The sequence below is a fragment of the Rhyacophila brunnea genome, unplaced genomic scaffold, assembly GCF_057557595.1.
Source record: "Rhyacophila brunnea isolate RB1 unplaced genomic scaffold, BYU_Rbru_1.0 scaffold_10, whole genome shotgun sequence".
In the NCBI taxonomy this organism is placed as follows: Eukaryota; Metazoa; Arthropoda; class Insecta; order Trichoptera; family Rhyacophilidae; genus Rhyacophila; species Rhyacophila brunnea.
The window spans coordinates 23,477,781-23,549,869 of NW_028232752.1; the positions used below are offsets into that span (position 1 = coordinate 23,477,781).

Below are 72,089 nucleotides of genomic sequence, written 5' to 3' on the forward strand. Positions count from 1 at the left end.
TACTTATATAGATGTATGTGTAACTTCATTACATCGGTTGAGCCCCTAATTCAATGGTTTTCCAACATGTACGTCTCACAGCGCCTAATTGTACTTTTGCAAAATTTATAGCCTGCACACTAGAGGTGAGTTGGAAATACTGTCACCAGTTTGTGTACTCAAGTTTCGGATGAAACTACCCATACTAAGAATTTGTGGCCCAATAAACTTATTCCAAAAAACTTGTAATGATATCATCGCGAGTCGCTGTTCTGTGCACTCACCAGTTGGTAGACTCTCAACACTATTAAATGCACACGAACAAAATAGCACTTGAATATATGTATATTTTAATTTATTAGTCTATTGCGGAATAATAATAAGTCATAAATTTTGTGTCGCAGCACAGTGGTGAGATGACGCACAGGCTTAGGCTTGCTATATACCGCTCAAAACATGTTTTAAATTAAAAATCACTGTTATTCACTTTTGTTACAATAATATTGCAACCTAAGAGAAAAACAACTAATAAATTTAAAATTTTATAATAAATGGGACTTTTCGACAAGCGGAGCTCAGGGTATTTTTAGCAATTATATTGAAGCCGATACACAGTTTGAGTTCCCTGAGCCGATACGTATTTTAAAATACTAAAAACATGGAATTGGTTTTAGTTTCAGTTGAGTATGAAACTTTTGTCGCATACGCACGCCAAACGATCTATATACCTAGTATTCCAAATACTAGTAAGTATTTTGGAACAAGTTTATATACTAAGTATTTTTTTATGCTGGTAGTAAGTATACTTAGTCTTCAACATCGACCAGTTTTTCCATCTCTACTGCACACACGTCGTGGATATTTTTTTAACGTGTACTATTAAAAAGAGAAGTGTTGGTAGAGAAGAAAAATTAAAGCGTGATTATTGAATTGATCAGGGCGTGCGATCGCGATGTGACGTGAATATGACTATCAGTGAAACTTGAATCTATAGAATATTTTATAAAAATGGATTTGAGTAGAATATAAAAGTTGTTGAATAAACAAGTCTTGTAGGGGTATATATATTGATAATTGGCGCGCCAAGTGTGTTCTAAATATGTACATGATGAAATACTGTAGATTTAAAGAAAACACTATAATTTAGAAAGTTAACAATGTCTTTATTAGAAGCTAAAATAAATATGAATCTAATTAAAACAAATGAAAAATAGAGATAAGATATTAACTAACAATCGAGACTCATGATCAATGTTTGCGAAGACAAAGAAATTATAAAAATATTATAATATAAATGTGGATACTCATCTGTTCATCCGTAGATAATCACTGATTCTATATGTATATAAAATGTTCAAATGAAGCTCCTTGCAATACTGGCTGCCAATAGAAAACATTACCTTCTGAGTGGCATGTGAAAACTTTTTTTAGTGGTCTTCAAATAGTCACCTTCATCATGACCATGCATCGGTATATTTAATTACATTGTTTTTTCAAATAGCCTCCGGCACATTTGAAGATCGAGTCATACACATGCTTTGAACACCATTGACCGAACCATGTTTTGGAATAAAAATCTAGAATTTGAAAGCTTACGATTCAAGAATCGAATGGAACATAATTTTACGGTGATTGTTTTTTTAAATTATGAAAATTATGTATGTAGTTACGTATATTTAAATACAATGACATAAGATATGTTAAAATACATTTGTTGTAAGATAAATATACTTTGTTTTTGTAGCAAGGATTGTGGATTATAATTAAGTATTATTATCTACAACATAATTTTAATTAAATTACAAAATAAACTAATTAGGTAGATACTTATCGTCGGATGTGGAGAAATCTTGCGATATATATATAATTATATGTATCTGAAAAGATCGTAACACCATATCGCAAGCAATGAGGACTGTTAAGTTAAGTTATGTTTTTTTGAAGAAACCTCATTTCATTTGATTACAGTTACATAACACAGTGCAGAGAGATGGCTACCGGGTATAACGTGTAAAGATAAAAAATAAATAACTGGGTAGGAAATGGAACTGATGAAAGTGGCGGACGTTGTGCGATTCATCAATACTTGGAAGTAGACGTTAACACGCCACATCGCTTGAAGAAATGTCAATCAACAATGGACGAATCATATCGTTCAGTAGTACCCAGGTATATTAAAAGACTCCAACGACGACTAAGATCCCACTGTATTGATGATATCAAGTTTGATGAAAGTATGTGGCAATGAAAGGTTCGAGAAAAGTATGTAGGTATCTATCGTAATTTATTTCTCTTCAACCAAAAGTGGATCGAGAATGATTAAGATAATGATGATGTAAAATAATATTAAACTATTTTCTCTTGACTGAGAAAAATATAACAAATCTACGCTGGATGTGTAATTTTTTTAATGCACTATAATAAATTGGTTAAATATCATAATTGTATAGAATAGTCATGAGTAAACAAAAAGGAATGTTTTAAAGACAACTATTTTCCGGCTTATCGTAAAGAGAAGAATTCCTATTAAATTGCCGTGTCCCTGAAACTCTGTAGTAATTCAAAAGCTCTTTGATTTTTTATTCATAGAGAAAAAGCTACCATCTGCCTTAACTTTTTGAGATATAAAAAGGCATCTCCGCATTAGTGCAGTGCCGTGCATGTGTAGATTTAATTCTAAGCACACACATTTTTTTTTTATAAAAACAGTAATTCAACAGTTTTGATATCGACCACAGAAGAAACCAGAGATATATGTGTATATATAAATGAGAGAAAAGAATATACCCAATATGTATATATATTCTATAAATATTAAGTAATCATGTTCTATCATTTATATTTATACCATTCAATCAAGAAATATTTTATTCAACTACATTTAGGGCCTTGCCGAGAAAATATGAGGTTCGGGGTAACTGGTATTATTAAAGCCTTTATTTAAAATTCAAATATATGGAGAATAAAATAAAAAAGTGTCTAGTTGTTCATGATATTAAATATTTTTTATATTAAAACCTTATATAAAAAAGCTTTTCACGATTTCTCCAACAAATTTAGTAGTGATATCGGAATAATTGAAAGTACATGCAATTGTAAGCTTTTAATTCTTTTTAGAAGGTACATAAACTAAATAATCTTTATTCTTTTTCTACACCTACAAAAAATCATAGTACAATAAATAATATTATAAATGTTAATCTTTATTTTGTAAAATTATGAGATTTATTATATGTACTGTTAAAAAATTGTGAAATTGAGGCTCCTAAAATCGTACAATCCGGGGCAACTGCTTCTCCTGCCCACTCCCATCTCTCTGATATGGCCTGACTATAATATTTTCCTTTCAATTGTTATCTCTGTTTGTAATTATTTAATCACCTATAAAATTGTAAACAGTGTTGAAATTAAAGTAAAATTGATGATTTTCTAATAAATTTCTCTATACGCATTGAATAAAATCTCAAATTTTAAAATGCTGGTTGAAAATCCTTCTGGAAAATGTTTATATTGCGGATTACGGAACTGGGGTCATATTATATCAGGACGCTCAAGCATTGAGTATATATAAATCGATTGAAAATGAGATAAGTTTTAGTATGCCGATAGCATTGACTTGCATAGTAGTGTAGACGAATCGACCGTATTGTAAAAATAAAATAATACAATGACGTCTCTTACGTTCTCATCGATTATTACTAATTATGACTTCGTAGCCAACTATTTCGTAGCATTTCTGCATATCAAGATTATATCTATTTATTTACTATATCTATGATGACGCCATTATCATGTTAAGAAACAATCATTTTTATTAATTTGTAAATTGATAAGACCGTAAAAATATTTTTTTATACACAATAAATACAGAGGCTATACTGTATTGATTTAATTATTAGATATACTTTTAAGTAAAAGTATTTAAATTTTTCATAACAAGTATTACTAGGTAATATTTTATTAAGAAGTACGGCGCTGAGTAGGTGTGCGGAGTTTTGTCACTTTACGAGATTGAAGACAGGTAAAACACGCTCTCCGCGTCATAATCTTGATATATAGAAGAAATATGTTTAATTTATTTTCTAGCATAGTGGCGCAGGAGTCAAATAAATCATCGTTGTATACGAAACGGATGACCCTCCTGTAAAAACGCGCTTCAGTGACAATGTTGAACCAACTTATAAAAAATCATTTCATATTATTTTTTTTTGTTTTTCATGTTTCTTTATTTTATTGTGATAATCAAAATTATTATATAATTACTTAGGTACAGTATATATATTAAATTTTATTACTCCGTAACATGTAATTGTAACATTAACTAATAAATTAGGTAACTACAAAAAAAAAGTTAAGGTACATACTTGTTCTATTTAGGAGTATTATATCTATCACCCTGAATCTATCCACTGTCAAACGAAGGTCTCTCCAAGCTGATGGAACTGTGTGTTGTATTTACAGGTACGTTGGCAGAACTTAACTATCTCGTCAATCTAGCGGCACCTAAATCGTCTACCATTCTGAAGTTTTCTACCTATATGGCACCATTAGTTATACTTGTACTAATTAAATCTTTTGAAATCAGCTTCTATGCACCTATACTGATTATTAAATTGTATTCTTCGCTATTCAAAATACCAAATTAAGCTAATTTTTGGTGCCCATATTTGGTACCTACTTATAATCCGGATATTCACGTACAAAATTATCTTGTATATATTTAAAAATAATTATCACTACGTCATGTTGTACATTATAATGCTATATTTTTTAGACTTATACGTTTTGTATATGCAAGCTCTGCTATGTTTGGTAGTTGACTTGATAACTATCATATAAATCGGAAACATAAGTTGTTGTTTTCCCTCAAGGTGCAAAACTAACCTGCCATTGGTGATACTAATTGGGCTGGGATTAACTGTGATATTTATATATTTTACCAACGCGAGGATTCAGGTGGACGTTGTTTTAAAAATTGTAAAAATAACTTTCTACGCTCATTCGGTATAGCTACTTCCATGAAAGTACGTTATATTTTTTATGTTCACCAATACACTGTTTTTCTAATACTGATTTGATTTCTATGTAGGTATTTAATACTATTGTTTTACATTTTTTATTTTTTTAATGGTACACGGTAAAAACAGGCTCATCGACAAAATGATAATTGTGCAGGAGAGCAAAAAGAAGAATGACATCGTTATTGGTTGGAAAATGGGTTTAATATTAAGTAAAAAAAATATAAATGTTGATTTCTCATTTATTTTGAAATATAATAACAGTGAAAAAACTAATAAAAACATATCCTAGGTTTTTGTGCAGTTTTATACACAATGAGCTGATTTTTGCTTTGACTACACTTTCTTCTTCTCTTCATTTATGAAGCATTGAAATCGATTTTGGTAGTTTTAATGATACCATTCTTGAGTTCTTCCTCTGTTGAACAAATTGAAATTTAAATCTCAAAAATGAAAAAAAAATGCCGTGTACCCACCATATTATATTGGGACCGTCTTAAATTTTCGAATTTGTAAATTTAACTGTTTATAATATATAAATAAATAGATAATACACGACTTTTTTGTTAAATAAAAAAATATTCATTTATTTAAGTTGATGTATTTTCATTGTCGACATGCCATACAAAATAAAAACTATTTAAGAATCTCTCTTCTGGCACGGTGACACTGTTGCTCTAAAAAAATAGGTAAATATTTTCATCTCACCTTATGTTTTCTCTATGTTTTATGATTCCCTGGGAGATTATAATAATTTATAGAATATTCCTCCACACGGTCTCAGGTGAAAAGTATTTAGCTGTTTTTTATCATAAAAAAAAGCTTTTTTTTCAAAGAAGAAATAATTGTGATTGATTTTTTTATGATACCCGGTAGATTGTACATTATTAAGAAATAGTAAGTTATTTTAACACCGTACAGATAAAAAAAAACATGAACGGCATCTCTTGTTGCTGGCCAGACATAATCAATCTGTCATTGAGCCATGGATAAAGTTTGATAATAAATCTAATGAAGACGAAATCATAAAAAGCGTCAATGAATAAAAACGTGCATTTCAACAGGTTTTCACAAAGCAATGATGACCTTTTGAAATTCCACTTACCAAACGACGTTACAAAATATTGATACTCTCAGTCAAACTTGACATAATTACTATTAATATAAGTAATTAATACCGCTTTTTACACATTTTTATAACTAAAAACAAAATGAGGTATTTGTGTTTATAGCCACATAACTGATTTCGTATCCGAGAATTTATTTGTAAATGCTAATAAAATTTACATAAATAGGTAGGTATGTTGCAGAAAGCTTTCTTGTAGAGAGATGGCGCCTAAACGTATGAAAGTGAAGGATAGAAAAACTTTTAGGATCTCTGATTTTTACTCAAAATCTCAGGATTAAGCAGCGTGAAGATATTTTCTTAAAAATATAAAAATCGCATTTACGTCAAACTGGAACATGATTTAGTTATTTCTATAGGAAAACCTTAAAAGGCTCTACCTGAAATAACATCCAACACAAAGACCTAAATATGGTTGTACTTAACATAAATTCAACGCATTCAATTAATGTTTTTCACACATACAACAAGTTTGACTCAATATTTTGCATTAGAAATTAAATAGGTACCTACCTAAGAGGTTGGGATATTCCATTAATTTATATTTTAACTTCAATATTTATTTTATCTACGAAACGTTTTTCTAATATAAGCATGGTCCCTACAAGGGGAGAGCTGACAGGGCTCAAGCCTGGGGGCCCGGGCTTAGGGGGGGGGGCACGGCGTGACGAGTCGACTAGTTAAGTGAGAACAACACACACCACAAATTTAATAATAAAAAATGTCGCTATTTCCCTTAAACACTATTAACATTTTAACGATGCAATTTGATGTATTGACATAGGAATTAGACTGATATTTTACAATTATTTTTGTGTATTTCCTGACTTACAAGTCATGTTGCATGATATTTGGCTAGTACCACAAAATGAGTTTGCTACTCATTCCACACATTTATTAAAAATCGCTAAAAATACACAGAATAACCTTAACTCTGGGGTTCTGCGGAAACCATTTGAGGAACACTGTCGAAAATTACAATGTCCTTCTCTTAGCGATAGGTAGCCATACATACTGGCCTGAGGGCCCACTTAAAGATGTGGGGGCCATGCATATAAGTACATATTTCCATAACAGCTATTATATCTATAATAGAAAAAATAACGTGTAGCAGTGCTACCTGTCTATATTATTGTCGATGCGCTTAATGCATTCAATGTGTCCAATGCGCAGTCAGAAATGGTAAATGTGTGTGTGCCTGTGAAACCCATGATCAGATCAATTTTCATTTAGTTTCATGCCCCAGAATAGTAGCCCCGAGAGTTGACTGCACCTTTTATATTACAATATATGTACGTATTGTCAAATTGTCATTCATCAATCACACGATGTCTTACATTAATACAGAGAAATAAAAAAAAATAACAAATAAATATTAGTTTTTTTTATTGCTTACTTCAAACCTTAAAGTGAAAGGAGTTATTTTCTTTAAACAATAATAATGGCTACTTTATATGGCTGTTAATATTATCATAATATTATTCTATAGGTACCAAAATGCATCGTTAACAATTTTATTTGGTAGTGACATGATAATAGTATATAATTTAAAATTAAACGTGATCATTACGCCTTTTATTCTAAGGTCAACTCTTCAATGAGGTGGGTCCTCGTTTGGATGATTTTTAAAAAGTTATTTATTAAATAGTGTTTAACCTCGTACAGATTTTGGGTCGATTGGGGCAATATAAAAGTTTAATAAAAAATATTATTTATGATCAAGAAATCTGTGAATAGAGATGTTATTTAAGAATATGGCAATTTTTTATTTTTAAATATTCAAAAATTAGCTACCTTTTGGCTTTTATGAAAAATATATGCCTACCTAAGATGCATAAAATTGATTGATTTTACAATTATTTACCTATTGACATTTTTTCGTTTAGGTAATACAGTCTTCTCTTTTATTAATTTTATATTAAGATGAGTCTACTATTTATTTCATTCTTCTAATTCTACTAATTCTATTCTAATAATTCACAAGATTTGAAATTACATTTTATAACATTATGTATATTGAACATACATAATTTAAAATTTAAGATTTTACAATTATAATATACCTACTGACATTTTTTCGTATAGGTAATACAGTCTTCTCTTTTATTAAGTTTATATTAAGATGAGTCTACTATTTATTGTATTCTACTAATTCTAGTTATTTTATTCTAATAATGCACGAAATTGAAATTATATAATATTATGTATATTGAACATACATAATTTAAAAACATATCATGCATATACCCACTAGAAAAAAATCCATTTTTAAGTACGTTTATACCGGAATTCGTCAAACTCAAATTTCATTGGCAGATTGTCATGCCGACCGTCTGACACGATCGCCTTCGATCCTGAAAAGTCACTTTTGAGTACATCAGTGAAATCGTGGACCTAATTTTCGTACGATTATTTTTCACAACTTTCAACATGGACTATCGCGGAAACAGTGCATAACTGAACTTAGTGCTTTATATTATGGTAATGAATCACCATAAAAAAACTACGGTATATCGCTGGTTTGGCGAATTTTATCGTAGCCGTCGGTTGCACACAGACGAGCCGCGTGAAGGTCGTCCAAAATCGGTAGTTTTTCCAGAAAACATCGATGCTGTGCTTGAACTGATAATGCAAGATCATCATGTGACATACCGTGAGATTGAGGCATCTCTGGGAATTAGTAACACCAGCATGTATACGATCTTGCATGAACATTTAGACGTGAAGAAGCTATGTTCGCGTTGGATCCCGCATAATTTGACAATCACACAAAAAAGGCGCGTGTTGATTGGTGCAATGAAATGCTCAAAAAATACGATCGAGGTGCTTCAAAAAACATTTGGTACAGGTGAGGAATCTTGAATCTCGAAATTAAATAGCAGTTGACCGTATGGGTCTTCCAAAATGAGTATAAAACCAACAAAAGTTGCTCGCGCTCGAACCACTTCGAAGCAAATGGTCGCATGTTTTTTCGAAAAAACGGACCATGTCGCAACTGTGCCTTTACAGTATACGAAATTCCTGACAATAAAATGTATTTCAGGCCATACATAAAAGCTTAAAGAGCCGCATGCGGCCCGCGGGCCGCAGATTTAGTATCGCTGCTTTAGAGAATCGTAGAACAGTCAATTGTAAATGATACACGACCATTTGTTATTCAGAAATTTTTGGTGAAATAAGGAAAAGCAACCGTCGGCGTCAAATCATCCTTCATCAAGCGAATGCGAGTTCTCACACATCGGCTCAGACAAGCGCCTATTTGAGCACTCAAAACATCAAATTATTGATCATCCGCCGTATAGCTCCGATTTGGCACCAAATGATTTCTTTTTATTCCCGACAGTCAAAGATAAATTGCGTAGTTAATGATTTTCGACACCAGAAGTGGCGGTTGATGCATTAAAAAACCATGTTATGGAGTTACCTTCTGCAAAATGGCAAAAATGCTTTTCATATTGGTTCAAACGCATGGAAAAGTGTATAAAATATCGTGGAGAATATTTTGAAAAACAATAATGTTTTCATTGTTAAAAAATTCGTTTTTGTTTGTTGTTTCCGAAATATAAACGGCTACCCTCGTATGAAGTGCTTATTGTCAATAATAATTATAAAAACACTAGAACGAATAGTATAAAATAATAGATATATAATTATAGTAATAAATTTTATGAAATTTCTACATTTACATTGAGCATTATAAAATTTAGTCAAAACCAAAAATAAAACGCCAACTTATCAAAAACGTCCGCCATATAAAGTATGACGTGTATATTAAATTTAAGACAAGAGACATATCAATTCAAAGCACAAACTAATAAACTGTGTCACGCTCCCATCACTTTTACTTCGGCGAGATCATTAATCACTCGATGATGAATTATAATATTGCGAAACACGTCGCGACGTTAATCAGTTACCTGGTCTGGCACTAGACGACACGCTGAGTGTGTTGAATTTTAACACGAGTTGTACCAAACTGAATTAGAATATTCAATTCAAAACACATCTAGTCCTGGGTACCTATTTTTATTAGATTTACCGAACTTTCTTCATATCGTAAGTAATATGCATTTCTTAATATTTTGTATACTTATAATATATCAACATAATTGATCGGGGACTATCTGATTCTGGATGAAGACTTCTTTTAGCTTATTCTACTCTTCTCGGTCCCTAAGTCTTCTTAAAAATTTAAAACTTCGAAAATTATGAGTTCATCTAATTCAATTTCATTATTCCTAGGCCAATAACCAGTATGCGGAAAAATCAATAAACGGTGTCGATGAAATAATTACTTAATTAAGTTTGGAACATACTCTTGAATAATTAGTGACTTCAGATAGCTTGCTTAACTAAAAAAATACATACCGTATTACATGGATTATTAGACGCACGTTTTATCAAATCGAGATGTCTTGCACTCAAACGATATTATATAGGATAATGCAGAAATCAACGACACTTATGTGATTAAAAAATTGAAAATCGAATCGAAAATTTCAAATTCTTTTGGTGACATTACATAAATAATAATAATAATAATATATACTATATTATAATGTTTTTAATTGTCATTTTTGTTACAAAGTTTTTTAAATTCATAGTGACTTTATTTAATAATTATTATCCAGTACTACTTACAAAAATAAGGGTGTAGGTAGGGTCTAGAACTATTCGAGGCCGCCGAGACAACTGGGCGCCACGCAATCGAATGATATTCGAAAATAAGTAGACGTTCGTTAGTTATAGGTATAAAAAATATATTATTTATTTTTAAATCATTATATTATTATTTAATACTTGGTGAGAATTTAAATAATGAGAAGTGAGTTAATATATTTTTATATATAGCCTCAGGCATAATAATTCATAATTCGCAAAAAGAGCAAAATGAATTAAAACTACATACTAAATAGTAGATAAATTTCTCGTCTACTTTCTGTATAAAATCGTAACGAAAGGCTATTTATTTCATTCGATAGTACGGCGCCCAGTTGTCCTGGCATGACGTTGTCCCAGTCCCGGGATGTGTCTTATAATCGACGCAGTATGATTATATTATGAAAAATAAACTACATACTGATTGTCAACTCATATTTTTTGAAAAATGTATTATTAATTATAATTAGTAAATCTTTAGGTAGTTGACTTTATTACTATAATATAATTATTGGCTGTATTAATTATGGTAACATACTAGATTATTTCCAATACAAAAATAATTAGATCAGAAACATTTAAACTAGTTTTTATGTAGTAGTTATTCCGCCGGTGGCCGCGCGGCATAAGCGTTGGACTACAAAGCCGTAGGTCCCAGGTTCGAATCCTGGGTCTGGCAAGTACAAAAATTGTTTTTCAATTTGTGTGTGTCAGGGTATGGACCTAATAGGTTGAGCAAGTGGCTGACATCCATTTCTCGTAAAAAACAAAATCTGTCAATACAAACCTCCACTCTGTGGAGGCCCATATGATCCTATCAGGATCGGACATGGTCGAAAAAAAAAAAAAAAAAAAAGTTATTCCGCATTCGTTATGTTAGCATTCCTTACGGATTTCATTCGAAGTTGGATGGAGCCTTGACTTTTTACTGAATATAATAATATCTACTACCTACTCCATATAAAGTATAATGACGATTGGAAAATAATTTCATAGTGACATTTAAAGTTTACATTGATTCACTTTTAATTTGATTAATAAATTAGTCACATTTCCTGTAAAAATATCAAGGTGAAGCAATAAAGTTTTTATGTTATCGTGTTTACAACATTCATTTTGAGGGTTCATGAATTAAAGATTCACCCAAAAGCGTTAACCATCACCAATATATAATAATTTATGTGGCTTCTTTACTTTAATTATATTTGGAGGTGGATGATATGAAGTCAGATAGAAAGTCGTGTTTGCTGGTTGTTGAGATTACAACTTAAGTGCATTTTGCCGGTAGTTGTCACTATATTCTATACAAAAGTATGCAGTTGCGCACCCAGGAATTATTATTGGGGGGGGGCCCAAGGAGGAGAATGTAAATTAGTCCCATAGGCTCTTTTTCTTCTTCATATAAATATTTTTACATATTTTCACAATACATGGCGATATACATAGGGACATTTTCAACTCCTTGAAAATGTCCCTCAGAGGCGGACAAAACCGGTCCTAATCTATTTAATAAAAGTGGAATAAGTACTAAAAAAAAAAAAATACGTTTTATTAAATTAAAACAACAATACAATATTTATTCCGAATTCCACCGAAAAAAATGTTCCTTTGATTTACACCACCACCGTAGTGGGTGTAGTCGTTCTTTTCGCAGAATGTTGCAGATTTTTGGTTTTTTAATATTGAGGTTCTAACATATTAATTGAAAATGGACACAAAAAGTATTATTGCCTTTAAATTATACACAACCTACTCAATACAACACAGCCTTATATCTCGTTTATCGGTCTTTTGTCTATTGCACTCGGTGTACCTACACCATGGCTCCCACATCCTGAAACGGGCCCTCAGGCTAGGGCAGTGGTCGGCAAACTGCGGCTCTTTGGCCCCTTGAGTGCGGCTCTGCCACATATGCTCTCTGTCATATTTGACATGGCTACAAAGAAGCAGCAAAGAAAATGGAAGAGGATAACCGTAAATACAATGTTGAATAGACCGAGACTTCGCGTTTATTCAAAACTTAAATGGCTTCCAGACCTATATTTATGTGTCGGGAAAAATTGACGCATTCAAATTTAGAGAGATACTACAACTAAAAACTCGTAATTTTGCGCTAAATATTCTGTCGATGATGCAAGGAAGAAAGCAGCTGAGGAGAAGAGTCAAGAAAAATAAAGTTCTGTATTTAATTAGGTACTGAATAAAATCTTTCAACAATGTTAATATTGCAAGTTTTGTGGTTGGTAAAAAGATTTCCAAGAGAGGAAATCAAAAGTAAATTGAGAAATCGATTTATTGATGAGAACCTGGAATCGTGTTTAAAATTAAATCAACAACATACGAACCTGACTTACCCAAACTTTACAAGGAGGTGCAAGGCCATTATTCACATTGAGTTTGTCAGTCATTGTCATGATTCAATTTTATGGATACCTTACTTACAATTTAATTTTTATTAATAAATAAGATCATTATTACGTATGATATTCAGTTTTATTCAGTGTACCTACCTATAATTTAATTAGGACTTTAACTAAACTACCTACGTATATAATTTAAGTTTAAGAAATTTGGCTCTCAAAAGAAATCTCAATCGTTGTACTGTTGATATGTGGCTCTATTGACTAATGAGTTTGCCGACCACTGGGCTAGGGTATTTGACGGGCCCCCTATCCACCGCTTAGATTAAAGGCAGTGTGAAACACTACATTAACGTTTTTCAAATTGTGTTTTAGTTCAAATTGAGGGTACTTATACAGTGAATTATTGGCGATTTTCAGTACGTCATCTACTTTAATAATGGAGCTGCCGACACATAATAATCAGAAAATATATTGGACATTTATATAAATTAAAATGTTTATAGTCATGAAGTGTAATAGCGCCGCAGGCGACTTTTTTTTACTATTAAAGCTAATTTATGAAATGTGTTTATCTCACTTATCTGGTCAACCCGACACGCCGGGCCCCCCACAGCCCGGGCCCCCAGGCTAGACCCCTGTCAACCCTCCCCAGCCATGACCACCACCACCACCGGAATACCACTCCGGAATTCGGGTGGACACCGAGAATTTCATTAGGGAACGGGTTTCTAAAAAAACCTGACATTAGTGTTTCGAAATTTTTGTATTAGAAATTAAAATCTAAGAAATATTACTAAAAAGGGTGCCGGAGAATTACAAATAATTTTTTGCCGTGTTGTTTGTCTAAGCCCAAGGTATAGTTTATTGGCTTTCGATTTCAATATGTAAAATCATTCTGATGATTTTCATATTTTGGGGGGGGGCAAGGCCCCCTGGCCCCCCCCCTGGGTGCGCTACTGAAAGTATGATATATTTGCGTACGGATTATTACAGCCTTTGAACACATAAATGGAATTTGCGACACCGCTATGTAAGTTGATTCTATGACTATGTTAATCTGTTACCGATAGTTGCTTTTATATCAGTATGGGCTCTAATTAATAATTAATAATCGCCTAGTAAGGAATATTTGGCGTTGATTTCAGATGTGGATTTGATCAATGATAACAATTAACATTTTCTTCTTTTATGTGCTGAGCAATCGTCATAAACGCATCGATATAGATAGGTACACTATTGATACATTTACACATTTTTACCATAACAATGCGAAAATATATTATTATTTTTTAATATATCTTGTGGTAAATTGTATTTCAATTTGAAAACTAATTATGTAAAGAATGTGGCACATAAAAATAACATACTATATTATTTTTTAATCTAGTGCGCATGCGCAATGATTTTTTTACGATTCCACTTTGACGTTTGGTTAACCTACAAAAAGAAATTGTTGAACTGCGATAATGAATACGCTGTATCACGTTAAGTAATAATTGTTGTATTATACATACCTATAATATTCTACATTTATTAGAAAGATACATTCTGTTTGCAATTTGTTGAAAATATTTCGCGTAATTAATGACATTTTAGAGCTTGCTGACGTGTAATACGACAACTATTAACGCATGACGTGTGGCGCTAGTATCGATTTAAGTATTAGTTTTTCAAATCACTCGATCCAATTTCTGCACACACCGCTGCAACAGCTGCTTGGAGAACCGTTAAGAAATGTTATATTTAACAGTGTTCTTACCTCGGGTTAGTTTACTTTTGGAATGCGTCATAGCATTTTTATCACTATTTGTATTGATTTTGAAGTTAAATGTATTATGTTGGAATGAAGAAGTTGAAGTTAAATGTATTATGGGTACTAGGTACTGGGTTTGGCAACTATACATATTATTATAGATAAATGTAATTACGAGTGGCGAAAAGTGGCATGGAAAAATGCATGTTGGGCATAACGCGGAAAGATCACAATAGAAACCGGTGGATAAGAAAGCAGACAAGATTACACGATGTGATAAAGGCCACTTAACCCAATGGATGGACGTACTCTTAAAGTTCGGTGGATGTAGAACTAAGGATCGATAAGATTGGAGGGAGCTGGGGTAAGCCTTCATTCAGCACTGAATCGACCGTGGATGATGATAATGATGATGATGATAAGTAAAGGTTTTAACAATTAAAATCTATTGTTTCCTGATACGTAGTTATTTCAAAATATCCAATTAAATAAGTACCTACCAAATCATTTTTCAACAAATCGTATGTAGAAATCTTTTATAATATTAATAACCTGTATATGTATGTAATTTTGGTTAAAAGTGACCTATAAAATTGAATGATTAATAATCTCGTTGTATATGTAATTTACAATGGACGCACGATGGATCTTAAGTAACGAAAAATAATCAATTCCGCCAAGATAGTCGGCGTGAACATTTCGGCATCATCACCTTTATACAGTAAGTAATATAATTTATTCATGCGGCCGAGACGTCCAAATGTTTTGTAATAGATGCATCGGTGCTAACACTCCGGAGCGCATTGTTTCTCGCCGGCTCGCCTGTCATTCGTGAAATAACCGTTGTCATTTTATATGTTATACGTTGTGAGGCGTCGCGATGCCAAACCAAATAGATGGACGTCAAAAGGCGTCGCGCTAGCATAAATCAGTGCTGGGAAAATATACACTTTCCGGTCAAACACTTCAGTACAAAGTTGTCAACTGCCATTGACAAAAATAAACTGAATTTCAATTAAGAAATTAACCTAATTAAGATGCAAGTATAGTGCTATTTCATATTATGACCATACATAAACGCGATGAGTTTAAAAAAATATATACCTACTTCTTATCATAATATGGGGACAAAAAGTCAGGCAGGTTAACGATGAATTTGAGGTACCTACTGTTACACCCCCGAATTGTCACCAATTGCGGGATGTCCTCTGGGGGTCTAGAGAAGCTAGAACCATTTTCTGGTTGACGTATAGTAATGGTCGATTAAGAAAAAAAAATCCGGCAACGTTGTAAATCCCGACCATTGAAATAATATCTGCAACGCTGCAATTGTACACCGCTTTCAGTGGAAGAGGTAATGCATAAAAGCGCAAAAGTGCTCGAAAGCGCAACATGATTTTGCCGGGCAGATGCTCCTAGATATCGACAGTATAAACAAATATATTTCGTTCTCCGCAAATGTTTTAAAATTATATAAAATGTAACCAAACAGTGTTAACCGATTTAAAAAAAATCGTTGTTTTCGACAATTTCGAAGTGTTATCTTTTCACTCCCAAGTCCCGATGACAGACGATGGCCAGCAACCAACATACTGAGCAAGAAGAGGAATCATCTTCTCGTTCCTAACTTGACGGGAGATTACACTGCCTAAATGTGAACACACTGGATAAATTGAGTACCTTGGTATCAAAGTGGGACAAACGCCACCTCCCACTAAATTCATGTTTTAATTGATTATGGTAGTGCAAGTGATGCTCCTTTCAAAATATCTATCAAAAGTATCAAAAACGGTAGTTTTCATAGAGATTTTTGAGTTTAAAGTTGGTATGTTATATGAAAAACGGACACTTTTCACACATGTTTGTCAGTCTCCTGTAAAATTTTGTAAATGGCTTATGTCCCACTTTGATACCAAGGTACTCAATTATTCAACATTTTTTTCTACATGTAACTTAGGACCAAAGCTTTCAGTGTTTCACGTAGGATCCTTCTCATTCAGCGGCCATAATGAAGTACCTATACTTAAATTGCTTATTAATATTACTGTGATGGTCAAATGCGAAGAATTTACCGCAAGACCAAGAAACTTGCTTTCTTACTCAAGTAGTTGGTAAATGTACCTGATGGTGAAAACGCATATTTTCATATATTTGTTTAACAATACAATCCAATTTGAGACCAGTACAAAATAAATATTTAAACAGCCGATATCAATTTATTATTAATATATAACTTATATTATTTTAAGAGCTCTTATGCTAGAAACATATTACAACCACGGCACGTTAGCGCACGTGCTATAAAATATTCTGATTGCAGAGTATTCAATAAAAAAAATGGACAACCTACAAAAAATGTATTAATAACCTATCCTCTGTAGGCTCAATCCGACTCACTCACACGTACGTGGGGAGCACGTGACTAAAAAAGGTGTAAAGATTCAAAAAATTAAAAAAAAAACATTATATCACGCGTGAGTTTGGTGGTGTGATAATATGATATGCATAAGGTGACCATAATTTGGCTCTGATACATTTTGGGAGATTTAGCTGACAACATTTGTTTTCGGTTTAAAATGTACTACAAGATGAGAGAATTTGTTTGATAACATTTTAGATACCAAGCAAAATAACATTGCACACGGCGCGAGCTTACCGTGAGCTCACATGCGACCACGTGACGTCATTGTAATGTGTTTTAATTGTTCTGTGTCCAAAGCAAATAAATCGATGACGTCATAAAGTTCAGTTGTATGGGCGAGATGGAAGCGTTCGTCGAAAAACCTTCTTGTCAAGTTTGGTTTAGTTTATATTATAACATGATTATTTTTGGCTCATTTTGCAAGGCCTTTATAGCTCAATGGATAAAAAATCCGTCAAGAAGTCTAGTCATTTATATATTTGTAAAATATCTATAATAAAAATAAATGTTTTTGTTCAGTAAACAAGTAAGTCAACTAGATACTGATGAAACCAAATTCAACTTCAAGCTCCTTATGGCTATACCTCAGCTGAGGCATGGTCTAAAAATGATCGTAACTATGCGACGCGCAGATTGCGTGCCGCACGGAGCATAATTTGTCATCAACATTCAACATGCGTCCATTTTGTGTTATGTTTATTGTTATATTAGTAATAATAATAATAGGTATATTCATTAACATGTATTCTTTTTCGAGTACAAGGTATAACGTTTTTTAGTCATCTTTACACGATATAAGAATATATTCTTACGACGCCATCACAAAAAAAAAATGACGTACTGCCACCTCGAATGCCGGTCGGCGATTGGCGACGTATGCGAAATTTCGTCTCACTATTGTTGAAAATAGTCACCCGCGCGCGTATTGTAATATTTTGATGTTACCGATCTTATACAAAAAAAAAATAGCTAATAGAATTGTATAATATGATACAAGGAAATAGTAGGAATAAAAATATACCATTAACATTTTTATATTTATTTATTTATAAAAAGAGTATTACGGCATTACAGCTATTGGCCAATGCGCCATAATACATAATAAATACAAATGTATAAAAATATCTTAATTACAAATAACAATAAAAAGACAGCATGTGTAAATATTAATGAAATATGATAATTTATACAATTATAAATTTAGCCTATTTAATACGTCCACAAACATTATATAGTTAATAAAAACAAATCAACCTTTATGGTGCCATCAAATAAGCTAATTGCACGACACACAGCATCATGAAACATAACATCTGTCCTGCGACGAGGTATCTTGAAGACCGTGGAGCTACGAGTGATATTGGTGGGAACATGAAAATTAATATTTGCCAGTATATACGGATTGTAAATGAACCCACGAAGAAGTAAAAAGAAATGCTTTACAAGCTATCTTTACAACAAGACGATTTAAAATATGCCATTTGTTGTTATTTAGTGTAAACAGGCATTTCGAAAAACGCTGAAAATTTGATGATTAAATTAAAATTCTAAAAAAATATGTAGTTATTTTTCAAGAACATAGTTTAATCTTTTCAAATGATCATAGTTTATTGCATTCATTAGAGTATTGTCTTCGTTTGGTCCATGTATATTTGTGATATGATTTGCGATTATTTGCCGTTTCGCTTATGTATGCTCTTAAATATGACTGTCCTAAAACTTTTTTATCGGTTATCCGCAGCCTACATCCGTCCAGGCAGTCTTCTACATGTGTACATACATAGTATTTTTGATATATACTTCAAAAATAAGTAGATTCCTATTTATTTTTAATAATTTAGTATCTACCTATTATGAAAATATCAATAATACTATGATCCAGTAGTGTACAAAGTAATACAATGAATATGAGTCCCGTTCAGGTGAAGTAAAATAAGCTTGGTCGCAAAGTCAGTCGACGGTTAGACAGGCGTCGCAAAAGGTCGGCCCACGACCCATTGAAGATATCACGCCACATTAAATTTAAGAGATACAATGTCCAGGGGTTTTGCAATTGTCGTTTTGCCAGGTACCTGCTGTGACATGCAATTAACTAGGTAATGTCTTATTGGTTTGTACTAATTAAAACTTGTACTAGAAATAGATATCCTAGAAGTCTTCTAGCCGCCCAACAAGAAAGTAATCCGGCGAAATCCAGTTCATCAGACACTTACACATACAAGAGTACCACTAGTTTATTGTTATATGAATAATAATTAATCATCGCTCATATTATTAGATAATTTTTAAGATTTTGAAGAACGTACGAATATCACAGATGAACACCACTATTGTTGATTATTTTACATTCGAGTTTCGATTTATTCACACATTCTCGGTATAAAGTCCTATATTAAAAAAAATTACGCAAAAAATTATATATAAAATAAATGTGTTTTCTACGCACCTCAATAGATTTCGTTACATTTAGCCCCAGCCTGTCAAAAAATATTTTAAACGGTTAATACCTTCCAATACGTCATAATTACAAACCATTCAGTTGATATTATTATCAAATATTATGTCAACCATCTACGAGACTATAGCGTTTTTTAAACCTTGAAATGCATGTTTCCCCACGAAGAGCTATTTACATAGAGGTATTAAATAAAAAGATGGGCAAGAAATTGGCTTTCTCATACAACTGAATGAAGCAGGCCAACAATAGCCGATAACTTGCAAAAATGCAGGGCATCACGGAGGACTTACTTTGGTCATTATAACGTACCTACCCATATAATATATTGTTAACGTGGAAATTTTGCCCCAAATTGATTACCAGCTTGCCTAACCATACTATGTCACCATACTTGCCTGCTTCACCATACTTTCATATTATAACCTGCCGCCCCATGGTTATTTATGTCAAACACTTTGTATTTAAAACCATCATACAAATAATATTCATATCTTGTAATTTACATAATAACGCGGTATTACTAAAAGTAGGTATCTATTATGGTTATCAGTCATCACATACTAATAATATTATGTAAGATGTCATTTGTTTTCTTCGCAAATTTCAAATACTCGATTTCACCACTTTAATACGATTCAATTGAAAGTACCTAGTCATTACTGACATTTATCCATTGTCTGTCTAAATAAATACATTGTCATCTAGGTGTACATATTTTCAAACAGAATTGATTTAAAATTGTATTTTCAATGATTAGACAATTAAATTAACATTGTTAAATTATAAATTATAAGCAGTGAGATTTTTAAGTACCTATGGTAGATTTTAATACAGTTATTTTATGAATTGACTTTATGTAATACACTAATTAATAAATATTTACACATTCACCTTTTGACGATTTACTTATATGAAACGATGAAACCTATAACTTTAAACGAACGTTTTTAATATATTTAAATTCAAACAACCCAATCGATCATTAATCCGTTCGACATACAGCGAATATTATCGTGCGATAGAAAGTCGCGCGAACATTGTTCGCCAACGTGTATATGGAAAATATTTGCTGCGTGTAAATCAGAAGCAACTCTAAGTAAATTTCCCAATATAAGTTCCCAACAGTAGCCAAATTTAGAGCAATAAATTATTTAAAAAAAAAAAACAGGAATCGCCGTCAAACATTTTCTTGGTACCTACTAAAAAGTGGCAACAATTCGGTTAGATTTAGATGTTAAATGTTAGAAGAAAGTTTTCATAGTTATTAATATAAAAAAGCTTATTTCGTTTAATATTCTCATACAATCACTTCTAATAGTTAGCGGACGATAACTGGCAAAGATTTTCAGATCTTAAGCTATATATCATTTTGTAAATCTTTTATCACTGACCAACAAAGTAAGCGAACAGAATTGGCACTGTTCGTGGTTTACATTTTGAACCTGTGGCACAGTGACCAACGATGATAACTTGTATCCGTTTACAAGACAACTCACGTGCAGTCTCACGCCGAGAATATTATTTTATTATGGCTTGCTATATGAAACCAATATGTAATACCAGAACTTAGCTATTAATTATACTAGCTATTAATAAACTCTCTGGGAAGAAAACGCACGAAGTTGTCGAGCAACAGGAATTCTTGAAGTCGCAGCATGGTGTCAATATGCCACATGGTTTAATACTGCCTGAATTTACGCGTAGGTGATAAATTTCGTGTTAAAAATATATTAATTGATAAATGAGCATCTCCACTCTTTAACACGATCAGACATCTACAGCATTTATTTGTAACGGTTTATACAATTCACTTAACGTGTGGGACTATTCTACAACCATCATATCTTGGCTATATAAATGTACCCAAAAGTTCGGACGAGATCTGTCGTTTTGCAGATCACTGCTAGGATGTCCGCAGCCATGATATAGTGGTAAAGCTATAGTCGTATAACTGGTCTATAGACTAACAATCTTGTCACTGTTAACACGAAAATTTATCACCTGAACCCGCACTCAAAACATGTAAATTTAGGCATTATTGATTACTACAACATTAATATGCGTGTATTGGTGCTAAATTTTTGTTAACATAAACATGACTTGTATTATAATATACATATCGGTTAAATACGTAGCTAGCAAATTTAACCTAGCCGTGGGAATGGAATCTGCTAGCCATGAAGAGGTTAGCACTCATGCCTCTATGGTACAGATAACGACTGCTTTGAACGATCGCGACATTCTTGTGATCAATTCAGATGATTAAAATATCTAACTCATGATATTACCTAATTCAATGTTGTCATCTGTCAACTCTTGATAACTATGAAATTACGATAAAACCGTACTAATTCGGTTAAAAATATCCGACTAGTCTTGGCTAAAGAGATCCCGACTTTTATTTAAGTATTTTTAAACGTTACCTACACTATTTCACATTTATTATTATGTATGTATATTATATCATGGTCTTACTTTGAACAACCGTTAGTGCTATATTTATTATACTTATAATAAGTTGTTTAAGTACCATATAAGCTGTTTATTTGCTTCCATTAAAATAGATTTCATCTATGTAAATGATATTTTAAAGTCAATAAAACAACTGTCTTACAAAAGAGAACACACAGTTATTGTGCAGACATAACGCACCCCCAGTAAAATACTGTAGTAATCCAAAAATTGGCATTTTGCAGGAGAGCCATTTGAAGTTTCAAATATTCTTTGTAAATACAGGAAAAGTCTGAACGTAAAAATTATTACTCATTTTTATGGAAAAACATGATCTATTTTCAACTGTATACACCATTTTTCTCTAAAACATATACAAATGGAGATAATTGAATATTTTTGAGTTACGACAGGATTTTATTAGGATATTTGAAAATTTCATGGTAAAATTTGAATCAACTCAATACTTTCTATGTAAATTTCCCTACCATCACTCTAATAATTTCGACTAATTTGTTGGGCACTGTAAAGGAACGTTTTCAAAATATTAAGTTATGGTATAATCTTTAAAGATATAATGACAAAAACAAGAAAAATACAATTATTAGTTCAAAACAATAAAAAAATACTTAATTATTTTATTTAATAAGTAAATAAAAATTTTAGGTACGATTTTTAATTTTTAAACATCACTTGGAAAAGAAGCAAAAAAATCATAATAAAATTCACGATGTAGCAGTGCAGAGAGAAAGCAAATCCTTCTTTTTAATTGTCGTTATTTTTGGCCGCTCTTGATATGCTTTGGATAAATTGAGACCATCCATTGGTAACGGTTTACCTATTTGCCGTTGACGAACATTCAATTTTCTACTTCTTCATGATAACTGGTTTTAAAAAATATAATGTATGGCTAGTCTCTGTCTACTTTTATAACTTTGATCTTCTGCCACAAAACTTTTTCTCCATTTTCATCTGTGTTGTAATTTTTACCGATTTCATCTGCTAGTTTTTTCATGCTGTGAAAATTATTTGTCGCCATGGGTTTAACTTTATGGTTGTCCTGTTTTCTTACTTGTTTGTACAATGGTAATCATTTGGCTGGGCACAAATATTGGTCCACTTGTTAGAGCCCTAGTCTTCTGCTGCTCAATTGTAGAATGGACAATATCGCCTTCATTTAGGGTATGCCCGGTGACCAAAAACTTATGATAGATCGTTTTATTTTTTTGTGAATTCCCGATAGCATAATATAAATACATTGCAGCAATGTATTTATTTTTATTCTGCCCGGCACAATTGTCTCTGTAAAAAAAAATGCTCAATGTGGTGATATTTTTCACGTAATCGAGTACACAGCTACCAATTTCATTGGACCCTCATGCAGCTTGACTCTCGTCCCACATGTATCAGTTTGCAATATTTTCAGTGATATTATAGACTGTAAGATTGTACATGGCCAACTTTCGTTTATAATAGAAAGTTGACACATTTCCGCAAGGAAGCGGTAAAACAGCCTGCAAATCATATACAGCTACATTAATGACGCTATTTTGGCCATTAGTTCGGGATTCTGCTACGTCTTTGGTCTTTGCATCCTTTGCCTCTTTTTTTCCAGGTTGATGTGTCTCATACTTTTCTTGAAGTTGTTCTTTTTCTTCTGGTGAAGAATTATTGTATAGGTCGCATTCAATGCACAAATATTTTTTAGGCTTAAGGAAGCCAATATTAAATTCGTCATTAAATATGGATGCGTATAATATTGTTCTTTTCCAAATGGCATTATCAGCATTTGTTAATTTACCATCTAAATACAATCTAGACGTCTGTGCACGCGAATAATGTTACTCGATCACTGGGAAAGATTTAATGTGAGCTCTTATATCATTTTTTAAATCATCATCAATTTTTTTGTGATTGCCATGGTGACCTCTTTGTTCTGGAATTGGCGTTCCGGAAAGGAGATCTCTTGTTTTCCATGCAGTGGAGCAGTACCTTTCACTCACCCCAAATATGTTGATAAAGTATTTTTTGCATACTTCTTCTATTTTACTTCCATTTAATTGAAGTTGATAACAAAAATTGTTGCCTCTGCTGCTTCCAGTTTTTTTGTTTGAATACTACAATACTACTGTAACAATAATATCCATGCAACTAGTGAGAAAATTACGCTGTATCTCAAGATCTTCGTGTAGTAACAGAGTTACAACAGTATTTTTTTGAAAAGTATTGTTTTAGTTTTTTAGAAAGCTTCTTGTAAAATACTGTCGTAACTTAGTTACAACACTATTTTATTATCGATTTAACAGTTTTCGGAAAGTATTGTACTGTATTAAGTGCTTTCTCTCTGACACTATTTGAGTTTGAGATATGACAGTATTTTATTAAAATAGCAAAAAAAATACGAATCCAAACACATCCATAACTCGAAAACGCCCATTTCAGACTTACGACAGTATCTTACTGGGGGTGCGAAAGTATTACATACATTCAGGTATTTCATCGAACTTATTAGGATGCAGGCAAATAAATGAATAGATTTCTTTAAGCAATTATTTTGTGGTTTCATATTATTATCGTAAACAGTTGATTTATTATACCCATATGATTATGAAAGCATTTCATAAAGCCTCGTCTGATTGACATTAAATAGTGTTGTATTATTGTAATCGAACCAAATATGGAAAGTCGTTGGTCATTTTATAATTTATATAAATAGTCTGACATTATACCGTTTTTGTTAAATATTAAACGTCAGTTATTAATTATATCAAAAAGATTTATGGCGAAAAAAATAAATAAATGTCAATATTAATAACAGAAGTTATGACGAAAAACTATCAACAATAGGTACATTGATTTATTCAGAGTTCTTGTAGTAATTATTAAATTTCATAATTTTTCTCAATCTGTCAACACTAATAGTTATATTTCAAAACATAGTTTAATAATATGATACATAAAAAAGAGAGAACGCTGTTTAATATAAATAAAATAAAAATATCAGAATACCTTAGATAATAATAATAATTTTATTAAACGATAATACTATAGTCAGAAAATTATTGGAATTTCTCCGCGGAAACTAAATTGACTGGCGTCAAATGCACGATATAATATTATTTTAACCCTAATCCTAATTTACTACATAGATTTAAAGTGAGAGAAAGTTAGAGATTTAAACTGCACTGAAAACCGGAAAAACCGTTATTTTTATCGGAACGGTTTCGGTTCAGTACATGTTCAAACACGCGCGTTAACATGATCTTAGTAGTCATTGGCGCAACACATATTACGTCTTGAGTCTTGGCCCTTGGACTCTTAGGCATAAAGCCCATTGACGCAGCGAGTGCGGCGCTCGCGCAAAATTTCTACAAGTGGCGCGTAAATCAACTAAAATACAACGTAATCAAATACGCCAGCGCCCTTCACGCCCAGCGGATTTCACGACGCATTATACGCGCACGCCGCATGAATCATCGTTTTTTCGCGAATCACTGCTTCTCGGCGATACGAATGAAAGAAAATACAATGGAGTCCATTCATTGAACACGGCTACCAAAATTACGCTGCTCGAGGCGTTGTCGATGGACGGGCGAAAAGCAATTATTTAATAACAGAGAATCATTGTTTAATTTTATTGCGTGTTCAGTTTATCGCTGGTTGAATAATGTCGTCGTAAATTTTAATTACAAGCCCCGAAATAATATAATATTTTTATTGCTTTGTTATGAGAGGCGCTGTAATAATATTTATTTTGTGCTGCTTGGGCCGCATATTACATAGGTGAAGGGTAATGCGCGGGAAGAGACGTGTGATTATGGTTATGAATAAACACTGCATTCGCCGACTTCGCCCGCTCGACGTGTTCTGTGAGCGCTATCGCTTAGGCATAAAGCCCATTGACGCAGCGAGTGCGGCGCTCGCGCAAAATTTCTACAAGTGGCGCGTAAATCATCAAAAATACAACGTAATCAAATACGCCAGCGCCCACTAGACTTAACGATGCCTTGCGCGCCGCCTGCCGCATGAGTCACCGTTTTTCGCTTCTCGGCGATACGATTTAATGAAAATACAAAGAAGTCCATTCATTGAACACGGCTACCAAAATTACGCTGCTTGAGGCGTCATCGATCGACGGGCCAAAAGCAATTATTTAATAACAGAGAACCCATTGTTTTATTTTATTCCGTGTCATTATATTTCGCTGGTTGAATAATGTCGTCGTAAATATTTATTACAAGCCCCGAAATAATATAATATTTTTATTGCTTTGTTATGAGAGACGCTGTAAAAATAATTGTTTTGTGCTGCTTGGGCCGCTTATTACATAGGTGAAGGGTAATGCGCGGCGAGAGACGTGTGATTATGGTTATGAATACGCCGACTTCGCCCGCTCGACGCGTTCTGTGGGCACCATCGCTTAGACTCTTGGGTTACTCTAAATTATGGTAGAAAATAAAATATTAATACAAATAAAAACATTTAAAAATTAATCAGTCAGAGCTTAACACAAACCCGGAAAAACCGTTATTTTTTCGGTACGAAAACCGAAACCCAGCCGATATTATATTTTTTTTACTTGAACCGGAATGAAGACCGAAACGAAATAAATAACGTTTCGAAGTGGTGGGATAAATAATATTTTTTAAAAAAGTATTTATTTCGAATGTCAGCATTTATACTGTTTGAGTTATGTTTGTGAAATTACCTATATTATTAAAGTAAAATTGCAATTAAACGGGTGAAATGATTTGCTGCAGATCCACGCTGACGCGTATTCTTTGTTGAGCATCATAACCAGAAAGGATGAAAATGAGAGGGGCTTGCCCGATTCTATACCCGATTTAAAATACTCCCAAAAAATGCAATAACTAATATAATTTCAAAGTGAATAAAATAATAGCAATATGAATAATTTATTAAATATTATTAGGTACAAAAACAAATATAATATACATATTAAGTATTAAGTTAATTTGATATAATAAGAGAATATAATGTAACGAAGTATTTCGTAAAACATATACTGATGTATGGCCTAAGTATCACAGATCATAGCATTTAAGCATGCTATTAGGACACCATTTAACATAAACGGTTCAAATGTCGAAGGTAAACATTACGTAGTTCACGAGAACATCGAATGACCATTGCAAATATTCATAAGGTAATGATAATATTTGTATTATGCCTACTAAAAATAATCGTAGACAAACTTAAGTAATTGATTCATAAATCTATTCCAAGATTTTTCACGTGTGCTTTAAGTTTATACTATGTGAAATAAAATTATTATTTACATACTTATATGTGCTTAAATTCGTAACATCAGTATGAATAAGAATATTTTATGACATATTATTAAAAATGCAACTTACGACTATAATACAATCATGTTTCACTGAAGAGCATAATATACAAAGGCCTTACAATATTGAGCATACAATACGTAATAAATACACCCACAAAATTGCAAAAAAAAATAATAATCAAAAACACAAAAGTGAAACGTTTTTTTTGTTGAAAATATTGACCGGCCATTATGGCAAATATTTGAATTAAATATCAATCACATGACTTCATTTTATTTGACATACACGCTGAAATAAAACTTCTTAAGTTTATGAAATTCTCTTTTTAAAAAATGTCATTTTCCCGTAATAAGAATGATTAAATCGGTTGGGTCGATATTAAAATCTCGTTTTGCTCTAACTGTTTCGTCGGGCCGAGATTATAAGATCTCAGTTAGAGAGGTGTTTTTAACCATATTTTCTCTTAAGTGGAACATAGTATGGTTAGGTATATAACAAACTTTGAGATACATCCAAGTATATTATGTTAGTGTTAAAATATTTTTCGGTCCTTCAATATAAAAAAATATGAAGTTTCCTACACTCTTGTATGTAAATTTATTATATAAATTGTAAATATGATTTTAATTATATTTTATATCATAATATATTCCATACGGTGTATACTGAAACTATATTTTAAAATTTTATGAGTTCTTTAATACCTAGTTTTAAAATTGTTTTTACTCTTATATGTAAGTATAAAAAAATGAGACTTTGAAAATAAATTCATAAATTGGATAGTATAATTATGAATTACATATTTTTTATTCTATTTGGAGACTATGATCTTTGTCGTCGGGACCGTAATGACCACATGAAGATCATGTCCTGCATGATTTGGCCGTCTGATATCCTTTTCCACGGCTTGGCCCTATTCTATCGGTATTAAGAGACACGCAGGACTTGTGTATCTGGAATACTCGTGGCATTCACGATTTGGTCCATGCATGTGAAAGAAGCTCTTCCTCGACTTCTCCAACCTTCGATCTGACCAAATACTATAATTTTTTGCATGTAGTTATCCTACCTGCTGGCTATAATAATGACCAAACCATTGTAGAGTCAGACAAAGGCAACCCGAAGATATAAATCGGTCTTAAATCTGGATTCTGGTTATGGAATCATTACATTTGTACATTTTTCCATCCACGACACTCTTATAATCCAGTACCATATTTCAAATGCTTATGTTAAAATTATACTTAAGTATAATTTAATATTCAAATAAAATAAATATACAATATTTCATACAAGATATTCGTGTTTTTAATTACAACTCGATGAAATTATGGACAAACAATGTTTCATCTGGTGTCAATGCTCTTCTGTCATAATATGTTATTTGTATAAATATACACAGTCATGATGTATACTTACAACTGTTGAAATACAATTAATTACTTACCGTACAAGATTACAAATCGGATTAGATTCTGTCTTTTTCTTTCAAAAACCATCCAACTGTCTTAAATGTCTTATATATAGATACCTTAAGTGGACGTAATGTTATATTATACATTATTGTTTTAACCGTTTTCAATTAATAAATAAATGGCCAGAAAATGTTGTCCGACCTTGTTGAACATAATATCGACTTGCAAGTGTGAGAAAACATCTTGTTAATTTGGCAATAAATTGGAAACACGATTGTGTGCGTCCAAAGATGAGAGCACGAGATTAAAATATCAAGGACTGTTTCATAAGAGTCCACTGGTCAGGTCAAAAAGGTGAGGCATGCCTCATTTTGCGAATCGAGTGCATATGGAATATAAAAGGTGGCAATAACTGTTATTATTGTCTCAATGCAATATATTGCATACAATCTATATATTGCAATTTTGCAAACTGATTACGTACAGTAGAGAAAATGAAGAAATATAACTAATTGGAAAAGTAGACGTGTCGAACGATATTTTTTAAATGTTTACTTTGATACTTTGGTAGTGGTATTTCTCTTTGGTCCAATACCAGTAATACATACATTACTTTGATACAATACTATTACTACGTTTTGATTTCTAAATTCTATAAAAAATCTCAATTTGGATTTTAAAGGCATTTTTTTTTTTTGAGAATTGGAAAAATTATCCCGGTGACTTAATATAATACGTTCAATAATCAATGCCTTGTATTTAGTTGACAAAATAGCCGAAAATATATTATTATCTTGCAGTTAATTGCGACGGCTAATATTTTGTAGAATTCTATGTAAAAACGACTTGGGGAATATTTTGGTGAAAGTCAATATATTTATCATGTTGGATTGTTTATAACATCATCTTTGTCGTTCCAAAAATCCGTCAGCAATAAAATAATTAAGGCTATATTTACTTCAGTTGAGGCATGGTCTAAAAAGATCGTGACTATGCGATGCGCGAGATTGTGCAAATGACGCGAGCCGAACGAAATATAATTTATCATAAAAATTCAACACGCGTCCATGTAATGTTATGTTATTGTTATATTAGTAATAATAATAGTATATTAATTGACATGTTTTCTTTTTCAAGTAAATGGGTAACGTTTTTTAGACATCTTTACACGATTTAAGAATATATTCCTCCGACGCCATCACAAAACAAATTGACGAGAGTACACCTTGACTGTCGGTCTCCGATTGGCGACGAGTGAAAAATTTCGTCCCACCTACTGTTGAAAATTATTTGCCCTTTCACTTATGTATGCTCTTAAGCTTATTCCATGACGAATTAATAATTAATTTGTGGTAGAGTAATTACTAGAAAATATATGAAGAAACTAATACAATTCTTATTAAATAGATCACTCCTTTTATTCAACGCATAATTGACAAGATTTGAGAATGTAACATTATATATATTGAACATACATAACTTCACCACCTCAGGTACCTATACATCTTTAGTGTTTTCAAGTTATGTATGTTCAATATATAAAATGTTACATTCACAAATCTTGTGAATTATTTGTTGAATAAAATAAGTGGTTTATTGAAATTATTAGCAAGTTCAAGTAGACGTTATAACTTAACATTTGGCGAGAGCCGGGCGTCGGTTAGTAATTAAGGCAACCAATGATTCCTTAATTTAAACACAAAAACCGAAAGTCAAAAATAACGCAATTGGTTAGCATTGCATGTAGGACTTACTAGTTAAAACTATATTAGTAGTCCCGTAGCTTAATTGGTTAAAGCATAACGGCGCGATACCAGTGGATATTTGAGTTCAAATTCCGTCGGACGTCGTATTTTTTTCAAATGTAATTTTTTCTAGTATGTTTATCTGAGATGTTTTTAAGTTATATATTATTTTCTAATTAAAACAAATAATAGCTCTCAAAATTATAAATTGTAATTTTAGCTTAAAAATACGTCTTAATAAAACCTTGTTGAATAACTTTTAATTCAATTTTAGAACCAATCTTTGATATTATATTTTTATGAATTTTATTTTTCTTATTATATTTTGGAGATTCATATAATATGATACAATATGAATTCGTATACTTATATGTATTTGTATTTGTACGTACCAATAAATTTATGTAAAATAAGAAATTCAACGTCTCGAAATGAATTATTATTGAATAATAAATTTTATTCTTATCCTTGCTTATGTATATTAATATACTATTCCCATGTCAAGGAAACAATCAATACTATTGGTATAAAATAAAATAATATTATTATCTATTTTTATGGCCACTTTATAAATGATATAGTTCTTCCTCCTCAATTTATTCACGATAAAATAAAATAGTATAAGTAATAAATAAATCAAACGCCATGATGATGATGCTACAGAAAAAACTACTACATAAAAAATAATAAATTATGACGATTGGTTATCAATGCCAAAGTTTATATTCTTCGTAACATCGCACCTTCTGTGAAAAGGAAAGTGAATTTTTAAATTGTTGAACTTCAATGGAAGCTGAGCGCTGTTACAATTAAAATAATAAAAACTATGGTTAAAAGAGATTGTAATGCTACTAGGAGGTTCTAGCGAAAAAAATACGATGATTGCAATTGTATACATTGTTTTGATAATTTAAACATTAAAATGTTTTAAATAATCAATACGTCAAACATTACAAATGGATATTTTTTTAATTTAATGATAAACTAATAATGAGTTCTTTCAGATCTACCGGAGAAATATTGAAATTATTTGTGGTAAAAAAACACTATCTTCTAGAAAATACATAACATGTTGCACTACATCACTATACACGTGGAGGACACCAAAGGGAAATTTATCTTTTCACACCGTTGTACTAGTTAAAGTCAATGAATTCAGGCTACGAATTGAAATTTGAACAAATGTTTATCTCACCATTAAAATTATTGAGAGGCCATTGATATGTAAACTACTTTATTGAAGAATAATTAAAAAAAAATACCTTACATACCTAAAATAATCTACGATCATAGACAACCATCTCATACGGTCTTAATCGGGTATACCTATCACGAGACGCCAATCAACTTGCGTTTGATTTTAAGTTTAAGTACTTTTAGTAAACCACAGCGGTCAAGCTAACTATGTAAAGAGAATCTCGCCATTTGACCTCACAAAACATTAAATCGTTGTATACGTACGTTCAATAGTATTTAATTATGATTTGTATTCAATGGGTAGTTTTGTCTGCAAGCTCGTCAACTTAGCTTGTCTTTTTTCATCGAGGATTGTCCGTAATAGAATCACGTACACTCTAGTACACGCCAACCAAAGTCTTAGGTGGTTGCTCCTAGGAGAGTCTCAGTACAACTTTTAAGGGCGCCTAATAGGTAGTCGTTATGGCACGTTATACGCACGTATAATGGGTATGGAGACGTTGCAGGCGGTGTTAAGAAAACAAACTACATATCTAATTTATAAACTGACTAGCAAATAATATTAATATTTTTAAATGAGAAAAATAAGCGTGATGATGGCTTCCGCATTATAGAAAAAAATACACTGTTAATTACTGTTTAATTCTGACTCCTCTCATGTGGATTCTCGCTTAGCATCATCATATTAGTACTATGATAAGTATTATGCATTATTTGACCTCAAAAGGTAAGCATCTCAATGATGGTAAATCAAATCCATTGAAACGGAATGTATTCACGGCTTCTTATTAAAGTAATAGACAGTAGGTTACATGCAATATATATATATATATATTCATAGCTTTTTAATTAATACTTCATCAATATGTTTATGTCATACTGTAAAATGATCCAGCGATAAATAGTATTTTCTAATCAATGGTACATAATATATTTATTAATAAATTCTGGATAAATATAACATTATTCTAAAAAAATTATGGGTTACAACGGAATATATCAGTGTATTCCAGACGCTGGTTAGCGGACCGGTGGCGGTCCGCAAATTGTTATTAGTATTATCACCATTTTAAAATTCCAAGCTAATCCTCATTCAAAATAAGTATTCCCATTATAGAAGACGTCAGTCGATGCCTAATAATTGATAGTCGATAATAAGGAAAACTAATCCAGTTGTCTTTTGATGCCATTTTGGTATCCAGACATAAAATACCTACAAAAATTTTTAGTTACAAAGAATTATCATCCATATTTTCAAGTAGGTATATAGTTTAAAAAAAACGAAACGATGTAACCGAGTGGATGTCAATGCAGTGTTTCATATTTTCAAAACATAGTAAAGTCATTGCTATCAACTACTCATTAAAATACAAAACTCTCTACAATACAATACAAAATTCTGTACAATAAAATACAATACTCTACTACTCTACAATACAAAATTCAGTCTGATATTTTTCACATGTTTTAAAAAACTAGCTTTCTCAGATTTACAGAAGTTTACAATTTATTTACTGATCGGTTTCTAATTCTTAGTTCTCCCAAGGTGCAGAACTAACCTGCCATTAGTGATGCCAAGTGGGAGGACAATAACCATGTTTAATGAAATCGCTTCGGATATTGATATATTCCACTTACGTGAGGGTGAATTTAGGTGGTCGTTGTTTTATAAGTTTTTAAGATAGGGTCCATCGATAGTTCACCCTGTGTACTTCCATCTACTTTTATTTTTGTTGCTTTATTTTATTTCTTGTCTTATTTTGTTTCTTATTTTATTACTTATTGTATTATTAAGTCACATCTCTCTGTATTTTTATTTAAAAAAATGTTAATACTTATTTAATGTCATGTCGTGAACGCTTTGAATTTGTAATTTGTTATGTTCATTATATGTAAAAAAAAAAAAAAAATCAATTGACAATGGGATTTTCATGTTATTTTTTGTATCCAGAATATTACTGATGAATGTTTGTTATAATATAAAATTAATAAATAAAGTACCATAATTATTGATAATATTTTTTTTTCTGCATTAACGATCCCCGAAATATTTCTCATATTTTTACCGGTCCGCAGGTATAAAAAAGTTGGGGAACAATGGTATTAATAATGAGCTAATGATTTAAGCTAATGATATTGAAAATTATATTAAATTCTACACATCGGCTTATTCTTCGACAACTATATAATTTGTCACAACATCATCAAGACTGCGTAACCTTACTACCAGTAGTTCTAGGAGTCCATTCAAGTATGTACATATTAACTCAATTATCTATTAGTTATATTAGTATGTTTGTAGGTTGAATTATTTATTTTTGGAGATGTCTACGATTACTTTTAATTTAGCGGTTTTGTCAGATTTTCGAAATTGTTTACTCATATTGAGAACGAACTATAAACTATAGAAAGGTTGTGCAACCGTTTTATTGTCTGAAACAGCCGCTGCCAATATTAACTTAGGCCGAGATGCATAGTATGTCACTAATCACTAAATACTCAACAACCGTTTTTTGGACATGCAGTGTTTAGTGTTTAATGGAAAACGAGTGTACGCACACAATTTGCATAATATAGCGGCGTGCCCACTCGAAGACTCACGAAAATAATTACAAGATTAAAAGAACTTTTTATATACTTAAAACGTTTTTAAATTTTCTGTTGAATTATTATGCTCAATATGCTCAAACTTGTACTTGATATGAAGTAAATAAAAAACAAACAAACAAACAACTACTGAAATGTCATTTTGATTTCCATAGTAACGCACGTATATATTAATAATTTAGTTGCTAGGACCACCCCCTTAGCAACCAATAATAGTCTTTTACTTTTTACGGCTTTTTCTGAAATAACTTTCCATACAAAACAGAATTAACTGAAAATGAATTCAATTCTGCTTAAAGATGACTAAAATTATTAAAAGAATGCATTGGCATCGTGTTCTGATATATTCTAAAAGTTTCAAATGTCTAGCTAGTCGGGAAGTTAGTTAAAATCGATTGCAAGATTTGTAATGGACAAACATCCACCGGACAAGCAAGAATACGAGATAATAAAAACGTTGTAATAAAAAATGAAACAAACCTGAAAGTTGTCACAACTTAACAAGACATTAAATCAATACAGTTGTAATGCCGATTATTAGGTTCCGACAACAAAAACACGAAACAATAGTATTAATATTTTAATGTCGTAAGTATTGTATTATTCAAATTCTATACATATTGTATTGACACTTGATTATATTGTATCAGTAGACACCTTCTTAATAATTATAGGAACGTCATTTCTACGTCAATAAAAATATATTGTATCCGCCATACGTCCATTTCTTCAATTAACAATTTATAAAACAACAAATAAATTATTTTACGTCTATATTATCTAACTACTAATTTATATATTATGTGAGTTTTATTTTTTGTTAATATTTTAGGAAAATTTAAACATATTTTAATATTGGGGAATCGCAATTAAAAAAAATGGCAACAATAATATTGTAAAGTTATTTTTACCACTGAAGGCAACGTTACCATGTTAATTAAAATTGTGACATCTGTTATTCCGTTTTGATGTATGCCGTTAATTTTATACATGTAGGCCGTAGTTTCATAATAAGTATAATGAAGTTACAATGATAAAATCTCAAATCAATATAAAATTGCATATTGATTAATTTCATGTAAATAATATAGATTCCTTCTCTCTAATATAGATACTAAATGTATTATGAGTCCTTTATTTATGCTGTGATTTTGCTCGGAATAATAATTTATGAATAAATTTTGACCGTATCTTTATTCATTATCTTTAAAATAAAATAAAACATTGAACCATTCACACCTAACGTAGGTAATCAATTATTGCAAAAGAGATGCAATGTACTGATAATGCATAACAATAGGCTTTGATTTGCAAATGTTTCCGGCACATGATGATCTGTCAACTTTCTTTAGCATTACTATTATATGTGTTGTATTTAAAATTCAGAGGCTTACTTACACACACAAGAAATAAATTTGTATATATATATTTTTTTAAATTATTATGTACATACTGACATATCTAATTTAAATTGTATGGTATTAGTTTTTAAAAAAATCAACCCAAATAATTTCATTAAAATTGTGATTGGGGTTTGAAGAAAGGTTTCATTGTAAAATTTTAAAAATTTCCACCCTTTCTTATATTAACTCATTTAATAATCAACATTACTACTGTTCTCACTGTCGGGCATATAATCCATTTGCATGCGCATGTAACATAACTTTTCAAAGGCACCGATCTCACGTCTTTGTTTTTCTTTTATGGTCTTAGTCTTAACACCATAAAATATTCGTGAAATGACAGGACCACAGAATTCTTACCAGACGAAGTTTGCTTAAGCTTAATATTATTTTGTTCAAATCTGTCATTGTTTCTATTGCAATTGATATTTTACTATTAATCGCCAATTCGCAACAGTCAATGAAGAATCAAGAAGAGCTAATGAATTAAAATTGAATACACCTAGTCCTAATTCTACATAATTTACTAATGAATAAACTATTTGAATGAAGTTAATATATATTATGTTTTATTTTATTTTATTTTATACCGTACCATTATTATTATTTTAAAAAAACTCTAGATTTACATACTTTTATATTTACGTAAATAGTCAAATATAATCGAAAAATAAATTAAATATGATATATTTTTAATAGATTTTACAAAAAATTGCCAACACTCGATACACATTACAACTAAATTTTCTATTTACATTTTGACTTATTATATATTCTTATAAAACTGTTTAATTATAAACAAAAAACATTTACATTAATAATTAGTAAATCAATAAGCATTTAATATAATGAATACGATGAATAAAATTCCATAGTGTACATTGCCTAAATAAATAGAGACCCCTCAATCGATTTGTTCGTTTGTCTATGCCATGCAGGTATTAGGCATAGTAAATTATTCAAACATGTTCTGTCATCACCCGTCACTAAACCTCCTACAATGATCGAGTCTCGAAGTGGACTGCGGATGAATAATTTTGTGAATCTGTGCGTTACATTAGACGAGGTATCAGTGGCTTGCTAGTATAAACTTTCGAAGTAGGCTTCAAAAAATTATAATGATGATTTTGATATTATTGATTATAAGTAAATCAGCTTATGCCCTCTTTTCAGACTACCTACTTAACTATATTTACTACGGACGATCTTCGCGTTCATAATATTTTAATTTTATATATATCAAATTTAGATTATAGGAAGACAATTAATAGGTACCTAATTCTAAAAACTCAAGGCGGCTCTCGTGGTGCTGTGCGTAAGGCGCTTGCCTTCCACCCGAGAGTTCTGGGTTCGATTCCCGGTAAGGACATAATATTTATGTGTTTTCCTTAAAGCCTGGGTTTTTGTAATTGTTCAAAATTACTAACAACCACCTTGTACGAGAAAGCAAGGACATGGTTATTAATAATTCAAAAAAAAAATCCTAAAAACTCTTTTGATAATAAAATAACAGTTATCCAACAATGTCACTCTGAGGTGGACGAAATCGGCCCAGTTATATCTAATAAATATGGAATCAATACGATAAAATTTGTCTTTTATTTAAATTTAAATTTAAATATGTAACTATTAAATTTTAAATAATAAATGAACCTATGTCTAGTCTTGTATAATATATCATTATTTTTACCAACCAACCATAGGTTGTGTTACACATTGACCTAAAGGTATGGTATATTAATTAATATGTACGTCCACGATGGCCGAACGGCTTAAGCGTCGGCGTATAATGTTGTAGGCCACATATTAGAATCATGGGCTTGGCAAATACACATTATTTTTCAATTTGTGTTTGGAGTCAGAGTATGGATCTAATAGGTTAAGCAGGTGGCTAACATCCATTTCTCATAAAAACAAAACCTACTAATAACCTCCACTCTGTGGAGACCCATCATATGATCCCTTAATGATCTATCATGGTGAAGTGATAGTAGTATTTATATAACATACATTTCATAGAGACCGATATGAATAGATATGATAAAATTGTAATTTACCTTTATATTTTATATATTGTTAGCCCCTCACTTCCCACATGCGCGCTACTGTCTACAAAATGTCAGTAAACAGTATTCTTAGGAAGATGCGCAGGTAACTGGCTCGTCGCAATTATTTTACGTGGAGGAGGAATCAAGGATATAAAAGGCTTCGTCTTCGAGACTATAAGCATCAGTAAATCTTCCTCTTTCACAGCACCAAGTGAAAAATAAACAAACTCATCAAGATGAAAGTGGTACGAACTATTTGCATAATAACAATAATATATAACTCAAACAGGCGATCATTGTTCGCCCATCGGTTAAGTGTTACAAAGTGTACTCGGTGTTATATAAGAAAACTGGTTTTGTTTGGACAACAATGTGTATTACCTAAGATATTTCTTTTTGTTTTGAATTCCTCGAATCGCAATTTGTTAGATGTGAATTTTCACTTTAATTTAATTATAGTAACTATACATAGTTCACATCATCATAAATCGCAAAAATCAATTTGTTAAATAAATTTTGTTTTACAGTAATATTTAGGTATATTTTTCATTTACTTTATAATGAGTAATAGAAGCATTTAAATTTTCAATTAAAATTGATGTTTAGGGCAGTATCTATTAAATAAAATGGTTTTTTATGAAAAATATTCTATTTTACAACATTTTCATTAGGTCGTATTCTTGTTTGTCCGGTGGTTGTTTATCCAGTAAAAATCTTGCAATTGATTTTTAACTAACTTCCCGACTAGTTAGACATTTAAAACTTTTAAAATATATCAGAACACGATGCCAATGCATTCTTTTAATACTTTTAGCCATCTTTAAGTAGAATTGAATTCATTTTCAGTTAATTCTGTTTTGTATGAAAAGTTATTTCGGAAAAAATCCGTAAAAACTAAAACACTATTATTGGTTGCTAGGGGTCTGGGGTCCTACCAACTAAATTATTAATATATACGTGCGTTACTATGGAGATCAATATGAAATGTCAAAATAACATTTCAGTATTCTATATTTATTCAGTATTTCTATCAAGTACACATTTTTTTGATCGTTTAAGCTAGTCAAGTCAAGTTTATATGATTCAACAGAAAATTTTAAAACGTTGTATATAAGAAGTTCTTTTTATCTTATAATTATTTAAACTAATCACGAAAATTTGTTTTTTATTATGTGTTCTATCTATTAGATCCATACTCTGAATCCAATTTCAACATTTTAAATGTCTTTATAATATTAACATATCTATACTAACAAACAATTGTTAACGTTCTAGTTGAGAATAAAATATATTATATACTTATATCGTATATTATAATGTATTAAAATTAATTTTCGATTACGTTCTGTCAACGCGATGCGATATTAATTGCTCAAACGCTATTCATATAAGTATAGGTAAATCATTCTTCAGTGGCACTCATGACGATTCGCAGGTGTATTGTTATTGTTTGCTGGTGATACTTAGTCAAGCCGTTTTTACCGTCTCTATGGTACCAATACTTTAGTCATGTACGATATAATGTCATTAACGGTGATGTTATTTCAGGCAATCTTCTTCTTCCTCCTCGTCGCTGCTGCCGTAGCTGCACCACAAGGCAACCCGAAGGATGTGACCATTCTCAGATACGACAATGACAACATCGGAGTTGATGGATACCGATTCGCGTAAGTACATAACACAATAGACGTATATTATCAAATTTCAATAATAAAATTTAATGTACAAAACCTGCCAACTCATCTGAAAATATGTTTACAATGTATGTCCATATTATATTTCATACAATTCTTTACAAATTGATATTATCCAATATGTTATAAGTGTTTAATATTTTATAATGACAGAAAAATACTAATCACAATCAGTTATTAAAGTCTTTAATATACAAAGATTTCAGAATAGAATATTAATTATGTTTTTTTAATGTGTAACTCGTTAAAGCCTCGGAAATATCTTTATAATTAAAGTCGTATAAAAATAGACTTATTGGGATCCGAATACACATCTATCGCATGCAAGACGAGTGCTTGAACCATTAAGCTAATAGTCAAAAGTATTTTCTAGGCATTTCTTCTGACTTTAATTAAAACCACTGATTCGGGGCAATTAAGTATTAATATATTTTCATTTTCACACGACATTATAATTTATATACTTACATAAATTTTAACGGAGGAACCGAAAATAGGTGAATGTTTAAATAATAATTATCAATATCTCACGTACACATTGTCATTGTTAGGGATGAAACACTGTTTTATTTCAATTCTAATTGAATATTTTTATTTTTCCAAATTATCTATCATGAAAACGATTCAATAATAGGTATAGACTATTTATACAGAAAGAATAAATTTGTTGAGAACATATTATTATTATACAGTATCTGCTTGCGGGATGTCACAATTCACTTGCGCGTGGATCACCTTATAGTATTGGTATTTATCGGTACTTTATATGCAGTTTCACAGTTTATTTACGAGAATTTTTGTTAACCATTAACTGTGTCTATATAATAAGGAAGGTTTATCAGGAATTGTTTTTCTAGTTGATAGAATCCAAATAAACGAAATAATTGAGATACGAATAATACATGCTATACCTACTCTGCCCTTCTAAGGAAGAAAGCAGTATCTTGCAAAATTTGTGAAATTGAGTTATGAATGCCATCCGTTAGGTAATTTTGAAAGCTTTATATTCTGTTCACTTTAAAATCAGTATTATCATTAAAATACTGTTAAAATCCTTAGTGAAAAAATTAACATCTTCTAAAATAATACATTTTTTTAGCAAAAAGGCAGTAATTGCACCTATTCATTACAGTTACTGCTTGTTTATTATTACTTTGTTTGTATTTTAACGTCCTACTAATAAAAACTACCACCGTTCTTTATTAATTCACAGTACTAAAGTTTGAGAAAAAACACATTATGTCATTTATCTCGAAAGTGTGTGAGAGTCAGTTACTGCCTTTTTCCTTAGATGGGCAGAACTGTTATTCAACGTCACTTACGGTGATTGGTATTATAATAATTGAGTAAAGTTACTGTTTTATTGATGATGGTCTTTTTGTTAACTAGTTATGAGACCAGTGACGGAACATCCCGACAGGAACAAGCCGAGTTGAAAAACGCCGGAACCGAAAACGAAGCCCTCGTCGTCCGCGGTACCGTGTCATGGATCGGCCAAGATGGAAAGCAATACTCCCTGACCTACACCGCTGACGAGAACGGTTACCACGCGGAGGGAGATCATCTGCCCAAGTAATTCTTCCACAGACTGCCGACCAACCTAATAATCTCGCGATAAACCCCTATTTATGTTATTATTTTATTTTTTCGTTGGTGGATTTAATCCACGATGACGGCCATCAATAGAATCACAATTATTTATTATTTTAATGTTGAATGATTTTTGAAGCATGTTAATGTGGATTAATCTGCCAAACGATAAGTCATTGTGTGTTTATTTTTTTTAATCAATAAAATATATTTTTTAAAAATGATGCATTTTATTTGAAACTCAAGAATTTTAACTAAATACAAAGCGTCACAATTATCTGAAACAATGAAGCAAAAATATATTTATTTAAATACATACCCTACAATCGATACAATATATTAATACCAACCATTGGACAAGTTATAACGAAAATTCAATACCTACATAAGTACATAAGTTTATACATAGAATTTAATATCTAACTTTAAATAATTTTGTTCTTCATATTGTCCAGATTAATCATCGATCAATATTTAAAAAAATCTTCATTACTACAAATGTATGACTTTCCAATGAATTATTTGGGAATTCTTTTAATTATGCATAATGTTATATTTCCGTTCCTTTAATACGTTAATTTAATAAATTATATTTTTTAATTCAACGATTAATTCACAAGATTAAAGAATGTAACGTTATTTATTGAACATATGTGCTACAGAAAGAATTGTTGAAACCACTAGTTAATTTCTTCGCAATTAGATAGAACATACATAACTTAGTGAGTATAGGATATGGGCGCGAGTTCGAACCCCGCTGGGCGTCTTTTTTTTTTCAAAAATATTTTTTCTAGTAGTTAAATATTTATCTGAAGTGTTTTCAAATTAATCATCTCAATTTAATATCTACATGGAGTAGATAGTACTAACTGAATTGTATTATTACCAAAAACAGATATAGGACATATTATATAGCTTGAAGATGGTGAAATACGAAACTTGGGTCGCCAAAAATTATTCCTATATTATGTAATGCCCTATTTTTTTTTACTGTATTGCTTATTCAGAACATAATATATTTAGTTTTCATTTATTAGAAATAGAAAATTTATAATAAATATTAAGTGAATATGATTGCCACATGAAGTAAATCGCTAAATCGTGAAAAATATTATATTATTACATTTATATTGAAAAATATAAGAATGAAATAATTCCTCTAAATTCTTAAATAACAATACAAGCAAAATAGTCAATACACATAACGAATAGAATTCAATCTTCATTCCTGAAGATGTAGGTATAGATATAAGAAACTGAAGAAAGTTCACCTTTGGCCTGCAAATTGTATTGGCATTGGAGAGCCCGGGGCAGTCCAACTTACCTCTACACCTAACAACACCTAGATCAAAGTTAATCAAAGAGGGCAGCCACAAAGGACCAAAAGAATGGAGCCGAACACGTGATTTTACAGTACACGGATAGACAGAAAGAGAATCAACGTAATTTTTTTATAAGTTTCTTAAATAATATATTCGTTTTTGTACTTGGCTCTTTTGCGAGGGTCATTAAACGTTTTCGAGGTGGGTATCATTTTACTTTGGGTTTTTTTAAAAAATGGAACTAGACAAGTTTATTTTCATCAATAATACTTTATATTATAAACAGTTGGTTTTTAGTAAACTTCTAAATGGTTGATATATATAAAAAAAACATATCTCACAAAATGATAGCGACTTCACATAATTACTATAAGAGATACTTTTACATAACTGTTCGTAACATATGAGAAAAACCGACTGGAACTTTAACCTACAATCATTAGATGCTGTGCATTAAGCTAACGATACACTCACTAATCACGTCTTAATTTAAAAACCTTTATGCAACCGATGTTATTCACTTGGCGAACATATTTTGCAATTTTACAATTTTACAAGACATTAAAAATTATTGACTGAGCTTGATTTTTAGATGGTGTCGTGATCTTTCAAGATTTTAATTTTTAGGGTTACGTACTAATATTTTGAATTTAATCTTTTAGCAACTATGATGTTTTTAGAATTCCCAGTGAGACATGCTACCATTTATATTTATTGTTGATCAAAAATTATTTATAATCAGTAATCACTCTACCTTTTTATTAATTATTAGACGTCAAAATACACGTTGCATTCGAAAGACTAATAACATTATTACCTAACCCAAAATTAAAATAATTAACTTTATAATCACTTGATGAAAGATTTATACTTACAACAAAATGGGCAAGTTTTACAATAGCATTTTTAATATTTGAATATTGCTTCAAAATCCAATTAGAACTTGAGCTACTATTATATTGAATATAGGGTAGCCTAATTGCCTGAAATCTTATTAATTAAAGATAGATACATCTACAAAAATGCTGTTTTTTTATAATGTGTCATATACTTACGCATTTTTTCTTTGCTCGAATTCGAATCATTATACTGGTTTTGTCAACGGAACAAAATAAAGTTGAAAATAAATACTCCTGTGTATAATTCCAATAGTTCTATTGATTAATTATCTAATTTTCGATGCCTTAAGGGGGGGGGGACATACTCGTCGAAGGTCAAAATTGAGTTTTTATTGTATTTTCAAACCATGATCCTGGACACTCCTTAAACGTTGTAGATAATCTATTTATATTAATTTGAAGCCTTATTATCCTTTATAGTTATTTTAAACATTTGATGACTGCATAAAGTATTTTTGTTACATAAAATAGTATTCTTTTAAACCTCTTGCTCTAATGTTTTAGAATATAGTCATATTTCGGTACATAACTGTGCAGTGGTGTTAAGATTTTTTACGTTTATTAATTTTTAAACGCATTTATGAAACCATTAGTATAATTTATTACGAGATAATTTTTGTAAAATATTCACGATAAAAAATTATATTGATAATCTCTGTGATCCCAAATTTTACAAGAATTAGGCATTTTATTATTCAAAAAATCGGCAAGATTAACACATTTGAAGATGATTCTAAAGAAACTTATTATAAGCTATGTTTTTGACCATTCAAATGTGATAAACATCTTATGAATAATGATTGCTTTATAATAATTATTGACCTAAGAATAAGGTAGTGTTTTTTTGAAATACGCCATTTCTTTTGTCATTCCCCAGTGGTTAAGCTACAACATAGGGCCGTAGCCATAAATTGACAAACTATAATTAAAGTAAGGAGTAAAATTATGTTAACGCGCGTGTTTGAACATGTACCTAACCGAATTTTTTTTTATTTTTTTTTAAACGGTACATGTTCAAACACGCGCGTTAATATCATTTTACTCCCTACTTCAATTATAGTTTGTCAATTTATGGCTACGGCCGTATGTTGTAGCTTAACCACTGGGGAATGACAAAAGAAATGGCGTATTTCAAAAAAACACTGCCTTATTCTTAGGTCAATAATTATTATAAAGCAATCATTATTCATAAGATGTTTATCACACTTGAATGGTCAAAGACATAGCTTATAATAAGTATCTTTAGAATCATCTTCAAATGTGTTAATCTTGCCGATTTTTTGAATAATAAAATGCCTAATTCTTGTCAAATTTGGGATCACAGAGATTATCAATATAATTTTTTATCGTGAATATTTTACAAAAATTATCTCGTAATAAATTATACTAATGGTTTCATAAATGCGTTTAAAAATTAATAAACGTAAAAAATCTTAACACCACTGCACAGTTATGTACCGAAATATGACTATATTCTAAAACATTAGAGCAAGAGGTTTAAAAGAATACTATTTTATGTAACAAAAATACTTTATGCAGTCATCAAATGTTTAAAATAACTATAAAGGATAATAAGGCTTCAAATTAATATAAATAGATTATCTACAACGTTTAAGGAGTGTCCAGGATCATGGTTTGAAAATACAATAAAAACTCAATTTTGACCTACGACGAGCACGTGGGCCGTATAATTTTCAACAAATAAATCAGCTTATCTCCAAAAGAAATTTAAAAATGTAATTAAATGTGGAAAATCAACAAATTGAAAACCGATTTGAGAATGGCTCAGGAGAAAGTTTGCAAAATAATTTACAATTTTAAACAATATGACATCAAACAACGATCTTTATTAGAATTTCTGGTTGTTATTATGAACAACGGATAAAACGTTGTTTAGCATTCAAATTTTAATCAAAAATAATAGAAGATTTTATGCTCGAAATATGATAGTTGCATATGAAAGAAATATGTATATTCAATATATAATTATACATTCTTATATTGTGTACAATATTTACATAAATAAAAAAATATGTATATAACATTTCAACATATATTTAGATACATATCGTTCCAGTTACAATGATTTCATAAAAAATGATTTTTTTATGTAAATAAAACTTATTTTTTAAACGTATGTGTCTATATCTAACCATTACAATTTGTTAGTGCACTATAAAATCAAAACAACAGAGTGCACTTTCTGATTGGGTGTAGCAATCTCTAATGCACCTTGTATATAAAGAAACGCCGCGACAAGTATGAGAACGTATGCGAGGAGTCGATGCTATCACACAGAAGTAAAAAAAGTACAAAGGTTCCTTTGGCGCACGTAAGACTTGAAAGGTGTTAATGTATTACCGACGGTGCGGTGGTACCCAACTATCACCATTAAGAAAAGACCGCGCGGGACACAAAGGTAATGTGGAAATGTGGGAGTTATCTAAGGCATTCGACCCACCGGCTTTTCCAAGCTTTTTCGAGCTTTGTGGAGGTCTATTCCGCGAGATCTATAAACACACAGAGCTTGTCCTGATTTTATCACTTGTTGGATAACAATATAGCTATAAAAGGATGTTAGTAAACTAATTATCTAATTATTACTGTTTTAGACTACACATAAACATTATTGATATTACGTTAATTGAAATATTAAAAAAAAAAAACAACAAAAAAAAAATACTCGTTCTACATAATTGATACTTACGTAAAATAAATATCATACATTGTATTTAATTTTATGAATACAATTATCTTTCATCAAAAACTGATATTTTTATTGTGACATCCCTTAACGGGGGTCAGTTACCATCGAGAGCATCTTTGTTTAATCATCTGCTAGTCGGAATATTTTGGTGAAACTACACTCGTACTAATCACGCAAGCTGGGGAATGCTGTACCTTTGTCATCTACTCATAGTATGACGTTTATGAGGTATGTAGTTTTGTGGTTTTGATAGAACGCAGAACTTCTCGATACTTTACCATCCGATAGAGAACATCAATATTTGTCACACGGTGAATCCAAGGAATTTTGAGAATGCGTCTATACAGCTATATATTGAAAGCATCAACTCTCCGTTGATAATAATAATTATTAGAAATACCGTTAAAGTGTTTGATATTATGTAATATATGAAAAAGTTAAAACAGTCAACAAAACGCACGGGCATCCAGATTAGTTTTCTTAAGGGGGGACATGCTCGTCGAAGGTCAAAATTGAGTTTTTATTGTATATTCAAACCATGATCCTGGACACTCCTTAAACGTTGTAGATGATCTATTTATATACTTTTGAAGCCTTATTATCCTTTATAGTTATTTTAAACATTTGATGACTGCATGAAGTATTTTTGTTACATAAAATAGTATTCTTTTAAACCTCTCGCTCTAATGTTTTAGAATATAGTCATATTTCGGTACATAACTGTGCAGTGGTGTTAAGATTTTTTACATTTATTAATTTTTAAACGCATTTATAAAACCATTAGCATAATTTATTACGAGATAATTTTTGTAAAATATTCACGATAAAAAATTATATTGATAATCTCTGTGATCCCAAATTTGACAAGAATTAGGCATTTTATTATTCAAAAAATCGGCAAGATTAACACATTTCAAGATGATTCTAAAGATATTTATTATAAGCTATGTCTTTGACCATTCAAGTGTGATAAACATCTTATGAATAATGATTGCTTTATAATAATTATTGACCTAAGAATAAGGTAGTGTTTTTTTGAAATACGCCATTTCTTTTGTCATTCCCCAGTAGTTAAGCTACAACATACGGCCGTAGCCATAAATTGACAAACTATAATTGAAGTAAAGAGTAAAATGATATTAACGCGCGTGTTTGAACATGTACCGTTTAAAAAAAAATAAAAAAAAATTCGGTTAGGTACATGTTCAAACACGCGCGTTAACATAATTTTACTCCCTACTTTAATTATAGTTTGTCAATTTATGGCTACGGCCGTATGTTGTAGCTTAACCACTAGGGAATGACAAAAGAAATGGCGTATTTCAAAAAAACACTACCTTATTCTTAGGTCAATAATTATTATAAAGCAATTATTATTCATAAGATTTTTATCACACTTGAATGGTCAAAGACATAGCTTATAATAAATATCTTTAGAATCATCTTCAAATGTGTTAATCTTGCCGATTTTTTGAATAATAAAATGCCTAATTCTTGTCAAATTTGGGATCACAGAGATTATCAAAATAATTTTTTATCGTGAATATTTTACAAAAATTATCTCGTAATAAATTATACTAATGGTTTTATAAATGCGTTTAAAAATTAATAAATGTAAAAAATCTTAACACCACTGCACAGTTCTGTACCGAAATATGACTATATTCTAAAACATTAGAGCGAGAGGTTTAAAAGAATACTATTTTATGTAACAAAAATACTTCATGCAGTCATCAAATGTTTAAAATAACTATAAAGGATAATAAGGCTTCAAAATTATATAAATAGATTATCTACAACGTTTAAGGAGTGTCCAGGATCATGGTTTGAAAATACAATAAAAACTCAATTTTGACCTTCGACGAGCATGTCCCCCCTTAATAGGATGTTTTACTAAGAATGGTCGATAATCATTCGCTCAACGTATTTGGTTGTCATTCTATTTTAAAAACTTGTTGAAAAAACAATTTGTCAATTTTCCGAATGCGGGATTCGAACTCGTAACCCAAGGTTTTAGAGACATTAATTACACCTTATTAACACTAAAATACTGATAAAATTAAAATAAATTTAACAAGTCGCATTATATTACATAAAAAAATATGCAATTAAAGGCTAGTAATATTTTTATGAACAACTGGTTGTCATTTTAATAATACAAAGATTTTTTAATAACCCATCGATCGGCTGGTCTCTGCACACAAAATAAACACCATCACCACTAAGCCTTATTTGAGATACATCTCCCACACTTACAACATTCGACAAACATATAAATGAAGCTATTAATAACCATGTACTCGTATGACATATTTTTTCTCATAATTATAATTTAATTATTTTACTAAGTAAACGCCGATTTAATCAATTAATAAATTTATACGGTCAAATAAGTAACCATTCTAATTAAATGTACATACTTTAAAATTATGCAGTGATTAGGTGACATACAATAATATGTACCTACCCAGGTACATGTAAAACTCTGGGAGAAATGGAACGGCCTGTATGCCCTAAAGGCGGTAGGCATATGTGTTTGTGCGCAACAAAGGATAACCGCCATGAAAATTTTTCTACTAATGCGGCAGCAAGTGGATGAAAGCATCCGAGCCAAGTAATGATAATAACATACCGCAGGAAAATTCTTTTGTGGCACTTTTGGCGAAAGGTTCCTCGGAAGATTAAGCAGAAATTTTAGTGGAGAATATAGTAATGTACAATATTGTGCAAGAAAACGGTAAGCGGCTTGTATTCATTCGAAATGCATGCTTGATAAGACAACAATAAGAGGCACTTAGTAGTTTGTACTTCGAACAAAATTTTTTGCAATAATATTAAAAATAGTCTAGACTGTAAGTACCTACATTAGATATATAACATAAATTTATAATGTTATTTTTACCTAGTATAATTACCATAGATTTAACCGCGTTGGAGTAGTGGCAGAGCATCCATTTCTAAAAGCGTGTATCATGGGTTCAAATCCACATTGTATTTTTGAATGTATGTTTGATTAAGACCAACGACTTTAGTTAAGCGAACGCTTAACAGCTAAAATAGTCTCTACGGATGCCACTCTGCTTAGGAATAAAAATGGTAATTTTACCTTTAACAAGTAATTTCTTAAAAAGCATACATCCATGGTGACATATTTGGGTTCGGGGTATGACGGACTATCAAAAAAATCATGTTGTTTTTCAATGTGTGTTTGATGCAGTGCAATAATCTAATGGATTTGGAAAACTGTAAAAGTCTATTGTATAACCTCCACTTTATGGATGCTCATATGCTTAGCTTAATGGCGAAAATTGTATTTAAAACTTTCCTTCAAAATGTTAATATCAGAGGCAATAACTCCATACTAGGCGATTATCTAAAGCGTATTTTGCCATGAAAAATAGTTTTTAATTGCCTCGTAATGTATTCAAGTAATTTTATATTATATAATAATATATATCGTAAATGACACACACATAATATCAAAATCAGTGTCATACTATCACGTAACCTGAGGCTGTAGGTATTTAAGCCGAACGTGCTCTCGAGTGCATATAGGAATGTAATTTTCGTAAAAAAAAATATACATTTTTTGAGATGCGTTTGACTAGATACCAAATAGTCTCGCAGTCAAAATGCCCAACTATCATGACAGCACAATAAATTTATTATTAAAAGTTAAAATACTGAATATGAACAAAATTCAAATCCAAGTACTGTAAATATGGATATTCTAGAACCTTCAAAAGGTAGCCTTCGGCACTGGTTAATATATATACGAACATACTAAACATGTAAGTAGGTGATTAAAAATATGTGTTGTACTCGTATACGTCTACGTGTTGTCTTGTACTGAAAATGTTTCATTTTAGATAAAGGCCCCCATTCACCAAAACATGCTTCAAGTATTCTTTCAAGATATATACCAGTCGCTCTGAACTTCTTGATTATATTATAAAACTAACAGTATCAATAGTCGCCCGTTTTGCTGACCAACTAAGTACCCCCCGAGACCCGTAGACATGGCACATCTGCGACTCACTCTTGTGATCGGGATCATTATTGCGATACCGAAGATGATGTATTGCGTCTGTTCTGAAGATTTGCAGTGCTAACCGCTGGCCATGCACCTGTTACTGTGCTAACAGCGCCTTTTTTCGCCTTATTGAAAGATACTCTTTGAAATTTGTAATATATATTGAACCTTCGCAAAGCAAAGATATTTCGCGCATACAAAGAAAATGCTGTTCACTGAAAAAAGAAATTGCGGTATGTGGGGTTTTAAATAAGTAAGGGATTTTCTAAAAGTTTTATCCATATTTTCGCAAACTAATAGATATATCTGTGTAATAATTTAGCAGAGGTGAAAACTCTTATAAAACGCAAACTATATAAAAAAAAAAGATTATTCAACAATTTAATGTTTACCTTAATTTGAAAAGAAGTCATTTCGCACATCATAATCAACCGAGGTCAATCTAATACCGGATAGAGGCCTCCTCTAGTTATTTCTACTCATATCTGTTCCCAATTTTTCACTACCACGTAAATCCATCAAACTATAAATTAGTATACATAATTTGAAAACATCTCATATATATTATTTATACACACTAGAAAAAAAAATTTGTAGAAAGAAAAAAATGTGTGTAAGTGTGTATATGCATGGGATGTTTTCAAATTATGTATATTCAATATACAGAATGTTACATTCTTAAATCTTGTGTCTTATTCGTTGAATAATTTTTTTTTTTTATTAAATTTGATGAGATCATTGATCCAGCGAGTTCCATAGCGACCCTGAGGTCGTCTAGTACTCCTTTGGTACCTACCACTGTATGACTGCATTTCGTCCACTTGCTTAGAGGCATAATATCCAGTTCAATACCATTTCATCTGTTTGAGGACATAAATCACATCGCGTAGTCTTACCTACCTCATTATCTATTGATTTTTGTGGTTTTTTTGCGTGATTTTGAATTTCTTTTAGGTACATTAAAAGTTCACACTATATCTAGTAGGTATTACACAACACTCTGTATGCACAAAAGTATGGGCTACTTTTTTGAAAGTGTGGAAAATAATATTTATTTCCAAAGAAAGATTGCAAAAGAACTTAATAATACATGTTTTAATTTTTCTCCAATATAAGTATTGAAAATATTCAAAAAAAAAAAAAATTAGCAGTTTTATTTTTTTAATTTTTTAAAAAGATCGATTTATAAAACATAGCTAGAAATCATTTTAACTTGCATCAAATCAAGAGTTAATATTGTAACCATACTGAAAGTATACTCTTTCGAAGCATCACCCGTTTTATAAAGTCAATTAGATAAAACAAAAATCTCAAGGACAAACCATGTCAAACTACACACAAAAAACTTTGGATTATCCCAAGCCTTTGTTTGTTTGTATTGGTAGAAAATTTAATAAAATCAGAAATTTGCGTTAAGGTGAACGCTAAATTCAATTAAATTATGTAATAATACTCAGTGACAGGTATTTTTTAGTTTTGAAATGACATCATGTGATTGAAATCTATTTTTCTTGAGGTAGATTTTAAATAATCGCCTACTATGGAGTTTTTGCCACTGACTAGAAATATATTTATAATAATATAGTATTTAAGGTAATTTTTTGTGTGTAACGCTTTAATTATTTAAATTGGGCTGGGTTATTCCAGGTATTTTAATGTCTTAAGGTTGATATGTGTAACTCCAAAGTACACAAAAATATGGACTTCTATACAGTTGCTAAGTCCTAAATAATAAAAATACAAAGTGGGTATATTACTACATGCATAAGTTTCTCCCGCTGCAGAGATAACTGGCTAAACCAAAGATCCTCTACACACCGTTTGTTTATGGCAAGTTTGCGCAACACTTTCCACTTTCCACCTCGAGCGGTCAACCGTGACGGGATGTTGGACGAAACTTACGATTCAATTCAAAAGTTGAGACATCTTTGCGAAGTTCAAGAATTGAATTGAATTTGAATGCTAACTCATATAAAGGGGACGCTATATTATGAATGATCCGATGTTACGTGCCAGCGTATGGACTCCCGTTACCAAGGCGATAAAATGGTTTATAATAAAATATACTAAATATATACAACCATAATATCAAAATATACTAAATATAGTAAGTATACAACCATATTCGAATATGACTCTGGTATTATAGAAATCATTTTTTTTAAATATATTATTACATACATAAAATAGAAACACTTCTTTAAAAGAATATTGTTGCCGGGCGGAACTCGAACCTGCATCCATCAAATTCCGGCCAATATCGTTTACCAATCTAGCCACCTGCATAGTACCTAATCCTTCCATATTCTTTGTTTTATCACTGAGGACAGCGATCACTGAAATTACAAGCGTTGCCAACAATTTATTGCGATCTACAATGATGCTGCACTGATCTTTTCTCTTCAGTTATTGTTGATTCAGTCGCTTTCTTAGTGATATCGCTCGATCTGAAGATCCAAATTCTGTCAATCTCCTCCCTTTATTAACTTAATCGCCAATAACTAGTCCGAGGTGTTATCAAATTTCATTAGTCTTGGATTCCGAGTCCTGCCGCCACCAGAATTTCTTATTTTTCTAATAGGCATGATTCTGGTGTATTTCAAACTCATTTTCAATATAGAATGCTAAATTCTTAAATTATATTTACTGTATTATTATGAATTGACTGTGTGAAGGAAAATTTATAGATACCTCTAGCATTAGCACATTCAATCTACCAGTCGTTTGAAACAAACAGTGCCCGTCCGCGATGACGTAAAACTACCAATATTAAATTTAATAAACACCTAATTTAATATTGTATAATTATATATTTATAGATATATTTTTAATCGAACTTTAAGTACATAATAAGCCGTCGGACAATAATAAATTAAAACTCCAAGTCGCAGCGTTCTAACACAATGGATTCTTTCCAATAAATATAGTTATTATTTTGTTATTGTATATCTGGAATTAAAAATAACAGATTGAACCATGTTATAGGATGAAAGGACGCATGGAAAAAAATCGAGAAACAGGAACCAGTTGATTACAACTGTGACAGAGTCCAAATCCTGCCCTGGATGCTGCACCGAGAAAAAAGAAGAAACATATTTATTCTCCATTTTTTTATTTTTAATCTGAAATTTAGTATAGTATTAAAATGTTCTGGGGCATAATTATCATTCTCGTCATACTACCATTTAATTTTGAATTTGTAATATGACTCATTCTGCCCTTTAAAAAATGACTCAATCCGTTTCCATCGCCTGAAAACATAACCTTTTATTTGCAGTGTGCACATTATCGATTTGCTTTTGTATGCTGTACTAGCTTAAGCGACCGACTCTCCCCTAGCTGGCATTGACATTGGGCCAGCTCATTGCGATATATCCGTGCCTATGTTTAATAATGGCATTAGCATATTCGATCCGCCACATCATCCCCTTTCGCACGGTCGATAGGGGGAGGCTGTGGAACTATTTTGCAGGAAGCATACTGCAAGTGAATACGCAATATTGTGAGGTTATGATTGTGTAGTTGATTTACTTTCGGGAGATTCTGAAACGTTGTTTTAAAACGAATGATTTTTACGGCTAACGTTAACTTGTAAATCCGATCGGGAATCTTTACGTAGAATATTACGTGGTCGAGCAGGATTGATATGAGGATTGCTATTCTAGATTATAATTATTTGTTTGAGAGTTTGAGAGAAAAAAGATGATTAATAAAAGACAACAGCTACAACATCTATACACCTGTCTCAAATGTTTAGAAAATAACTAATATAATTGAGTCAGCTATTTTATATGGAGTTTGAGTCATCGGATATAGCGGATATGTGAAAAAACGGATATGCGGAAATTAGCATTGCAATCAGCTATTTACTGAGTTTGCCATAATTGGATACTACGAAAAATGGATATTTAATATCGCCGATCAATATGCCGACACGGATTGAGTGGTTTATCCCCATATATAATAATAGTAAAAAAAAAACCAGTTTATGGACTTGGAAATTTAGTCTAGTGTTATTGATTAATTTAATAAAGCGCAATTTTTTTAGTACTTAACTAAAAATGTCCCCCTGAAGCGGACAAAACCGATCCAGATTTATTTTTTTAAAGTGGAAGAAGTACTAAAAAATTTTGCGTTTTATTAAATTAATCAATAATACAATGCTGTTCCACCATCAATTGACAGTTAACATAATAAAAGAAATTAGTCTAGTGTCTTTTAAATGATAATTTAACTTTCTTCAAAATGAATTTTTGTTATTTCATATTCAGGTGGAGCATCTAATTAATCCATAGTGTGGAAGATGACACATCTTAATATGCTATTTACCAGTTATAAATGAACTGGACTAAAGTGAAAGTTTAATTGGAATATTAGACTGAATTGAATAGATGTAATTTAACAACAAGAATTCTTATGCTATTCTTTTTAAATATTATAAACTAAAAAAATCAATATAAAATATGTCATGTTAAACAAATAAAAAATGTAACTTTATTATTATTCAAATATCAAAATGTTGTACTTTTACAAATCAGGCAAGTAGATATGTATATTTTTAAAATACCCATACAGTGAATGAGAAGGTAAAACAAGAAGGGCGTCTATTTGTAGGCGCCGATACCTCAAGGGCTGGCGACGTGCTCCCTACAAAGAAAGGCCTTGTTAACAAAAACTTTTCACTTGGAAAACTTCTGTGGGCGAGCTTTTTCAGCGTGTAGCTCCTGCCTTCGTCGTTCGAAGGTAGAATACGTGACAAGCTGAATAAAACAAGGTATCGAAGCATATTTTAAATACTGACTGACACAAAAGAAGACATTTTAATCACATATTAGGTTTTTATAAATTCATTTAAATAAAGCTTTCTTTCTTATTGTGTATTCTGACATTATTGTAAAGTGGTAGTTTTTGATAGATTTTTAATAAAGGAATGCTTCAAATGAGTGAATACTGCGTTTGGTCAGCCTTTAATATATTAGTTAAGTATGTTGTAATAATAATAATAGACAATTTATATTCAGATTAAATTTTTATTAGTGAGATATGATTATATTGTAGTCTTACTAAACAACATAATAAAGAAAAAGAAAGAAAAGAAAATATTCCTATCAACAATCGCGATATGTATTTAAATATACTAAAAAACTTTTTAAAAATAATTATTACTAAAATAAAACAATCCAAACCAAACCAATAATCATTTTAACTGAATCGACAGTACATCATTACCATCACCGTTACAACCCAGGGTATGTTTCAGATGCCTCCTGGGAACGTCTCCATTTTCTTCTACTGCATTAACCCCAGGGATAGTAAATCTCTTTATAAACAATTTATACAATATTCTTACCACCAGAATCTAGGTTTTTGGATTCTGTAGTGAAAAGTGGAGCCGATTGGTTGTTTAAGTGTTGTCTATCCTTGAGACATGGTGTGCTCAATGGAGTTGCCTTACTTTGACTATAAGACGTTGTATAATGAGTACATTTCATAACAATGATAAAGAGTGACTTTATATAATAATAAATATAATAAAATAATACACACCAAATCGATAAAATTTCAATAGCTCACTGACGAAAAAAATTGAGTGATGAGTTTAAATTATGTATTTTCCTAAAAAAATACACGTAAACACACGCCCAAAAATATGTCATCGGTGAATTTTACCATGTCCGATCCTAATAAGATCATATTATGGTTTGTGTTAACAGAATTTGTTTTGATGTCAGCCACTTGCTCAACATATTACGTCCATACTCTGACTCATAGACAAATTGAAAAACAATATGTCTAATTGCCAGACCCAGGATTCGAACCTGGGACCCTCGACACTATTTATAGGCCAACGCTTAAGCCGCGCGGCCATCAAAGGGTTATGGGGTATATGTTTTTCAGTAGTCACACATTTCACCGCAGAATTTGAAAAATTATTTAAATCACTTACGTCAGTATCTACCGTTCCATAATATAGATCTTGCTTTCACGAACAATGGATATGGCCAACAGTAAACTCTGTTTAATTTACAACAGCCATCAGTGAAAAACTAATATCTATCAGACATCGTGGTGTGAAAATTTAAATGAGGCATTGACCTTCCGGCTTCGATAATGTCTGATTTTTTTAACAAACGTTAAATTTGAAAATTCTACTTCAAAGGAACGGGCGTCGAGATTTTAGTCAGAGGTGATGAAACAAAAATATTTCCCTCATCGTACATACCCATCGAAAGGACCTCGCAAATTAAATGTATGTACTCTTCATACAATACATTATTTGGCAAACTTATAAATATTATAAATATAAATATTATAAATATCGTTTGTTGTCTATAGTTTTGACACAATGCCGACTATAGTCAGGCCGCGGTACGGAATTGCGAGTTACAATGGTGTTGCTAGTTACTCACAGTAAATGAATATTTTCGAATGCATATTACATTGAAATCAAACAACGTATTATCACCATTTATTTCAATTTGAAACTATCGTCATTTCCTACAAACAGTTTACTTGAATATAGTGGGTCTTGGTTTTCAACCATAGAATATTGACTACAGTTAATGCATTATATAATTTATATGATATATTACCAACCAATTATTAACCTAAGTATAATTATTACCTAGAATAATACCTTAACTTTACTTTACTGCCCTGCTACGTAAAAATACATTTTTGGTTTAAGTGAAATGAGAACCCAAGTTTTAAACTACCTTTTTTCTTATATTATGTAAAATTATTGAATTGTTTTGACATAATCTCTAAATAGAGAGCGTATCTTTAGAGATTGTATCAAAACAATTCAACGATTTTACATAATATAAACGAAAATGTAGCTTAAAACTTGGATTCACATTTCTCTAAAACCAAAAACACTGTATTTTTACTTAGCAGGGCAGTATAGTAAAAATTGATAATGGAGTTTTAACATAATAATAATATAATTATGAAATCAATCATTTTTTTTAATAAAAGGCAGAAGTCTCTCGTTTTATTGATAAATTTACAATAAGTAGGTACCTATAATACTTATTCAGGTGAATAAAGCGTTTACTTTTGAAACATACTGTAAATATCAAATCTTTTCCGCTTTTTTGGCGGTGCTATCCCGTTTCACTTTTTATTGCACGTGTTTCGCACAACCTCCTCACCGCACCATGCCTATGGCATACAATACCATCGAATAGGTGGAATGGCGGTTGGCAGTCGCCTCAGCATCCGGTGGCAGGTGAATATTATTGGATTTCCTGAAGGCTCTCCTACCTATTTTCAGGCCGGAAAAAACTCTAGTTGGTTTTCATACTAACACTATCTACACTTAAGAGTATTCATAAATAGTTTTTTGATATCGTAACACATAAATAATAATATTGAGAATGAACCCACCTTGAACATTGAAGTTAATGGCTCCACTAAACCATATGCCCCGCACCACACACAGTCTTAATTTTGGTGTAAAGCATCATTTTTATGACAGCAGTTACCCAAGACTGAATTCGCCATACACTCAAACGTACTTTGACTGAATTTATATGACTATGAGTACCCATGTGATAGAGGAGCACGTAGTGGCAAAATTAAAAATTGTAGTAAGTAACAAAAGCTAATATAAAACTGCCGAATACCTTAAACAATAGTAACGTACATCGTTTGTGAAACCCTCTTTCAAAGAAAGTTTGAAAGTTTCCAAAATCGCGCGCTCTACCTCTAGACCCGTGGCGTAGTTGAGTATCGCGATTTTACAATAAATAGCTTATTATGCAAAATACAATATTTGGAATAATAAAACGAAACTTGTACTTATTCTATATATGATTTTATTGTGATAACTATATATTATACGATTATTTTAATACGTACATGAAAATATTATATAAATTATAATAAATTCTACAGATTGTCTTGGTGCGAGGTCGCTTCGTTAATAAAACAAAAATAATGACATATTTCACAAAAAAAATAACTATTAAATACTTATGTCAAAATGAAAATAATTCTGTCGGCAGTAAAAGTCAAATAGAAGAACACCAAATTGAAATCGAATCCAAAATTTGCAAACTTTTTCGTAATTTATAGTAATTGGAAAGAACAAACAAACAAATATGATTTTTATTCTATATTGGTAGGTAGATATTATGTAAATTGTGTATAACGATATATTCCACCTGCGTGAGAATGAGTTGACGTTGTTTTATAAATTCTTAAAATAGGATCTGCTTAACTCCTCCGGTGTACTTCCTTGTACCTACTTATCTAATTAATATTTTATTGTATTTACACTTTTCAACTGTTTAATAACTTAATACTGATCTATCTCTTTTTTATGTAATACTGTTTTAATAATATTGCTTTGGTTCTAAATGTCATGTTGTGAACGCCTTAAAACAATAATTTGCAATGTTCACTTTATGTAAAAAAAAAAATATATTATATTACTGATATTATTTTTGGTTTCTACATAAAATATAATATATTGAATTTTTTTGTTTTCTTTTTCTCACATTATTACAAGACTATTTTTGAAAATATCCGATAAATAAAACTTCACAGAAAAATTTTCAAGTATTTTATTTTCTTTCCATACCGTACGTAACATTGAAACAACACCTGCTTGGTACTAAGAAAGTTTTTCGTATCTGTTTATCGAAGTACCTTTCCATTTGGCAAACACTTCTTTTAAAACTGAACAACGAAGGGAACTAAGTGGATACGGATTGTGAAGATACACTTTTTCTAAATCGATACGATTAGACCTTCGTTTATGTGATGATTCGAGAAACGTGATCAATTGCTATTTGAAAAACTGTTGAAAAAATATATACTTAGATAATTATTTGTAATCTGAAATACTGCTCCATTGTGTGGGCACTGATTCTATTGAGCTTTCTAAGCTTTGCATCTACCTATAAATATACTACTGCCTATGATGAAATAATATGTTAGTTATATTGTTGACTCAGGTTAAGAGTTACCCGGTGTTGCGGAAGGTATATAATTAAGTAAGCATATAAAGATTACATAACATCCGTATATGTATACTTCAGTAGCAGAGGGTGAAGATAGGCTGTTAAGATCCGCCACAAATAGTACACATTAAACTTCATTAGTATACGTTTTTTTTATTGTACTAAGCCTACAATTTACTGATGGTGTTGGTTAGTTTTTAAAAATCAATTAAACCCTGCCTAAACCAAACTTATGTATACTTTGTGCGATACGACAAAATTTTGCACACTTTTTATGCATACTTATTTATTTTCGTTGGATTAAGAATACATATTACACATATTGTTGGTTCATTTTTTCAAATTCAGTCCTGTCTAAGCCAAACTATACTAAATAAAAAAATATTATTCTATCTATAAAATATCGAAAATTGCATAATTTTGCAATGATTTATAGATATATTGATGTTTTATAGATAAAGAAGTATATTTTTAGTATTATTTATTATTGCTTGGTTTCGCAGGGTTAAAATGAATTTTAAAAACTAACCAAAACCATATGTAAATTGTAATCTTATTTCAATGAAAACAAATACGTATTAATGACAAAGTTTCGTGTACACTATTAATGGTTTATCTAGCCTACCTCCACCCGTCGCCACTGAGTCCTACACATGTTATCAAGTTACTAGGTATATGCAACTAACCAGGTAAGTAGGCAACCTAGCTATAAATATAATGATTTTCTTATAGATTATGCATATATTTAAAAATCGCTTAAGAAAGAGAAGGAAAAGAGTAATTAAAGCGTAATGTATATTTTAATATATAAATAAAGATCTTTGTGACCGTTCCGAATTTGAGAACGTATAATAATGTATACTAATTAATTTATCTAATATAAATTTTTGATGATACAACATACCTACTTATTTATAGGATCTAGTATTCGAATCACTTTGTTATCTGTCCAAACATACTCTCATTTTTCGATTCTTGTATGTAGTCTAGCCATTATCATTCAGTATTTATCCCTTTCGTTGACTAAAATTTTAAATTACCTAATAATGCCATCTTGTCATACATAATTTAAACAAGAGCATAAAAAGTATGTTTATGAATATTGAATATGAATTTCTCGTCACGTTAACAAGTGATAGTTAAATTTAAGCTCTAAGGCCAAGATGCCTACATCCTAAGATGTAGGCTTTAAATTTACATACATTTTCAATAGCGTTGCAAAATTGTGCGTTCAGATATCACTCATCTTGCACAGAATTATTCGTATTTGTTCGGTGCACGGAGTAGTTTTGTGGACCGCCAGGTGTGGAAACTTGCCCAACTTCTTTTGCCATATTACCGAACACATTACGTTTCACCTTTTTCCAATATATTAAGGTATTTTTTTTGTTCAATTTTGTTTGTTGCAAACAAGAAAAACATAGAAAAATATAAAGGGTCATGTTTATGGCGGCGATTCTTTTAAGTGGAGATTTAGAAAAGAATTTTTCCGTAAGAACAGTCAAACTATGTTTATATGACTTCAATATAAATAATTTTGATTATAAATATATTTTTGTTAATATTTATAAATATTTCATGCATTGGCAGTATTTAATATTAATATAGGATGCACATGTGATATTACGATGCAAAACTTTAAACAAACAACAAAAATAATTTTGTTATAGCATTTCAATAGTGAGAGATACTAAATTTTATGTCACCCCTATCACCCAAATCACATAAATAGTCCGTAATATTATTTTGACCATAAGTTACTTAATTTCATTTTTTTACTTACACACATATTATTAAAATAATTTTAATTTTCGTTTTCGCTTACTTGTACAAATTATTTATTTTCATATTTAAACATAATACACAATGAGGATATGAGTTGTTAATATTTTTCAATCATGCATTTATGTAGGTCGTGTCCGAAAACTTATGAATGCATTTCGCCGTATCACACTTCACCGTGAAATGTTTTATCGGAAATATATGGCCATATATTAAAGACAGTCCAACCTCTTTGGGTCGTATGACATAAAATTCATGTCTAAATAAAACACGATTCTGGTCGATTTACACTTTACAGTAATCCAGCAGCAAACAAATTTAAAAAATAGGCGACATACTGGATTATTTGTTAGGTTAGGTTTTCATTCTTGAATAATTTTATTGTTCATATTGAATCTAATAAAATTGGAGACCGTATAGTACATATACGGTCATCTCTTTCCGATAAGAAAGCTCATGGGGAACTGTGCCACGGTGAAATGTTTTATGTACAATTTACATGTAACCTATGCAGGTATGTACATATTCCTAATGGAATTGTACTATTACTTATACGTTAAGTAATTTATTTTTATATTCAGTAAATATTCATGATTTCAGAATGTAACAATTTCTATGTAATATTATAAGAATGATTTGTAACAACATCAGTGGGTCTATTCTATACTTATCGACTGTTAAAGTGATAAAATGATAAATACGAAGGCTAACTAGGGTAGGTTTGTATCAATGTATTAGCACTTATTATAACAATTACAATAAATTTGTTGTAATTATTACAATAAGTCCTATATTTTAACGGCAGCTTACTTGGCTGTGATAAAATTTAGAGCGAGATAGAGAGTTTTGACTGTTTAGACGGCTAACTTATTGTAACAATTATAATACCTCAATACAATAATGTAATAAAACTATCACTCTATCTCTTTAGCGGTTGATAGTCGCCTTGTGTATAGAATAGACCCGCATAATCATACATCTGTACATACTATTAAAAAAAATACTGAAAAAATGTGATATGATAGTTGCCAATATTAATAGAAGTTGCAATAATCCTTGCATTATATGGAGACTCATATGATCTTATTAGGATCGGACATAGTAAAAAAAAAACAATAAAGTTTTCCGTCTGGTTTTTGATTGATATAAATTTCAATTTCAATCTCATTCGGTATATTTTTATTTTCTAGGGTTTTTTTTTCTAGTTAAAATGTTTGTGAGGCTGTCCGAAATTATTTTTAAAATAGATAAATATTTAATTTCAAAGTACTTACATAATCATAAGAAGAGAATGTATGTAATACCAATTATATGATAATCTCTATTCGATAGTTTTAACTATTGACGTCACGACAATAAGCTCCAATACAATCGAATCTAGCGTACTCACCTCGAACGTAGCCAGACGGCAAAATCTATTTGTCAATCGGCGAGCCAGCGACGCATAAATAATCCGAGTCATTCAGGTGATTCCCCTCGCCCGTTATAATCCCGCTCTGAAAACACTTATTTTCGCGCTTTCATTCAATAATAATGGCTTATCGACAATACAGGTTTGCACACTGGGTCGGGAGCCACGGAGTCGACACACCCCCCTGGCTGCCGACCGCAGCACACCTGCCGACAAACCATCCGTTGCTATGACATACATCGTCATATTCTTTAATGAGTTAGATACACTAGATAACAATATAGTTCGTTACAAATATTTCATTCAGAATTTGGCCATAAGTAAGAGCTCAAGATATAAAGTGTTAGTCATAGTTTCTGAGTGTATTTTATAAAAGTTCCTCCGAATTTACGTACGTGACAACACAAGATCAAGGGGAATGTAACAAACTTGGAGAGATCTACATGCAGCAGTGAATTTAACAGACTCACGATGATGACGATACTTTTAAACGAAATAACGTAATACCCCGAATGGTGTTTAACATTATTTTATCCGTCCGATATCAATAATCTATACACAAGACTGCTATCGGCAGCTATCGAGGGTAATTTGGTATTGAATTATTAGCACGTATTGTAACAATTACAATAAGTTAGTTGTAATTGCTACAATAAGAACTATGTTTTAACAACACTTCTCTTGGGTGTACTAACTTTTAGAGCGAGATAGACAGTTTTGACTATTTTGACTGCTGACTTATGAAAAGCTACCCTCGATAGCTGTCGATAGCAGGCTTGTGTATAGAATAGATGCGATGAAATAGTTATAAAGCTAATCGCAAGGCTGTGTACATACAGATAAAATGTTCAAAATTTCATAACATATTTATTATAATTATTAACATATTTTATTTTACCATAAATTGTTTTAATGACTTCTTTTGCTAACAGCTTCAATTTTTGTCACTTTATTCCGAGATTTAATGTGTGAGTACCTACGAATGCAAGTAGAAACACTGGTCGACTAGATTATTCCAATCAACCAACGAATGCCGAACAATACCGGTATTGATCGTGAAAAACTGTTTTCTCTTTCATTTAGTAGTTGACTGGAATTCAATGGGACGTAACTTCGTGTGACGCGTCATATCAGACTAGTAATTTTGCGATTGTTTTAGGTAAATAACATATAAGTAACAAAGAACCTTTAAATGAACATATGATTAAAAGGAATTTATTAAACAATCATATTGTCATTGCATACTATTTTATAGAGTATTTCTGGGCAGGCTCCGCATTCACGTTACCCATGGACGGCACGCTAGTGATGAATAGTGTACCCATTTTAAGCTAAATAAATTAAAGTTGCTTGAAATAGTATATTTTCATTTTGTAGCCAAATAAGTTTAAAAAGTTTATTGCCAATTTCACTCCTAAGTGGAAAGAGGAATGGTCGCTTTCACAACATATTGGACCCTTGCTCTACATCAAACACACGTTGCAAAATATCTGATTATGAATCCCCACAGTTACAATAACAGCCTAGATAGTAGCCACGATGTAAATAATATAATTATTTACATCGAGAGATCTAAACCATATATAAATCTGTGGCACAATATCTCCCTATTGTGTCGCGTGCCCTCCCTTTTGCACTGATACCACAGTGGCAAGCATGTATTGTAATATTGCTTTTTATTTGTACCCACACGTAAAAAGTCGTTAGGTAAAATGACAGATGTATGGACCGAAAAAGTGATTGAAAAAATCACAGCATATCGATCGCCATGGCAAACAATACAAGCATACTTTGCTGAGATATATTTAAATGCATACAAAATAAATAAGAAAATTATTTTAGCATTAAGGGTACAGGTACTGTACTATTTAAGACAAGGTACAATGTTATACGATTTGATAACATATAGAAATATTAAATAAATACGTAACATTAAAAATAATATTTTGTAGATACTATATAAGAGAAATTATTATTTACAATCAGATCAGAATGATAAAGTTGATGTATTTAAATCAATTAATCACAACATAGACACAATTTATTTGCGAATGCTAAACGCAATAAATATATTATCAGACAGTTTTTTATATGAAAATTGGTTAATAGCGATGCATTGTAATACAAAGTTAATGAGTGAAATCCACGATAACTTCCGGTGCTACCACCATGATACTATCATCTCAGGTAGATGAATCACAAAATGAACGACGTATAACATATCATATTATTCAGATAAAACCGAGGCGCGCGCGTGGTTCCCATCAAGGACCAAGTGCCGGAAGTGAAGAATGGGAGCCATGACCACTTCCGGGCATGGCAATATGTAGAGGAATCACAAAATAAAATATCTCATATTATGTATACGGTTTCGGTAACTCCATTTGGACTAGTTGTCATATCAATTCATTGTTTCTTCTCTTAAGTCATGACTTATAAATGATGGTGTATTGAGAAATAAATGTGCATGGTAAAATTAATGATATTTTGTAAAATGTTCATATGTTTCTAGTTGGGCCGATTGTGGTGGCCGTCATTCCTTATTTCCCCACCAACCTCACATCCTTATTTATTATTGTTGCAAGACCAGGCAACCAGAAGTGACGGGTCATTAGTAGAGCGTGATTGAATAACATTCAGTTTTCTCGAGTGACATCAAGAAAGCGGTCGCGTGCGGGCTTATTATAGCTTAGTCGTCGTTAACCACAGAGTGACTCAAAATACATACGTTTAACCTTTGTTGCGCTATCTATGCGCGTCTATCATCCATCATGAACTTTTCATCTCAAAACCAAGTGAAACCGTGAGAGTGACATTCTGAACCATCCGTTTACCAGTGCGTGAGTGCGTGAGTGCGTGAACACCGAACCGGTTCCAGCGCGCGCCAGCCCTCTCAACATAAAAGGTCAGTGTCTGGCATCTTGTGTAAACCCCCCTTATTCTTCAAATTACAGTCCACTGCAAAACCGCCACCAGTTTCAAATAGACTCAAGTAATATGAAATTTAGATTTAGGGTTATCAATTTTAAGATTGTCATTTCATTAGGTATATTATTTGTATATGTTTAAAATTATAATTGTTAATAGTGATATGCTTTTTCTTACGCTAAAAATCATATGTACTTACCTACTTTTTTATATTCAATATTCAAACGAACTAATCACTCGGGATAGGCCACTACCTGTAAATGTACCTCAATGACACTGCTAATTGATACGGTAGTCCGTTGATTTGTTATTTGTCGTTGTCTGGTTGAGTGAAGTACATTTCTACAATTATTAAAATTCCGCTTGGAACGTGTAATTATAAAAAATCAATAAGTACATCATTTTACAAAACCATTTAGATGAAAATGGCACGCCGGCTAAATCGATCGATACGACACTCCGCGTATAATTTCGCCAGAGGTGAGATAATGGCTTTTTTTATTGGAAGCAATAAACAAAGTTGTGGGGTGCGATGAATGAAGATTTCAATGACAATTCACGGCGGCCGCATTATACGAGAGTGATTCATTGTTATCGAAACGGACGTAATCATTGCACTCATGTGTGAGCTTTTGAAGCCACATAGTAAAAAAAATATGAGGAGCTTTTTATATGTAGAATAATAAAAAATATTTCAATAGCCGATACAAAAGTATGTTTTTAATGGGTAAAAATATGTGCAACAGACAGTCATTTTAATTCATTTTTTTCCACTGTGATGACACCATAACGTCTGTAGGAATTCCTGACATTTATTATTTTCAATTATGTTTCAACTGCATACTCATAATATGACGTAATGTCAGTTTCAGAAATATATATGGGTGAAAGCTCTTCCACCATGCCTATCACGATGGCTAGACGCACCTGCAGAATCTATAAATCTAGGACAGGTAAACATTCCAAGGACGGTTCATCTATGAGGATATTACGTCACAGAATCCATCATCAATCCTCGGCACGATCAATAGTTTACTCGCTATGCCTCCTCCCCCCGAAATATACCTATGTCCAAACCATCCCATAAATGTGACGTCATAATGGATAATTGACCTTATAATATGGACCTACTAGATCCATGCATTCAAATAATCGTCACGGAAAACCTCGATTGCTACGATATAGTGAGGAACGTGACATTTTTGAATTGTGCTCAACTTAAATTTTAAATTTAAATTTAAATTTGATATTCATTTGAGTGTTTATGGTAAATTCAATTTACTATTGGTGCTTCTATGATAAGTAATTGTAATAATTACTATAGATCTAAGCTTTTAGTTCCTTAGACTAAAATAAAAAGTTACGAGTTTTAATCAAGTTTTAATATTATGTTTTAAATTTATGAAAATATAATAATCTTATATAGATTGGTATGATATGAAGCATGGCCTCAATCTAATACTCCACAAATATTACACATAACTATAAATACCAGAATTTACTCTACCATGTCATATTTACAACCGCACTTTTGTTTTGAGGAACTATCAACAACACATCTTAAACTGACTTGCTTTTGAAACGGCAAAGTTAGTGGAACTACTTTTAGTGGGGAGGCGAATCGAGATGATTTATGGATTTCCACAGAGATTGGACATTCACGGCGATCTGAGTGAGGGAGAGGAAAACATGCCCGAGGTATCATTACACCATGTTTCAATATGAATAATTTTTTTTTCAATGCATACAAACTGTATTATTCTTTATATTTTTTTATTTGAATGTATTTTAAAAAAAAAACTTGCAGTTCTCTGCAGTGGAGAAGGTGTGCTAACAAAATAATTATAGTTTTTATTCACAGGTGCCACTTTATATTATAATAATATTAAACATTAAGTGTTGAAATGAATGTATCTACATTAAAGGGTTGCCTTCCTGCATTTAAAGGTTAAAGGAAGGTGCAACCGGCGACTTCTAGTGACCGAGATACGAATGATGAAATTTAATATAATATAATTAAAATATAAAATTTTAAAAACCTCTTAAACATACAAAAGTTGGGTTGAATTAGATTCTAAATTACACCTTTTCATCGATCCGTCTATGAGTCGTACGAATTAATTCTAATAATAACGTTATCGGAGGTGTTTCAAAATGTATAATTAAATAAAGGTAGGTAATGAATACTATTACTAACGTGCCTTATAAATGGCGGCCAGTGATAACCAATTTTATTTATGACGTCTTGCACTTGCGAATATATCTAATAGTCGACTATAAAAGCACAACATTGAATATAATAAACATCTCTTAATACTTTGGACGCGGAAGACGCACACGGTGCGTAATGACCAGGCGGCCGATCGATGTAATTAACGTGCATTTTAAAGGGGGCAATTAAAATCTCATTATCTATTCAGCAGCGAAAGCGTTAATTACAGATTAAAAAAAATATATTAGACTATTTTTTCTATTCAAATTATAACACATGTATAATATTTCTTTGTACATTAATATTTATTTATGTGGCGCCTAGTTATCCCGGCGGCCAGTGGTGGCGCCAAATCCTCCCATTCTCTATATTTCCGTATACCAATACTTAATTTCACTTTTATAATAGGTATTATTTTGAAATGTTTTCAAATTATATAATAATATACTTAATTTGAAAACTTTATGTTCATAATAGTTTTTTATTTCTTATTTGTGTTTATTCGGATAATAAATAGTACCTACCTTTTGAAGTGGTCAATTACTAATAAGTTAGAACACTAGTCAAACAAACTACGTTTTTATATTAAAACAAAGACTACGGAGCCATGTCACACGCCAGGGGTGTAAACATTTAAGGGTGAACGAAGGAGTTTGAAATGGAAGGGGGGTGGCATCTGAGCTGGATGCTATGGGTGCCAGAGATAAAAGGTAGTGATAAGATGAAAATAAAAGGGCACCGTCCCCCTCCGAATCACTACTGGCAAGGTGACTCTTGGAGGGGCGATGGTCACTTTGCCCAAGTTATGTCTGCCTTTGCACCTATATTTTACGTTTCGTATTAAAGATGGCTGATCGCCCACACGTAAGAGAGGCAGTAAAATCGTCTCATTGGGGATCGGATTTATGGTGATTGTTTCAAAATATGGCTATCTCTGACAATGGGTAGGTGAGATTTTTTTCGTAGATAAGGTAAAATCAGGTTTGCCATTTAGTATAGGTGGATTGCAGTCAATGGATACGTAAGTACATAACATGATTGAGATTTGTTTACATCGATAGTATTTTATGAAATACGAAAATAATCTTAAGAAACTCGCACACCCTATAAATTATTGCACCTTAATAATTGTGTATAAATTGTATTTCAGTTAATTATACAAGATTTGCATTAAGATTTATTATATATTTTTTATTGAAAAAAAAACCATGAAGACGTCTTTCATTGTCCTGGTTAGATTTCTTATCATTTTGACCTATCGGTCCGTCTATGACTTATGTGAATTAACTATAATATTTATACAATGGAATGTTAAACTTCTATAACTATTAGTTATATGTTTAATGTTCTCATGGGGAGCAACTATTTGAAGTTCTGAAATTAAAGTGACGTTCAGGAAAATATTGTACACAAAATATGCCATAAATTTGAGCGAAATGTAAAGGCTTAATTGCATTGGCAGACGCGCAGACCCAACCCGATCTAACAACCGTCGTTGCCAACGTTTTAACACTATTTGCAATTACATGCAACGATTCTATCGCGTTGGTCCTTGCTTTGGATTGGTTTAAAATAAACATAGTGTTGCTATTATTAAAAATATAGGTTGACCGAAAACTAGATATTTCTTAGATTGGTGGCTACACTGAACGTATTCCCGCGCAATTTTACGTCAAAAAAACTGAGCTGTCAAACCTAGCGAGCATCTGTTCAAATTTGCGCGGCCGTTTGACAAATAAAGTTAATAAATTTACATCATGAATAACTGGGCGAGCTTGAATCTCCAAGGCAGTCGATTAAGACTAATTGTAGCGAGTTTGGCTGTATTTCAACTGGCGTGTATTAATTCGACGAAGACTGTGTCCTCAGCGCTAGTCCATACATTTTTTTGAGATTTTGCCATCTTGTAGTGTTTGACGTTTGACGACCGTTTGCGTGGCTCGCGAGCGGGCGTATAGTCGGCTATTTTCGTACGCTTTCGGCAATCTTCGCTTGCTAATGAATGTATCGCACGACGGAATAATAGAAAATTTTCCACTTTTGTCCCGATCGCTCACGATCCTTGAAAACCATAGAGAATAGAGTTTGACAGTCGTGGCAAACGATCGGGCTAGACGCAATCTGCCCAGAGTTTCATCTTACATTTTTGAAAATACGAAGAAACTTAAATATACCCTGAAAATCAAAAAAATTAAGAACTCAGTATACTTTTAAAGTTATTCAACAGAAATTAGAGAAAGCTCCTCAGAAATGGATCTTTACTTAAATATATTAGATTTTTAAATAGTTACTACCTACTGAGTATTGCTGTATCAGAATTTTACTGTATTTTTTCTAATGAATTACGTCGAACAAGTGAGTGTGTATTACCTACAATATACTTCATAATCGACAAAATAATTTTTATATTGTAACCAACCAGTGATCAACCAGTGATCAACCTGCAACTATAACTCAATAAATACTGCACAATAATATTATATTATATATTATGTAAATACCAGCTTCAAAGTCTTCTTTATTGCATTTTTATTGTGTCTTGCTACTTACTATGTACATTTTTGCTAGTAGTATGTACTTATCTTAAATACATAGCATCGCAAAACATACTAAAAATAACTAGGAATATAGTTGAAGTAGTTGTAGGGAAAATTGTATGCTGGGCGATGGTTTCGGAGCTTTTTTTAAATTAAAATTAGATTTATTACTGGGAATAGCTGAAGAAATGTCGTCAAGTTAGTGGTTTTACGCAAATGCTTACATAATATATTATGTTGATTATACTTTAAATACCTAAATTATCAACTTATCATTTATTGGCAGAACCATACGAATTATGAGGTAGTATGATATATCAATAAATTCCATTTTAGTAAAATAAGCATTAGTGTGCCAACCGCTGCAGACTTACCTACTTATAAAATAATTCATAAATCATTTTCGTGCTAAATTTCCAACCTGTGTTCCCGTATAAACTGTTTACCGCTGTATAAAAAAACACTTGAAATATTTTACACACATCTATCATAATAATATAATACATATCCACACAAAACATAACCCATATTTCGCAGCAGTCGGCAAAACAAGCCGCGGCGGATCCCATAAACACACGGCTGCGAAAAACCTGCCGAAAACAGTGAAAATTCGGCGAAGAGTACGCTCCAAGTTTACGAGCGGCGCATAGGCGATTTCCGATGGCGGAAGTTGGTTTACGGGCGAGTGACGCCGCCCAAAAAGCTTGCGAGAAAAAGCTCTTCACGTGGTAAGTCTAAACTTACTCAATGTTTTTAGACAGTTTAAATATTTACAATGTGGTATTTTTTCTCTGATTCGATATATCATTGATGAAGTTGTCTTTCAATAGTTATTATTCTTTTTTATTTTTCTGAATATAATATAAGATTTAAGAATATTAGATTCTTTAGTTTCAAAAATATTTTATTTTGAAAAACCTTGAACTCACACATTTAACTTTCCGAGTGATTGCTCTTATTTTATGAGCTCGAGTCGAGATGTAAATTTGAGTTCCATTCGTCCAATTTTTTTAGTAGTTTTACAGTTACCGAGTACCTATCAAAAGTGTTAATTTTTTTTTTTTAATTTTTGTGCATATCAACGGATGCATAAATTGTAAACCTTGTGGGTTTCCATATAGATTAAGGTCTCAATAGTTGTATTCTGTTTTGGGAACGTAACGTAAGTAGATAGTAAAAACTGATATTATTAAGATTTTTTTATCGAATTATTATGCAATACTAGTACATAGGTAAAGCACAATCGGTACCCATATTTATATAACCAATGTTCAGACAAACTAAGGATAACGTTCAGTGGGTATTTGATTTCATCTATAACAGGTTGATCCGGGTTGTGCCTTTCCGCATTTTCATGCACTACGGTAAATGCACAGTGACAACACAAATACAGCTAATTCTCGTTTATGTAATAAATTAATACAATAAAAGGAGTTAACAACCTTATTACCTACTAAGTTTAGGAACAACTGTAAAAACTATTTTTTATTATATTTGAAGAGTTTTTAAAAAGCTGTAGTAGACACATTAGATACTTACTATTAATTTATTCAGTATGAATTTGTAGCTGCAGAATAATAGCGATCAAATATATATTGTTTAAGATATCAAATTACTCTGCAGTAATATATTCCCAGCGAATCCATTTCCAGTAAACAACTGAGCTAGATCAGCAAGTCGGTTGGCGAAATTAGAGACGGTGTATTATTACATCATATCACAGCACATTATACCATTACGGTGTATTAGCCGAATAATCATTTTAATAGTATCATATTTTCTTACAACTGTAATAACAAATAATATTTCATTTCTACTCAATTTAAAACGCTGATTCTATAATTAAATTAGTCTATATGATTATGTACCAGAATTTCATGTTAATGTGTTACTTTTAACGAAGAATAATTTATATAGATGTCACTCGAATCCAAGTACCTAGCTCGTAGCTATCATGTATAATATACTATTGTACCGATACGCTGCTAATAAATCTCACTCTGCTACATCGTAGACTTCATTATCATCATCCTCAACCTACACATCGAA

The 72,089-nt window shown here is 31.4% G+C and overlaps 1 protein-coding gene across 2 annotated transcripts; it reads left to right on the top strand.

Moving 5' to 3' along the window:
- Positions 1 to 38,099: 38,099 nt before the first annotated feature.
- LOC147079003 (endocuticle structural glycoprotein ABD-5-like) lies at positions 38,100 to 41,267 on the top strand. 2 transcript variants are annotated; one of them, XM_085948675.1, is made up of 3 exons: positions 38,100 to 38,201; positions 39,505 to 39,623; positions 41,040 to 41,267. In XM_085948675.1, the coding sequence occupies exons 1-3, from the start codon at positions 38,193 to 38,195 to the stop codon at positions 41,224 to 41,226; spliced, it is 315 nt and encodes a 104-aa protein (XP_085804801.1). In that variant the 5' UTR covers positions 38,100 to 38,192; the 3' UTR covers positions 41,227 to 41,267. The 2 variants fall into 2 exon arrangements, with proteins under 2 accessions (XP_085804801.1, XP_085804794.1); XM_085948668.1 differs by lacking the exon at positions 38,100 to 38,201 and having other exon boundaries at positions 39,493 to 39,623.
- The last annotated feature ends 30,822 nt before the right edge of the window (positions 41,268 to 72,089 follow it).

Bases quoted from the DNA above. Each gene is read 5' to 3' on its own strand.
- LOC147079003 (XM_085948668.1), top strand. From the start codon at position 39,493: ATGTTATTTCAGGCAATCTTCTTCTTCCTCCTCGTCGCTGCTGCCGTA. The intron at 39,624-41,039 runs GTAAGTACATAA...TTTGTTAACTAG, and splicing joins GTTGATGGATACCGATTCGC to TTATGAGACCAGTGACGGAA.